General features: G+C 39.4%; 2 protein-coding genes across 2 annotated transcripts in view; both read right to left on the reverse strand.

Moving 5' to 3' along the window:
• LOC145785163 (uncharacterized) overlaps window positions 1–3,466 on the reverse strand; it is a 7,394-nt gene extending 3,928 nt beyond the window's left edge. Inside the window, exon 1 of the mRNA XM_082596860.1 lies at window positions 242–3,466. Coding sequence (XP_082452986.1) covers window positions 242–3,466 — 3,225 coding nt within the window. The remainder of the gene's footprint in view (window positions 1–241) is intronic.
• Window positions 3,467–19,859: 16,393 nt separating this feature from the next.
• On the reverse strand, window positions 19,860–58,454 carry LOC145785598 (uncharacterized). Its single transcript, XM_082597267.1, has 7 exons — window positions 58,170–58,454; window positions 54,418–54,519; window positions 30,586–31,831; window positions 27,718–28,294; window positions 27,112–27,225; window positions 26,025–26,526; window positions 19,860–23,327 (listed from the first exon to the last, which is right to left on the reverse strand). Exons 1-7 carry the CDS (start codon window positions 58,330–58,332, stop codon window positions 22,396–22,398), a joined length of 3,636 nt encoding a protein of 1,211 aa, XP_082453393.1. The 5' UTR covers window positions 58,333–58,454; the 3' UTR covers window positions 19,860–22,395.
• Between the last annotated feature and the right edge of the window lie 13,635 nt (window positions 58,455–72,089).

Consider the following 72,089-nt stretch of genomic DNA (forward strand, 5'->3'; position numbering starts at 1 on the left):
AGCTCCTTGCAAGAGACACCGCCTCTAAACTAGGGAGTGCCTGCACCCATTCTTCCCAACTATCTTTCCCACCCCCCACGACCGGTAAAGGTTCATCCCACGTCAATTTCAAGCGGCAGGCCTCTTGCAACAATTTCCTAGCAGGCAACATGAATGGTTGGAGAAACCCTAGAGGATCGTATGTCTGCGAAATCATTGATAGGAGCCCTCGTCGAGTACACGGTTTTTCTTTTATATTTACCTTCACCTTTAAACTATCGCTTTCAGCATCCCAGTAGACGCCCAAAGCCTTCTGGGTTGGAAGTTCACGTTGCTCCAAATCGAAAACGCCTGAAGCATGGTCCTTGGATGGAATTGAGCTTAAAACCTGCTTGTTATTGGAAAGAAATTTTGTTAATTTAAAACCACCACTACTCAAAAGCTCTTGCAGTTCTTTCACTAGTCTCACTGCCTCTTGCACAGTTGTACAAGATTTACACATATCGTCTACATAAAAATTGTTAAAAACAGTCTTAACTGTGTCTTGACCAGAGTTTGTGAAGTTCTCCTCAGCTGTCCTTCGTAGGGCGAATGCAGCAACTGATGGCGATGAGGTCGCTCCGAACAGATGCACCCTCATCCGATATTCAGCTGGAGGTTGAGTCAGATCATGGCCTGGGAACCAAAGAAACCTCAAGGCATCACGGTCCTTTTCATCTACCAAAACCTGGAAGAACATGCCTTTGACATCTGCCACAACAGCAATGGGTTCCTGCCTGAAACGCATCAAAACACCTACAAGACTATTAGTTAAATCTGGGCCTTGAAGAAGCCCATCATTAAGAGAAGAACCATTCCACTTCGGACTGCAATCAAAAACTACACGAAACTTTGTTAACAATGATGTGCAGTGGTGTGGGACATACGAGATTTTTCCTTCTGGAGGCGAATCAGTCAATGGAACAAGTTCACAATACTCATTTTCTATCATTTCGTTCATTTTTTCACAATATTTTTGACACACTTCTGGATCAGCCTCTAACTTTCTTTTTAAACCAGCTAAACGTTTCTCTGCCAACTTTCTGTTATTTTTGAGATCTACCCTGTCCTTTCTCCATGGTAACGCTACCTGGTAGTGATCTCCCACTTTCTTCACAGACTCTTCCATAATCTTGACCGCACGTTTGTCTTCTCGTGAAAGACAAGCATTCTGGGGAAGGTCAAGGTCCTTGAAATCTTGGTCCATTATTTGCAAGACTTGCTGGCAAGACTCATCTGGCAGGCTTAACTCACTGATAAAACTAACACATACTTGGTCAGAGTAACAACCGGGTGTCACTTTGTCAACTCCCCACAAAGCCCAACCTAGGGCCGTATGAATGCCGAATGGCTGGTCAGTATCACCATAACGCAGTTCAGTGACACGAAATGCGTTTTGCACATCCTGACCAAGCAACAATTCAACTTCATTTACCTCCATCTTAGGGAATGACAAATCTTCTAAGTGTGGAAACATTTTCGCAACTTCATTGGTGGGGATACTAGACCTTACATTCACGATGGAATCCTGCACCAACACTCTGTTCGCTTGAAACACCTCTGACTCGTCAACTCCTCTTATATGCAGGTTATTCATCTGCCACGAAGCTTCTGACACAGCATTAGCCGTGCATATTTTCACCTTGGCCTTGGACAAAGGAGCGCAAAGCTTCTCAGCAAGTGCACGGGTGCACAAAGTTGCTTCCGACCCCTCATCCATATAGGCCCAAGTATGCACAGCCTTTGCTGGATCATGCAGCCACACTCTTACAGGAACCACCTTATGCAATTTCCTGCCCAGTCCATCAACAGAACTTGGACAAGAGTTACACGCCACTAACACATTGTCATTAGTTTCAGGGCTACTGTCACCAACACTCCTCACCTCTCTTTGATGTCTCTGAAAGTGCAGTAAGCTATGGTGTCGCTTGCCACACTCTTGACATCTCTGTTTGGAATAACAATCACCCACACGATGACCTGGTAACAAACAGTTGAAACACAACTTGAGACTTTTGACAATATCATTTCTTTCATTTACCGACTTCTGTTTAAAAACAGCACAGCTTAACAGTTTATGTCCACCATCACATATGTAGCATTTTCCTTCTGCCCTCGGTAAACCTGAGTGGACTTCTTTCACATCACTTACTGTTACATGTTTATTAAAATGACTACTGGAATGCTGGTCTCTGGAAGTTTTTGCTCTTCCAGCTGGTTTGAGGTCCAGCTGATACAGCTTCTTTCCAAGAGCACACTCAGCGTCCGCAGCAGCACTATCTACCAACTCTCTTAACTGACGAAAACTACCTTGTCCCTTTCTGTACAAGGGAACAAAATCCCTTTTAAGTTGTTCAGGCAAGCGACTGAACAATTTATGGATTACCTCATGACTGTCTAAACTATCTAAACAACCAAGACTGAGATAACTCTGTTCGCACTCAAACAATTTGTCTCTTAGACTATTCAGTGCTGACGAATCATATGCCTTGATGACAGGTCCGTTAAGCATCTCATTACGCACCTGTGCCATCAAACGGTCATGACTGCCAAACCTTTGGTCTAAGCGATTCCACGCTGTCTGGTAAGCCATACTTCTATTCACATGACCACCAAGGCCACGAATTGCCCTACCTGCCTCTCCAACACACAGAGATTGCAGGTATGACATGCGTACATCATCATCCTGGTAAACATTCTCTACAAATTTTGTAAATTTACGTTTAAACTCTAAGTAGTCCATCACATTACCACTAAACTTATCTAATGTCACTGGAGGAGCAACACCAAGATGTGGAGGCCGCATGTATGGGGCAGCGACACCTGGGAATATGGGGATTTGCTCACTCTCAACTCTCACTGGGGATTGCACTGGTGGAATACTGTATGAAGTACTAGCACTAGGATCTGGAAAATGCACTGTTGCCCTAGGCTCCTCATGATTATTTACGACCGCTTGAGGACTAGTGACAACTTGAACATGGGACTGATTCTCATCTCTCATGTTATTTGAAATTCTAGAATCACTTAACTCCTTCACTTGACTTAAAGTCACATTCAAGCTATTCCAGTATCTCTGGGCTCTAGATTTGGCCGAATCAGAAAAACTAGTACCAGCATTGATTTTCTCATACAAGAACTTGGCATCTGTCATTGCCAACTCACATCTTTCGATTAGCTCATTGACCAACTCATCGGCATCTGGTTGACCAATGGCAGTCCACATCTCATGTTTGAACTCGCATAATTTTCTCTCGACGCTTAGAAATCCTTTCATCAGCAAGGACAATTCCTTGGATGAAGACACTTGTTTATTCACCACAGTTGTCACTTCAGAACCACTTGGCTCACTGACACTTGAATGACTGGCCACAGAACTCACACCGAGTACGGCCCCATTGTCACTTTCTACAGCTACACTGTTACTTGTATCAGACTGCTCAGACATTTTCTTACAACTGGTAACACGAGATCTAAGATAATAATTATGCTGACTTTGGTGCATTCAACCAAATTCACTTAATGAGGCTACACCACCAGCAAACACAAGTTCAACACTTACTTTATCCTTAACATTAAACAATGTCTCACAACTTCAACACAAGTTTAACAGCACAACACAATTTCTCAACACAGCACAAGAGTTAATCAACACTAAGCAAGTTAAAATGACTAGCTTTTCAACTGATTACACAAAGAAACAAATTCACTAAAGACCAAGTGCAAACAGCACTATGACGACACAATTAGCATTGAAATTTGCAATGCAAAAACACTAGTAGTTACACAAGACACCACAAATCACTTACTAGGAATAATCCAATTTAACACAACACAAATTAAGAGGTCTTTAGTTTAAATCCAATGTAGCATCCCGCTCGGTGGATGGCTGGTTTTTATCGCTAACCTACCAGTCTAGCCTGACTCTCACCACAAGTAAAAACTACAGTCAACATGAAAATTGTAATTTGACCAGAAAGTAATTAACAAGTGATAAACAGCATAATTTTAACAGTAACTAACTAATAGGAAGCAATTTAAACTAAAGTTTTCTTACCGTCCACCTTGCGACCGAACACCACATGAAAAGAAAGCACAAGAGATCAGCAACTTCGTTGTGCTACATTGTCACACAGGTTCAAGTAAGAATAAATTGTAAACAAAAAGGGGCAAACATGAAATGATAGGAATCGTCCTCAACAGAATGTACGAGCAAAGCTTTGCGTGACCAAGTAATAGAAGGTTTGATAGAAGGCGACACGGTTGAAGAGCTGCTGAGAAAAAAGGATTTAACGCTTGAGCAGACATTGCAAATATGTCGCGCTCACGAGGCAGCAAAGAAACAACGCGAAGAAATTAAATGCGGTCAAATGAACAATAGTATCCACGTTACGTCAGCGTACAAAGCGAAAAAATCACATGATCGACCGCCACGCCGTGAAACCCGTGAAATCAATTCGCGCACGTGTGGGCGTTGTGGAAAAGCGACTTATAAACAATTCGAAAATTGTCCCGCTATCGGTAGGACCTGCAACAAATGCAAAAGGCTGGGACACTTTGCTTCACAATGCAGAACTTCTGCTAAAGGCTTACGACTACGAGAACTGCAGTTTGAAGACGATGAACACAGCTTATTTGCCATCAACAACGTGAATGGTGTTGGGAGAGCCCCTACTATACCGGTAGTCATTAAGGGTCCAAATGGATCAGCCAAAACGACAGTACTTCCAGATACTGGTGCTGATATCACCGCAGCAGATGTAAAAAGTTTGCATCTATTAAACGAGGATGTAGAAAATCTTCTACCATCACCCGAAAGCTCAACAAGCTCTGTGGATGGCTCGCCCTTAACCGCATTAGGTCAAATGACCATTTCAATTTCCCTGGGAGATGTCACAGTTGATGATACTGTGTACGTGTTCCCCTCTATTCAAGGAGACATGCTGATATCATGGAAGACTGCTCAAAATCTCAAGATTATTCCTCCGGACTATCCGTCTCAAATGAATACAGTGAAAAAGGCACAGCCAGAAGTACAAAATGAAATAACAGCGGATGATTTAAAACGAGAATTTCCAACTGTATTCGATGGACAAGTACGCGTAATGGAAGGTGAACTGTTTACAATAAACTTAAAAGACGAGGCCAAACCATTCAGTGTGAGTGCACCACGTTCGATTCCATATGCTTACAGGGATAAGGTTCGAAAGGAATTAGATTCTTTGCAATCGCAAGGAATTATCGAACCAATTACGCACCCGACTGAATGGTGTGCCCCAATTGTTATTGCACCAAAAAAGAATTCCGATGATATTCGTTTATGTGTGGATTTTTCGATGTTAAATAAGTTTGTAAAACGTGAATATTATTCGTCGCCCACGCCTATTGATGCCATTGCTGACATAAGGGAACGACAGGCAAAGTATTTCACTGTCATTGATGCCCTAAAAGGCTACCACCAGTGCCCTTTAGATAGTAAAAGTCAGATTTTAACTACATTTATGACCCCGTTTGGTCGGTACCAGTTTTTACGCGCCCCTTTTGGCATTTGTTCCATATCAGAGCATTATAACAGACGCATGGACGAGGCATTGCATGGTTTAAGCAATTATAGAAAAATTGTTGATGATATTGTGATTTACGATGATAATTTGAGTGATCATGCTGCTCATGTACGACAATTTCTCACTAGATGTGCTGAAAAGGGGATTTCCCTACACCAAGATAAGTTTAAATTTGGACAAACAGATGTCACCTTTGCTGGTTATCACTTGTCGCAGCATGGCTACAAGCCTGACTGCACGCTGCTAACAGCTATCAGTGAGTTTCCCCTGCCCAGCACTATCACCGATTTACGGTCATTTTTTGGTTTAGCTAACCAACTCTCCGTGAACACGGACCAAGTGTCACAAACTTTGCAACCTTTGAGACCTCTCTTGAGCTCTAAAAATGAGTTCGTGTGGTGTGCCCACCACACAGACGCTTTTGAAGAAGCCAAGAGAACGTTGTCTACTGTCCCCATCCTGGCATTTTATGACGCCACGAAGCTTACCAGGATCATGACCGATGCTTGCAATACGGGAGTAGGATTTGTATTGCAACAGAAAAATGGAGAAAGCTGGCACACGATCCAAGCAGGATCTCGTTTCCTGACTGACACAGAGACCAGATATGCCACTGTAGAAAAAGAGATGCTTGGGGTGACATGGGCAATTAAAAAATGCCACAAATTTTTAGCTGGACTTCTACACTTTGAAGTCGTGACTGACCACAGTCCCTTACTAGCCATTTTGAATCACCGGCGACTAGATGAAATAGAAAACCCCCGTCTTCAGCGCATGAGGACGAAACTCATGGCTTATCATTTCACCGCGCGATGGCAAAAGGGCACTCTAAATCATGCTCCAGATGCATTGTCACGTAACCCTGTGAGTGACCCTGTAGAAGGTGACGAAATGGCTGAAACTCCCCTACTGTCACCGTACAAAATAGCTGCGATGTCGCAATATGAGAAGTTGAATGTCAAACTTCGTGAAGTGTTACAAATGGCACTCGACGACCAAATATATCAGGAGCTGAAATCAATAATTTTAAGTGGTTTTCCTCACTCTAAAGCTGAATTAGTTGATAAATTGAAACCGTTTTGGAACGTTCGTCACGATTTAGCTGTAGATGATGAGTTAATTGTGTATGGTTGCCGATTGTTCATTCCTAAGAAACTCCGTTCGCATATTCTGGCCAAATTGCATGACTCTCACCAGGGCATTACTCGCACTAAAGAGCGAGCTAGACTTGCTGTATACTGGCCAGGTATCGACTCTGACATAGAAACTGTGGTATCATCCTGCAGAGAATGTCAGAAGGATTTACCGTCATTGAGTAAGGAGCCAATGTTGATTCGCTCTCCGGCGACTCGACCATTCCAGGAACTGGCTGTAGATATGGCTTTTGTCAACGGCCACAACTATCTCATAATGATAGATTGCTTTACTGATTGGCCGTCGATTTATGTGTTTCGCAAAAATATGACTTCGTTTACTGTCATTAATGCGCTACGCGAGTATTTTTCGCGCACTGCTGTGCCCGATGTGTTATATTCAGATGGTGGCCCACAGTTTACTGCGCATGCTTTTACTATGTTCGTACGTGATTGTGGAGTGAAACACGTAATATCATCGCCACATTTTGCACAGTCGAATGGCAAAGCCGAAGCGGCCGTTAAATCCATGAAAAAGCTCATTCGCAGGTCGTGGAACGCCCGTTCCCTAGATGAAGAATAATTGGCCCGTGCACTATTGCAATATAGAAATACCCCGACCCAAAGAGATGGTGCTTCCCCTGCTCAAAAATTATTTGGACATCCCGTGCAAGACACTATCCCAGTGCACAGACGTGCTTTTGCCCCTGAATGGCAGAAAAAGTTGGAGAGCATCGACAACAAACGAGCCATATCCGTTGAAACCAGTAAGCGATATTACGACATCCATGCCCATGAATTACCAGACCTCCCGGTTGGCACACACGTAGCCATCCAAAACGTACGCTCTGGAAAATGGGATAGTTATGGCGTTGTTGTGAAAGCATATCAATTTCGAAAATATTTGGTGAAAACTGACAGCGGTCGCTTCCTGGATCGTAATCGACGCTTTTTGCGCAAAAGAGTTCCAATAACTCCCGCTGAGCACACACCAATTGAAAAACAACAAAGCTATGACCTTGATACTGGTGGACCGGCTCCACGCCGGACACGTCGTCACCGTACAAAACCCAATCGCTTAGTGGAAGACCCCGACTGACCGTAGTTGCCTTGATTACTGGTGTATATTTTGCGTGTTTGTGATTTCCTGGGCCAAATATGCTTGTGCGCTTTGTAAATTGCATGTACAGAAGTTGAGAACTTAAGGGGGAGGTGTTGGAATGCTATTACGTCCTGGCGTAATCACGTGACTCGTTGACTCGCTCTATCTGTATTGTTGCCGCGCTTCCTTTCATTACAATTGTGATCAGTTGAAAGTAGCACGCGTCTCGTCTAGTGCTAGGCAGGACAAGTATATAACAAACTCAAAGGCACGTCAGCAGTTCGTGACGCAATATTTCATGTTTAAACAGGTTTCAAACTGAAACAGGTTTAAACCGGTTTGACACAAGTCTTACGAACGATGGTGCAATTTTGGCACATGTTTTAGGAATTTCCATGACGTAATATTCAGTAGACTTGAACGGTTTTTATATGACGTTTGATTAGGTGAACAATTGTCTGGAACAATATCTTAGATCCAAAACAGATTCAAATTAATTTTACTTTTAAATCTTCATAAAAAAAATATTTCCCCACATGATAATAATAATAATCGTGTTTTTATTTGCGCCCATTGCGATATACTAGCATACACCGCGTTAGCCTATTAATTTGCAATAAAAAATGTGCATTTTTTAAGCCGACGAAAAATCGACATCTGTTCGACCACTCCATGGTCGAATATGTAGTAATATCCTGAGCGTTATGTGCTTGTAGTCAGGGCCCACAAGAGGGGGGGACAACCGGTGCATTGCATCGGGGCCCGGTGAGTTCAAGGGGGCCTGACAAAATGTCTAAATTTACGCGATAAAAAGATTGATTTCAACGATTTTGCATAAAATATTGTTTTTATATTAGTTCCGTATGTCGAATGGGGCCCCTTTATGGGTAGCCTAGGCTATGCTCTTTTTTAAAATTACAGAATTTTCAATTTTTGAGTTTAGGGGGCCCGACAAAATGTTTAAATTTGCATGGTCATGTCGATTTTGCATAAAATATTGTTTTTCATATGAATATTAGTTTTGTATTTTGAATGGGCCCCCTCATGGGTATGCCCTTTTTTAGAACAACAATATTTTCATGTTTTTGCGTTCAGGGGGCCAATAAAATGTTTAAATTTGCGTGTTAAGGTCAGTTTTGCATAAAATGTTTTTTATATTTTGAAGTTGGTATTTCTTATTATCAAGAACTTGATATTTGAAATACAGCAGAGATGTACGTATGCGCCGCAAATTCTACGCCGCATATTTGCGGCGTAGACTTTTTGTTTGCGCTAACGCTTGCGGCCACATTTTTTTGGATAGTTTGCGCTTGAGGCTGCGCCGTATAGTTTTCGCGGTTTTTTAGCGCATAGCGTCAACGCATACTTTTTAATGTCTTAGTCAGGGCCGTAGCCAGACCGCAGAGCAAGGGGGGACCAACTTTTTGTTAGAGGGGGCCGAAAAATTTTAAATGATTTTGGCATTTTAACCTCTTAAATACCGGTATCCACAAAAATTGCAATATATCAGATTAGTGTTAAGACCAACAATGGCAATAGCGTAGCTAGGAAATTTGAAAGGGGGGGTTTTGATGACCCATCGGCGGGGGGTCTGGGGGGCCACCCCCAGGAAATTTTGAAAAATTACTTTGAATTTGGTGCATTCTGAGAGCATGTTCAACAAAAATGTGGGTATGAATATTCCTGTAAAATGGTGCTGTCCGGTGGCATAGCAAAAGGATAAGATCATATTTTCTTCGGCATTTTTCGGAAATAAAGCTAAGTCTCTATGTTTTCTTGTTGCTAATTCTAGGCTGAGATGTTTGAATGTTTGGTATTGGCAAAACTCGCTCTTTTAATGCAGTTTTGTATAAAATTAGGCAATTTTGGCTACGCCACTGAACACTGGTCTCTTATTTTATCCGCTAGTTAAATCACGGTAACCATAATAGTTATTACATTGACCAACATAACACAGCAATTGTTGACTTGTTGTATAAATAGCGGTACTTGTTATGAGCAAAAGCTTTAACTGGCTCGAAGAAGCTAGTGCCGAGGATTTTGATATATATGATTACATTCCACCTATACACCCGTGAGCTAGTCTATTGCAATTGTAGTCGCGGATGTTTGGATGCAAACCGTCTCACAAACAAGTCTAAATCGATAGATTTCGATACAGAATGTTCAAAGGCCATAAGCACCAAGTTTGCCTGTCTTGGTTGTAACATGCTCCGTCTAGTGGGAGCGTCATCCCTTGTTAACACTGAGAATTCACACTCACAAACAAAATTTATTTACACTGATTGGATTGAAGAGAAAAAATAAACACTGCTTAAAAGATTACGGGTTTATATTTTGTAGGCTATGCGTTGTCTTCAAAAACTACTTGCTTTACCACTGCACATTTTGCGATTTATCACTTCACAAATTTGTTTATCACTGCACAAATTGGTTATCACTGACCCTTAGAATTAGATATGGTATCGAGAATAGCGACAGCTGATATCAAATAGCCTAATTTGTACCGGTTTGTAGGCCTGCTGGAAAACCATTCCCTCTTTGTTAGGTTATCATTCTTTCCAAAAACATTTTCATTTTGCACAGTTTCTGACAGTTTTGCTACCAACCTAACACGTGTTGGCCTTGGTTGAATTGAACATGTTGAGGTTGCCAAAGGAGGGGGTAGGGGGGGGGGGCGAAATTGTTTAATCATCTTAGCTGTTAACTAAACAAAACAATTGTAGTTAAATGTTTGGAGCTCTGCAACAGGAAAGATGGGCAAAATCATTACAATTGTAGCTGTTGCTCGAGAATGTTGAGATTTTGCCAGGGGGGGCGAAATATTTTTCAGGGGGGGGCCAGGCCCCCCTGGCCCCCGGCTGGCTACGGGCCTGGTCTTAGTTGTTGTTTGCAATTTTTTTTGTCAAACTGCGAAATGTTGACGTCTTGCAATTGCCCATTGTTCTAGTGTTGTGTCACAGTGTCATCTATTGTTCAGTCAGCTGGAGTTTGTTTGTATCGCACTACTGCCTTTGACGCTAGAGTCCCACGTGGAGACTGAAGTCTTGCAGAAAAAAAGAAAGAATTAGTTAAAACAACTTAGGCCTACTGAGAAATTAGTAAATTACGGGTCAGAACAGGAATGTAATGTAAGCAAGCAAGTAGGTAAGTTGGTAATGTCACCCATGTAAAATGTAAACAATGACTTGGCTTCGTAGTGTGAAGTATTTTTAGTCGAGCAGTGTTGAAGGCGTTTGTAAGCACTTTAATTTATATTAGTTAAGTCTTGTATTTTGGGGAAAATCAGAAACTTCTCAGGCAATGAGCAGTGCAGCCTATGTATCTAAACAAACTCAAATATTTGGTCTCCGACCGTGATTGCTTGCATGATGTTGTACTCTGTATTAATTAGTGTGTATCTGTGAATTTAAAGTTATATTTACAATAGTGCATTGTTTGTGAAATAATGGAGTGTTAATACTTTAACCTAATAAAAGTAATTTGCGTTCTTCTGGTGACTATTTACTAGGTTACCTCCTGATGTTAAAGATGATAACTAGCTTTTGTATTTCCGACGTTTCGTCAGTCAGCACGACTGACTTTATCAAGGTGGCTAAAACAGGTTAACACAACCTGTTCAGCAACGATGGCACAACACAAAAACGTACTGATAAAATGAATAAAGTAAGCAGCAAGAATCAGAATTAAAACACGCAACAAGACACCTAGAGGTTAAACTGAATGCAGTGAATGCCTAAAACCAGTAGGCTGCTTTCCAACAGCGTAAATTTATCTATCTATTGGGCCACCGTCAAGAAACATTGAAAAGTCATCAGACAAGACAGAAACCAAGGGAATTGGCAATAACAATGATAGAGAAGACGCACTGAGAATGGAAAAGGTGAAGTTAAAGTTAAAGTAATTTTTTGTACACAGAGGGAAAATTCTGACCATCTTTCTGGTTGAGAGCATGTTGTGCTTTCTGGTTTATGTACCACTTTTCTGTAAATAATCTTTTTGTGTAATCCAATTTGCCAATTCCCCTTGGTTTCTGTCTTGTCTGATGACTTTTCAATGTTTCTTGACGGTGGCCCAATAGATAGATAAATTTACGCTGTTGGAAAGCAGCCTACTGGTTTTAGGCATTCACTGCATTCAGTTTAACCTCTAGGTGTCTTGTTGCGTGTTTTAATTCTGATTCTTGCTGCTTACTTTATTCATTTTATCAGTACGTTTTTGTGTTGTGCCATCGTTGCTGAACAGGTTGTGTTAACCTGTTTTAGCCACCTTGATAAAGTCAGTCGTGCTGACTGACGAAACGTCGGAAATACAAAAGCTAGTTATCATCTTTAACATCAGGAGGTAACCTAGTAAATAGTCACCAGAAGAACGCAAATTACTTTTATTATAAAATGCCTGGTGAACAGTCTCTCTCTGTTTTTACTTTAACCTAATTTATCCTTTGACCTTTGTAAGAACGCGCACCGCGAATTTTGCTTGTGATTGGTGAGATATCACGCGACATGTCACGCTGGGGGGCCCGGCAGCAAAATCTGCACCAAGGCCCGGCAGGGCTCTTGGAGGCCCTGCTTGTAGTAGACTAGTAGGCCTAGTCCTGAATTTATTGAGTTTTTAAAATACGTTTGATTTGAGTTTGTGCAACCAATAACTTACTGTGCATTGTTTTTACTTTTCATTTATGATACAGTTGGTCACAGCGGTAAACCATAATCTCTTCGTGGGAAAGTTGTAACACAAGATTCCCGAATCCGTTCGTCTGTATGTATCGACCGAAAAAGAAACACTCCTTGAAACGTCTATTCAATAAGTGTATTCCTGTAAAATTAGCCCGCGGCTATCGAAATGGGGTGCAACGCGATACACCACTAAAAACTGTCACTACGATACAGATTACTTGGTTAAAAGACGGAACTTTTGTCCAGTTAGCAAGCACTAAGCAAACAGTTAAATGTGCGGCCAACTTTCAAACAATCATTTTACGAATGACCAGAATAGATAGCAATATCTCAAACTCACATATGCAGTACTGTGACGCAATAATGAAAGACAATTATGAAGTCATTCAAACAGGTGTTTAAAGCTGATGTAATATTTCCTGTTTAAACAGGTTTCAAACTGAAACAGGCCCAAACAGGTCCAAACAGGTTTGACACAAGTCTTATGAACGATGGTGCAATTTTGGCACATTTTCTAGCAACTTCCATGACGTAATATTCAGTAGACTTGAACGTTTTTTTATATGACGTTTGATTAGGTGAACCATTGTCTGGAACATAGCGGCCCCTAGTTATGACAGTCTGACATGGCATAACTAAAAAAGAATTGACGACAATTGTGAGCCAATGAATAAAAACACATGATACACAAATTGTTTGAATCACTCACGTTTAAGTTAATACGCAAATACAAAGGGCATGCAAAGAATGAACAACAATAAGAATAAACACGACGATACATGAAATTGGTACCATAGGTACACACTAAAATGACGCTATATACAATGGTTGCGATAATAACCGACTGTTCCGGGCTCAGACAAGGGTCGGCCACCACAGACAAAACCAGGCTCAAACCCTAACACTTAGGTGTTCTTTACGGGGGCGAGGCACGAAATATCCCTCAACACATAGTCTACTTTCACTTTCCCCGTACTCTCATCATAGTTGCAGACGGCAACTTTAGCTCTACGAACCACAGGCTTCCCTTTCCTAATTTGTGGAACTACCTCATGCACCCTCCCAAGTTGATACTTCCCACGTTTACCAATGTCCTGGAGAGAACCTACCACTACAAGTTGACCAGGCTCCAAATTCTCGGCCATTTTTAGCCATTTTTTCCGGCCCTGAAGACCTGGCAAGTAAAAATCGATCCATTTACTCCAAAACTGCTGAGAAAGTGACAAATTGAACCGATAATCCCTTCTTAATTGGTCACGATCATGTGGTTGCCCAACAGCACAGTATGGGTCTAAGAATGGGGTCAAAAGTGAGGCAGGGGTGATGACAGTAAAATCCCTAGGGTCGTCACTCAAAGGTACCAAAGGGCGTTCGTTCACGATCCGAACGGCACTGCCTGTGTACGTAAGCAGTTCAATAAAGTTGGGCTTACGTATTGAAGAGTCCAAAATGTGAAAAAAGTACTTGGTCATATCAGCCACGAAACCAAGTCTACCAAGCCGAAATCTAGCCAAGAGATCTGCCAGAGGGTTTAAGAAATCAGACAAGTCAGGACAAGAAAACATTACATCATTAACACAAGTTCCTCGAAATTCAGACTTTCCATCGTAGACAATGCGCTTTTTTAATTGTGACGTCACAAAGTATGGTAAATACCATTCAAATCCCTTGACATTTCCTGCTTCACCAGCACGCTCAATATAGCCATTAGATTTAAGATCTTTCATGGTGTCAGTAAGGAAATCACGAAGTTCAGGTTGTTTTAAAGCCTTCTTCCTTAAAGCAGCAGCTCTATCTGATGCCAACACAAATTGTTAGGTAGATCAATATCTTCCTTCAACGGAACAGGTATCTCAAATCGACCATCTTTCAACTCAATATTCGGTTCAACAAGTTCTCTAGCCAAAATGTCATTGCGAGACAATTCACAGGTTTCATTTTGCAAGGTCAAATCCTGAATGACTTTATTCAGGTCTGCTATTTCCATATCACGAGACTCAATTTTACGCTGAAAGCCAGAGATGACATCCGACTCTGAAGACGTCTGCACTCTGCACACGTTAGCAACGCTTTCATCTAAGGGTGACTTACCACCACAAGCCAACCAGCCGAGAGGAGTGAGTAAAGCATGTGGTTCACTACGATTTTCACCAACACGCTCCTCTTTGGCCCACATCAAATAAGCGTTGTCGTTGCCAATCAGTACATCTACAGTACTACAATCATTCAAATGAAACATATTCACGTCATGAAAATGACGGAAACCATTTAAATCTTGTTTATGGGGTAAAGTTTTAACATCGTCAGCCCAAGCTGGGTTAACCACCGAAGTTATATCACAAAACAGTTCATCTGTCTCTAACGACTGGATGTTGAGTTTAACAAGGTTAGCACAAGTAGGTTTCTGACCAGCCAGGGTATCCATTTTAAACGACGCTTTATCGTACGGTTTAAGACCAAGTTCGCACACCAAATCACTCGAAACAAACGTCAACTGCGAACCAGGATCATGCTGACAATACACCAACTTCGATTTGCCAGTCATTGGATTCAAAACACGAGCAGCAGTAACGCGGTTAAAAGCTGCTTTAACATTTCCAATCTTAACATTACGCACAGGAACTCTGGCACCAGCATCATCTTTGCTGATCGAATCCAGAGAATCACGTGACGTCACATAAAAATCATGCAGAAGAAAATAGTGTTTCCTATCGTTGTTAGGCCCACACTTACGACAGTTATTTGCATGAACGTAATCCCTAACCATATGCTGGCGCAAACAATTCAAGCATTTGCCAGCTTTCACAATGACATCTCTCCGATCTTTAGGTGTCAAGCGCAAAAATTCTTTACAATTAGACAAAAAATGATATTCAACTTGACCACGTGACGAACAACAAATACATGCCGGCAGGTCTTTACGTCTAGCCTCACCACCGCGCGGTGCGCCAACAACAGTCGAGTACTGCGAACTCCCTGACATCACATCATCATGGGGTTTTACGGACGTCTGCCTAACCGGACATGAAGGCAATTTTCCTTTGCCAAACTTTTTAAAATGCTGCGACTCACCAGAATCGCCCATTAGCATAATGCTAAAATCAGTCGACTTACGCGTTTCTTCTCGAACTACAAATTCAAACAAACTCTGAAAAGTAGGTTCCCCAGTGCTACCATACTGATCACCTAAAAAGTCAAGATAACGCTGCTTAGCGTCAAACGGGAGTCGCTTAGCCAAATCCAAAACAAAACGTCCTTCTAATTTATCACGCTGACCATAAGCTTGCGCGTAAAGCAGACACTGCGACAATTCATCTTTAAACTCTTTCAAATCACTGGAAGAGATTGAATTCAATTTGCTACCATAGCGATACTTTCTAATTTCCGGTTCGGCGAAAAGACCTCCACGAACTCCAAAACGTTGGGACAAGCGAGCTAATGACATTTCTATCCTGTCTTCCTCTGACAAGCCAGGAGTATCGGAAACCAAATTAGCAATCGTTTGCGCAGCTGTTCTAACACAAGCTGCTTGTAACAAAGTCAAACGTGTTCGTTTAAAGGGCGAAGCTGCCATTAAGGCCGTAACACGATTTTTAAAGAAGATAAATGGCATATTATTACCATCGTAACCAATCAAGGCCGCCTTATCGAAAAACGTTCTACTATTTTGGTATTCAAAAAAGCAATCCTGCTGTTGAGAACTCGATTTAGCGGAGAAGACAAGCTATATCCCTTAAGGGGCTGAGGGGGCTCAGTCACATGCACAGCCCGATTACGATCCTCACACACGTTAAAATCAGGAGACACGATACGCCTCTCACAACCACCCAAATTACGTGTAGCTGGGCGATCAACAACTAGCGGCGCAGAAAACTTTGAAGGGGGCAAAGCATTACTGCTAATGGTGGCCCCGTGACCTGTACGCTCTGGGGGAGGAGTTCGGTTGTAATTTGCAGACCTTGGCTCTACAGCCTTGGGAAGACCCTTAGCCGCGGCCCCGAGACCTCCTGAAACAGCTGGAAAACATGTGGATTGTACAGGTCCACTTACGGATTCAACAGGCGTCTGGAAAAGGTTAGGTAAATTAAACTGCGATTGATGTTCACTTCTGGAATGCCTAGAAGAGCCCTTCCTAGAGCTACGCCGGGAGCCCAACTCAGAACGATATTCAGCTAAAACTACCTCTTTACGTTGTTCGGCCCTCAACTGAGCGTCTTTGAGTGCGAACTCAGCAGCTCTAGCTTCAGCTTTCGCGGCGGCCTCAGCAGCTCTCGCTTCGGCCTCAGCTCGTACGGCCTCAGCTCTCGCGGCAGCCTCAGCTCGTATGGCTTCAGCTCTCGCGATGGCCTCAGCAGCTCTTGCTTCGGCCTCAGCTTGTATCTGAAGCTCCTCTCGTTTTAACTGTAGGTTAATTTGTGTAACTATCCGTGACGAGCTCTCAGACATCCTAGTGCTTACATTTGAGGCGCTATCCTCAGGATGTATGTCAGCATCCAACCTATCTGAGAACTCACTTTCTTTTTGTTCGAAGTTATGTTTTAACGAGTTAAATTCGGGATCTACCCTATCACGAAGTTCTGCCAAGATTGCAGAGTTAAAGATTTTACTCAAAAGAGCATGGAAATGCCTTAATTCCTCTTCTAAAGTAGAGAACTTACTGTAGATCGAAAAATTAACAGTTCCTGCTTATCACTCAAAGAACCTAGGGCTACAGAAAGTTTCCCAATTTGAGTCAAAATATCCCGTCTAAGATGCCGTGCCTCTCGAACTGACTTAGCCTCATCGTTACTGGGTCCCTCCCCAGAATGGCCTGCCCGACCGCAAAGAACATCATCAGGCCTAAACTCAGTCGAGTCGACGGCGGTCGAGTCCTTGTCGCCACCGAGGGTAGACATATTAAATGTTGGGGCTAAATTTAACAATTAAAAAGTTAAATTACACAAACACACAAATTTAAGTTATAAAAAACTTAACTGCAAAGACCGTAAAAAAAATACAAAAAAGAATTTAAATGCACGATACCGTAGCTGTACGGGTATGAAGTCCTAAAGTCCACAAAAACTTGCTTGGATTCTTCCACTTGAATCTTCAAGCACAGATCGATTGTCTTTAATCTTCTTTCTTGCCAATGAATGTCAAAGTTATTTTTCTTCAGTACCAAACTGAGAAGAAATGTCTTTACTTTTCCTTGCTTCTGTAGGAGTGTAGACTACCAACCAACAAATCTTCTTTTATTATTTCTTGTACTTCTAAGTAGTTCTTCTGCACTAGCTGACAACAAACACGTCTTTTATTTTTTATGTGCTTCTAGTGCTTCTTGGCCTACCAGCTAACAAGAACTCGTCTTTTATTTTTTATGGTCACAGCGGTAAACCATAATCTCTTCGTGGGAAAATTGTAACACAAGATTCCCGAATCCGTTCGTCTGTATGTATCGACCGAAAAAGAAACACTCCTTGAAACGTCTATTCAATAAGTGTATTCCTGTAAAATTAGCCCGCGGCTATCGAAATGGGGTGCAACGCGATACACCACTAAAAACTGTCACTACGATACAGATTACTTGGTTAAAAGACGGAACTTTTGTCCAGTTAGCAAGCACTAAGCAAACAGTTAAATGTGCGGCCAACTTTCAAACAATCATTTTACGAATGACCAGAATAGATAGCAATATCTCAAACTCACATATGCAGTACTGTGACGCAATAATGAAAGACAATTATGAAGTCATTCAAACAGGTGTTTAAAGCTGATGTAATATTTCCTGTTTACACAGGTTTCAAACTGAAACAGGCCCAAACAGGTCCAAACAGGTTTGACACAAGTCTTATGAACGATGGTGCAATTTTGGCACATTTTCTAGCAACTTCCATGACGTAATATTCAGTAGACTTGAACGTTTTTTTATATGACGTTTGATTAGGTGAACCATTGTCTGGAACAACAGTAGCCTACTTTGCTTGTTTGTTTATAGGCCTAAGGTACCTTCAGCTAATAAAGCCCACCTAACTTTGATTGCTCATATTTAACAATTGCTTTGATAGTGTTGGTTCATACTTGTTAGGAATATAGTGCTGGTAGATATCTACCCAATACTTAAACTTGAAGTTAATTTGTTACTTCTAATTCAATTTATAGCAAATACAAAAAAATGAGCATCCGGGCCTTAATACTCGCATATGTTGGCAACAAGGCCCGCCGCCCACCATATTTTTGGTTAGGGCATACTGGAAATACAACTCTTTTTGCTTGAAATCATTCAATATTCTCTAATGAAATTGATAGAAAGTGATCAAATGCATAAAAGGTAAAAGTTTGCACCTATAGATTTTTAAGTTTTATTTCCTGAAAGTAGGAACAGTGTTGAAGACTAAAAAGCACATCATGAACCAACAACACTTTCTTGCTGCTTACTCAGAATTTCTTGTATTTATTTAAGTACTGGGAATTTGGCCAGCTTCATTTCAGCAATCGATGTGACCTTGGTAAAACTTTTAAAAACAGTCACCATGAAATTTGGTGCTGTTCAATTTATGAAAATAGGGCAAATGGGCGTTTATTAGCTGAAGGTACCTCATGTGGCGCTATTGAAACAAAATTGTCTGGACCGATAGCTTAGTCGGTTGGCGCGTGACTTCGTGAACGAAGAAGCTTTAAGATCAAGCGGCGCTGGTTCGAGTCTTGGGGTGTGCGCTTGAGCAACGCATTCTAAGGACTGCTTTCCATTCAGTGGCACCTAATGAATGGAATAATTTTCCAACAAGACTTCAACAATCGGAAATTTCACTCTGTCAATCTCAGAAACCGCCCTGCGTCAAAAGTCTCTACAAGTATGCGAAACTACCAGGAATAATCTATTATTAAGGCTTTGTCAGTCCGAGAGTAAAGATGCAAAACCAACCAACCAAATTGACTTGTTTTAGGCAACATTTGCACGGCTACCATTCTACCAATTGTCCATTCATTAGTAAGTTCTGAACCACACCAGAAGGTTTGGTTGCTGTAGCAGGCATGTGTTTGAAATGTCGTTTCCACTCTAAATTAGTTGATTTTTATTTCTTGACACTTGGTGGCCTGATAAGCAATGGGCTTTTTTCATGTGGCAACGGACCCGTAAACTATGTGTAGGCTATCGCTTCGTTGTCTCCCTGCCTCAATGTACTTGAGAAACATGTGCTCAACTTAATTCCATTCAGTACAAAGTTAGTTTGTGCTTATTTCGCATATTTAGCTAACTGACCTAGGTTTTGGTACTGCAGTTTGCTTTAACTACTTTTGTTAACGAATAGGCTTGACCGAGTTTAGAGATTTCCCAGGCGATGTCTAGTTCTGTAGTTCAAGCATGAACAGACAAAATGTCTGTTTTCAACTTTATTGCGGGAACCTCGTACGGTACAACATACAAAAAGGCACAGTTTCTCAATTGTTATCCGATTGAACGCAACTTCGAGGGAAAAACTTGGCCAGATTCAGAGATTTAATCAAAAAAAGTGATACGCTACAAGCAGCTGCCACCCAAATAGCTCTGAAACATCAAAATGTAACTTTAAAAGCGTTAAAACTTTAAAATCTTAACCAAAATTATCTCTGCATCAGATCAACACCCGTTTCAGAGAAATGGCAGATACTGTTGGTGACACTGTGCTAAGAAGATGCTCAGACAGCAAAATCCGTCATTTTTACATTGATTCAACGTCTGCAGACGTTGAATCAATATAAAAATGACGAGTTATGCTGTCTGGCTGGCGATTAATTTATTGTGTTTTGAACACGTCGACTGAACAAAAAAACACCGTAATTTGCGAGTTTAAAGACAATTTTACTCCTATCTTACATGGTGCAATCGAGTTATGACATCAAAAAATTAAAAAAATGGCACAAAATCTAACTCTTAGTCAAGCCAACAATGCTTGTGTTGATCTACCAGACTTAGAACAGGAGTAAACTCAACATTTAAGCTCAAATGACACAGAATAAATCATCACACACAGCCAGCAAACCAGTCTTTTTTGCACTAATTCAACGTCTGCAGACATTAAACCAATTGATGCAAAAAATCACTGTTTTGAGGTTGGGTTTTAAGAGGAAAAGCTTTGCCAAATATTCAAACGAAATGTCACCAATAGAAAACAAAAAACTTCCAGAAAGATGGCACAGACGAGGTGATCCAAAAAGCAGTAAATTTACATCAAGCTTAACGTTTCCGTAACGCTAAATTGCGACATACGCTCAAAAACGATGTTCCACGAACTCAATAAAAATAAAACCGCGGATCAAAAACAACAAAGTTTCGTGTAATCGAGCACACGAAGAAGCCGGTGGGAGTAGAAAAAAATTAAAAAATGCATCTGTCAAAATAACACAAAATGCAATTGATATAAACCAGTTTAATATTTAAGTATTACGTAACTAAAGTGTACAGCACTGAACTTGTTGGGTGCATATTTCCATCAAAAGTAGCCTGATATGTTTGCGCTGTGGCGACAAGTACAGCCAAATCGGCTTGATCAATCGAAGAAGTCGATCTTCGGCCGGCATAGACATCAATCCGTTTAACTCAAAACAAACAGGGTGATGTTCACTGGGGTTGATGGCATGTGCTGTCACTACCACTCATCGTCGGGTGATGTTATATTGACGCATTTGAGATTGGTTTTTGTTTCTTCAATCTGACGACCGCAGATTATGTAAAAGTCGTAAAAGCTTTTCATTGACCGCCAAGCCACTGACCACATAAACTGACCGGACTTGTCATTGCCTAGCTTGCAACATGTGTTCTTTTGACGTTGAACCAATGTCTACAGACCTTGAAAGTAATGTAAAAAAAATGCATTTTGCTACCTGGAGAATAAAAATTTCGGTCAGTGTTATGTTGAGTAAACATAGATCGTAGAATGTAGAGCGGTGAGAAACTGAAAAAAATTTGACTTCATAGCAAAAACACATGCTTCAACACATTGTTTAGTGCTGTGTAAATTTACCATAATCTTGATGTTGAATCGCAAATAGTTTGGTTATAGAGTGATATGTTTAACAGAAGATTGTTTGTGAAGGTCACCACTAAGATCAACACAATCACACAGACATTCCAAACAAAATTGAACACCTGGCCTCTCAAATTAACGCGGAAATTGATCAAAAGAGCAATCAAAATAGCTTGGTCACACAGAATAAAATAAGTCATTTTTGCGTTAGTTTAACGTTTGCAGACCAACAAGACTTGTCGCAGTAGGCCACGACTGCTTGGGAATTTTTCGACAATTTTGAACTAGTGGACTGCTGCAGCTGAGTTGTTGTTAAATTACGCTTTGCACGAAGCGTGAATCACTGTATCTGTTTTGTTCTTTTTCGATGTCGGTAAAGCAACCCAGTCAGCAAAGCAGCCTCATTTTACCTTGTTCAAATGTTACATTTTACAAACGTCTGCAGACGTTGAGTCATTGTAAACAATGGCTGCTTTGCTGGCTGAGAAGGAAAAAAACAACACACAAAAACAAAAGCGGAACCAAGCGATAAAACACCAAAAGCAGCAACAACTGGCGAACGGTAAAACAATGCATGTTAGGCAAAGCAAAAGTATTGAAACTTGGCATTAAAAATTGGAAAGCGAATACAGCGGCGGCCCTTCCATCTTTCTCTTTCGTGTAAAAAACTACCCGAGACGTTGTTGAATCAATGTAAAAAACGACTGATTTGCTGTCTGGGTATTGAGTTCATAACGGGGTAGAACATCTTCCTTGTCAAATCATCATCTTAATTCTCAGATCTTGTCACGATCAAAAGGATTTGACAATCAATTTGAAAATTTTCGAAGCTTGTTGCTATTGGACAACGCAGATCACGTGACTCCTTGTCGATCAGCTTCCATACGTGACTTCACTCATGCTTTTCTCATAGCATCAAGTTTGAAGCGATATTGTGGCCGTTGTGCCGGACTCATCATTTGATCTTCCATCTGGAGATGGGCGACGTGGAGAAACGGAAGGATGGTTGGACGATGATGGTGTAGTGGATGAGCGCGGGGAATATGCAGGAGGGGGTCTGGAGGGACTTTTTACATATGATCCGGTCGTTGAAGGAGGTGCACCGTATGGCGGAGGTTGTGTGGGCAAGATGGGGTTACCGTGAAAAGAGTTTGTTAGATTTAATCCGTGAGATTTTCCATTTTCAGGAGGAATCGCTTTTGGAGAGTTGCTCGGTGGAGGAGCTACACTTGAATTTTTCGATTCAGATTTAATGATCGCATTCGACTTGGTTGATGCTACTGAAGGCTCACATCCAGCTTCACTACGTCGGTTGCTTTCCAGAGAAAGAGCCGTCGCATCGGATTTGTTTTCCACTGCCTCTCTTTTGACCTCACTTCGACCTGTGCTTGATCGAGCAACTAAAGAGCTGGAAGATATTGTTAAAGCGGTGTCAGCTGCCAGTTCAGGGTAAACTGTTCCACGGGCTTTCATTGTTCGATTTCCGGCAGAATTTCTGGAGGACTTGGGGTTGTACGGAAGCGAAGGGTATTGTCGTGCTTTGGGTCCGGCAGGGTATTGCCAAGCGGGTTGCCCGCTGGGATATGGGTACTGGCTGGGGTATGAAGAGGTGGGGGCGGTTGACCGAACCTTGTTTTCTCGGTCATTCCCAAGTGGGTCATTGGGTTCAGGAGAAGATGGTTTGTGGTTAGATTGTACTTGGCTCCATGTATCGGATCCCAAGGACTTCTTAAAATGATCGTCCACGTCTCCAGCCACAACGACCTTATTGTGGTTCGGTTCCGGCTTCTTGTAGTCCTTGCCAAGCGAGCGACGGAAATGCTCATCCACGTCAGCAGCATTCGGGTCTGAAAAAACCAACATCTAGCGTCAAATCAATGCTTTATTATTGTACAGTTCTACACAAACAACGGGTCACCTCCTCTTTCTGATTCGAGAGTTTGTAGTCAAACACGCACTCGCTTCGCAAAGAAGTCAAGTTCATCGGCAGGTCAGGGTATGGATGAAGGCTGTACGGAGCAAAATTATTTTGAAGTATTTCGTTTAGGCAAAAAAACTGTTGGTCTTGGTTTTGTTTCCAAATGTAAGCCATTTCGTTTCGTTGTGAATTCGAAACAAAACCATGGTCAATTACATTCAGGATTTTGACTATTTAGAACAAACATTCTTCGATAAACTGGTTTCGTTTCGACACAGAATTTGATTGAGGTCATTAATTTTAAAGATCTAATTTACGTTCCCTCCACTGTGTCAAAGCGCATCCTCAAAAAATTGAAAGCACATCGTGCTTGAAATGTCCTGTCATGAAAATTTTAAGATGACAAAAACTGCACAACTTAACAACTCTACAACCTAGAAAACCGAACAGCTAGTAGCTCACTCGGGATAGTTATGAAATTGTAATCAAGTAAGCCAAATGCAAACCATCAAGAAAAGCTGCCGAAAGTTGTGACACTAGTTGTACCAAAACTATTGCACCGAAAGTTGTGCTGTGCCCAAAAACTAAAGAGACAAGTTAGGATTACTCAAAAGGTGAAGAGTAGGAAAAAACTCCACCGAACTCTACTGCTCACAAGTTGTATCTATTCATATTTTGTATGTCCTCACACAAGAGTAGACCTCTGAAAGGTGCTATTTTGGATTTTTAATTAAATATTTCTTTTACAGGGCGACGTGTAAAGCGTTTCAAAGTCGATGCTTCTAGTCTAGACGGCAAATCCGTTCAGCCTGGCTCTAAGTTCAACATGATGAAAGACCTTCTGCACGACAGCTAATAAAGCCAAAACTTGAGAAGGTTAAAAGACACACGGGGAATTTGCTTTCGGTTTACAGCGACACACATGCCCGCTGTTCCAGTAACTGCCCATCTCTGGCCATTTTTACATCGTTTCAACGTCAGTTTCAACCTTGCTTGAAGTAATTACAACGCTGAGTTTCCAACTGAACTCAAATCGCTGCTAACAGTGGGACGATCTCGACAAACCGCAGACGAACTGGATTTGAAGTTGCTGTTCAAACCGCAAGCCGTAAAACTGTCAAGTGCAAACCCAACCTGGAGCCATGGTGTATTTCTCTAAACCCAACCAGAGAGTAGAAGCATTGGTATCTGGGAGCTGACCAAATTTTACTATCAAATAGTCAAAAACAAAAATCATATCCAAACTGACCAAATGTCAAAACAAAGTGAACGCTTTCTAGTTTGCAAAACTTTGAACACTAGTGGCGCCAGATGGCAACATGGACGTGTTTTTTACTATTTCGAAGAATGCAGAAATTGAAACAATGTGAAATACGTCAGTCGCGCACCAGGCATAGTGCAATGCCAAATCACGGAGTGTCATAAAGGTTTAAACCCAGCCAGAAAAACTCGTCTTTTTTAGATTGATTAAACGTTTACATGCGTTAATTCAATGTAAAAAGAACGAATTTTGTTAGACGGAAAAATCCGCTTCAATTTTAGTCAACATCAAACAGCGGTCGATCGTGGGACTTTCCGAAGCGTACGCGCCAATGCTGCAATCAGAAAGTTCTGAGAATGCAGAAGCTTTCTGGGTAATATTGCTCCCGGCCAGTAAATCAATCCTCTTTTACATAGATTCAATGTTAGTGGACGTCTATTGCGAACCAATTTGAATTGTGATCTACTGTCACGTTAAATACATCATCTATAATCCTTAAGATGATGTATATAGCTCAATATTTTAACACTTCAGCTTAAACGTGTCTTTTATTTCAGTTCGGCTTGAATCTTGCCAATTCATCATTTCATGCCAGTGTCAAACCAAAAGTTCTGCCGCTCTTAATACAGATAAGAACTTTCAATATTGGTATACAATCCTATTAAAACTTCTTTTTTTTTAGCAAAGCATAAAAATGGTATCTTTGTGTTACTGAGAAACCGATCACGACATAATTTCGTTTCAAGCATCACGCATAGATTCCATTAGATTAGAAAAAAGCCTTTTCTGCTGGCAGAGAAAACCTCGTTGGTTGGGCTAACCAAAGTCAGACTGTGTAATGTTTATCTTAGGGATAAATATAAAGACACGATTCGACTTCTCAAACCCGAAGTGGACAAAAAAGCTTTTGATACACTTTCACTTAAAATAAACAGAAACTGAAAGCTAGCAACAATCTTTGGTCACTTAAAATAAACTTGAAGCGGATTTTAGCACATGAATCTCTTCGCATGTGGCAGGGCATAATCATATCAGCGTGAGCAGACAGGCACTTAAAGGAAGCTTGGCTAATCGAATAACCACCGCTGATAATTGAAAATATTTTTAGAAGCGCATCTTATCGAAAGTTCACAGTGCCACTTCAGTGTGAGAATTACGTCACAATGTACACGGGGTACGTCACAGCTCAAAAATACATGAATTTAGCGCTCCGAAAGATACGATACTGCGGGCGACTTGATGTGATTTGTTTTGTCAGTCGTAACATGGACCAAGCATAACACAAGTCAAACACATATCGGAACTTCTTTCATTAAGAAACAAGTTTAAAATAACTTATTGTAGTAGAAAGAATATTTAAATTACCTGCTGTAACTTCTCTCTTCCGTTTTAGTGCTCCATCTTTAGAGGCTAAGCGTTCCATGTCTTCCTCCGCGGATCTCCTCTTCAATCTGTTGCTTTTATCTTCTTCTAAACGACGCATCTGAGAGTTAGAAGATCTCGAAAGGGAGTGCACAGGACTTGGTGCAGCATTGAGAGTACGTTTTCCAGGAGAAGGACTTAAATCACGTTTCAAGACTCGATTTTCTGCTTCCGGATGACCTGGAGTAATCCTAGGGTGAGAGTTATATGGATGTGTAGATGGAGGAAGATGGTAAGCGGATGAGTGTTTTGGCATGGGTTTCTGGTGACTCGGATTCGGAGAGCCTCGAACCAGTGCTGAAGGATAGGATACGGGATTCTGGAGGAATGGACGCATGGTGGTCATAGGGGGGTGAGGAGGAGTTGAAAGTCGTTCCTTTTCTCTGGTTTCCAAGAGTAGAGACTGCTGCAGGGCAGCAGCTTGTTTGAAAGCCGCAGCGTAATCCTGAACCAGAGAAATACAAGTAAACTTTTGAATCGTCATACCAATCAGCTTAACACATTACTTCACATTAATACCATCGATTTTGCTTTTAAATTATTTGAAAACTGAAGCTACCGAAAACTTTCACAACCAAGAAAAAGTTTCAAATCTTGAGTTGCAAGATGCATTAACAATACATCGGCCTTTAGCTTCTTAGCACATTGCCCAACAGCACATTGCTCGACATTAAACTATGCATGAACGAGATGTTTTTTTCGTATTATTGAGATCATGTGACAAAACAATCAATTCCTACAAGGAAATGACACCCAAACACCTCGTTGAATCAATAACATAGTTTTCAACTCAGGTTTGCATGGGATGGGTGTAGATATGCTTTTGCAGAAACGTCTCCGCAATACTTCCTCTCCAGCCATGGGATCTTCTTTTCTTTTCGACAACACTGGTTTCATCCGATGATCGTTATCGAAAGCAAAGGCGAAATGTATTGTGGGAAATTAACAAACTCATACTGTGAGAGAAATTTAGCTCGCTGCCCCTGCTTTAAAGCCCCTTTGGACAACCAGGTCATGAATCAATACACACCTGTGCAGCGGATGTGGTGGGCACCATGCCGGTTGCTAGGTAAGCTTGTTGGTGCTGTGGAGCCAGTAACGGGATGTATGATGACATATTTGCCAGGCGGGCATATTCCATGGTCTGCAGACAAAAGTTAAAACATTGATAAATTTTGGCTTTATGAGAATCATGACCTGATGTTTCGAGATGAAAACCAAAAATCTCTTTAGGCATATCAAAAAATGTCTTGCCACGATTTTGTGGCATCAAATAGTATTTCATAACAAAGGCCCCCGACATTCGATTCAAGATAAACGTATGTGTTGGTTCCCATCTTGTTAAAAGGATTTACATTTTTTCCCACAATTTTGGTAGAAATGTCAGTTTGATGAGCCACAAGCAGAGGAAATAAAAAATGAGCTCGCACTATTTGTTTTTATTGGTGATGTTGGATGTGGTGTTGCTTGGTTATGATGGTGTTAGTTCATTCATCTTACTCCAGCCACATCAGACAAATATACAACATAAAACATTTGACTACTACCTGGACACAGCTTGAACAAAGAGCTGGCCTGATAAAAGTTAAACAATGCAAGAATGAAAAAAAAAACGATTACTTTTTAAATATTTTACCTCCGGAGACATTTGTGAACGAAAAAGAGGGGATGCTCCGGCGATGGCTTCGGCAAGAGCGTTGTTTGCTGCAGACGTGGTGGCCTCAGCCTGGCGCAAGTAGGAAGCAGATAACGCTGAGAATGGAAGGGCCGATAAGCCCCCTAGCGCTGGGTGAAGCAAATAGGGGTGGCTTGGGGCAAAATACGCGGCGGCTTCTTTTTCACTCATTGGTAAACCGGCTTTTCCCGCTAGAGCGGAAAAGGGATTAGCGGCACCAGCGGGTTGACCCAACCGATCAGAAGGACTGTTGCTTCTGCCACGAGGCGGGGATTTGGATAACCGCATCCCCGGGACAGAAGAATGCGAACCCGGGCTATGAGTTTTCGAGTCTGGTATTAAATCTTGGGGAATCCCGAACTGTTCGTGGGAACGTTTCTTGACAGGTTTTTCAACTGAAGCGGATAAATGTGGAGAAAAGTCCCTTGAAGTTCGCCGATGGTCTTCCCAACGATCGTTTCTGTAAGGAGATGGGGATCTTCGATCATGTGAGTTCTTGTAACGAACTCCGTACATGTCGGCCGGTACGTTCTGTGGACTGGAAAGCAAAGACAACTGTATTAAAGTTTCTTTCTTCGTGAGGTGATTAAAAGATATTAAAAAACAACCAGATGCTTTATCTGAACGCTTCCTCATTTCAATATGACTTACAACGACAAACACAACTCAGAAATCTAAAAAACACAAAGCCGACACAAGTTCTTTGAAGTTTTTAAGTCGGTTTTAGCTGCAGGCTTGCTGGAATATATATTATATATGTCATTTACAACATACAATTACTTCAGACGTTGTGCAACCTGGAATGTAACCGACATGTTGTACAGTAGCCTCGCTTATTAAGTCCACCTCGGAACCGGACGATTTAAAGCTGATTAAGGGGGTAGGCCTGGCCTATTAAGTCAGTGGGCTTAATTAGCGGGGACTACTGCTGTATTTAGAAAAGAAAAAGTGCATAAACTGTGCGCCATTCGTTATATTTTGTGAAAAAATTATGAACCATAACGCATATTTGGCGTCAAACAGTACCTAGTTCGTCCCTTTGAGCTATCCGGCTACACAAACGCAAGGTTTTAGTCACAGCAATAGTTGCAGCCATAAAAAGATACAATCAAGATAAAAGTTGACACGAAGTTACGGAAAACAAAACCAATTACGTTGTTGTGCAGTGCTGCAATCAAGCCCAACCATAACAAGGGGAAACTCAGGTCCATTAAAACTAGCGACACAGGATATGACCGTGAATTGGGCTTTCACAGAAAATTTGCCTTCACAAAATACTAAAAGTCAATGAGGCGTTGATTTTCTAAATATAACGGGATACGTAATCTTAAAATAGTATGCGCGCAAAGAAAAAAGAGAACCAGTGATATGACACCAAAGGAGGTGATAAGTGAATAGGCCTTGTTCTGTCAGATCAACCTTTGCTTATCGCACAACAGAAAAAAATGGTTGAAAATAACAAAAACCAAAACCGTGGCGCTTCTGAACAAGCCAGAGATGCCTCAGGCTGCTGTGTTTGTGTAAATTATGCGGTTGTGTTTGTTTTGAGTGATAAGACCGACTGCATGCATCCAAGCAAGACGTCACAAAAATGTCTTCACCGTCTGCGTTGTTTTGCCATCTCTCAGCATTGAACCGACGTTGATAAGCCGGATTTGCGGAGTTTTCCGGTGATATTAACTTGAACGAAAAGATATGTATGGCAGTGAACAATAAAGGTTTGCAAATTCATGTATGCACATGACACAAGGCAGCATTGGTCACTACTTATTTGAAGTTGAAAATCGTCTAGACAAGACCCACTTACGCATCATTTAACCATTCTTTGTATATGAGCTGCAATCGACACGAAATTGCCATTGTGGTTTCCATTCTTACGATTTCAATTGAAGATCTAATGCTCTTCAAGTGACAGAGTTTAAAAAAAAACGAATTCTTGTTCAACAGATACACTAACCACCCAGACAGTCTGCAGACGTTGAATCAAGGTAAAAAATGGTTGATTTGTTGTCTGGGCAGTCTAAGATTATCGCCTAGCTAGCAAATTAGCCTTTTTAGGTTGATTTAACGTTTACGTGAGTTGAATCAACGTGGAAATGGATGAGTTGCCGGTTGGGTGATTGTAGCACAGCGACAACGCAAGAAAACACTGACGGGTGACGTCACAATAAATTAGCGATGCAACAGGATCTCGGGACATTAAATAGGATACTGCTTGTGGATCAAAACACCAAAAATCAACAACCAAACCTCACAAGAATTGCCAATTTGCATTAGAATGTGACCGCCCAATGCTAAACCAACTAAGCAAATCACTAGAACATTCCGGTTCGTTCTGTAGTAGACTCGTCAATAGATGGTTGACTAATGACATAATTGAAAAAAATTCCGATGGAAGGTTCCCAATTTGCGTTGAGGTTTCAGCTTGCCATATGCCATATGCACTCTGCAGGCACATACTGTAGTGATCTTAACAGCTAGCCAAGCATCAATGAATGAAAGACGGATTTTGTTTCCTGGCAAGACACACACGATACGGCTAACCAGATTAAAACGCAGCTCAAACGCGAAAAACCAAGAACACCCTTTAAGATTTGGATAAAAGATAAGAACAGTGAGATTAAATCATTTCAGCGGCTAATTAGCGAAGTGGTAAGCTGACATTCGTTATCAACTGCCTTTCTCAACATCTTATTATACCGAAGAGAAGAGTAAAAACTAATACCAGTATGTGCCCTAATTATAAAAAAATTTCATTAAGATCTGCACATAAGCCTAAACGTTTAATATGGTCTACCAAAATGTCAAATAACTAACGAATTTACTTACCTTTGAGCCATAGCCATTAATCGTCTGCCAGCATCTTCCCCCCCATTTACTCGCAGATCGTGACTGTCGCGATGAAAACTTTCCTTGTCTCTGGGTTGGCAGTTCAACGATCGAGCTTCGAACCTGTCATTTGCATTTTTGAGCGGTCGAGTCGTTGGAGTCGAGATTTTGCGTTCGGAGATAGGTGACTTGGACCGAGATATCGCGGAACCGTGGGAGTAAGGAGCATGAAAGTGCGCTGGGTGGGCATGGTTGGACTTTTTGATACTTTCGGGTGATACAGAGCGACAAGGGACCTTTGGAGATTGGGATTTGGCTGCAGCGTTTTCTGGCTTCAAGGCCTCGTTGCTAAAGGCTTCGTGATACTTTTGCAACAAGTCGGCTGCGTGGGGCGGTAAACCTGCAGGCAAGCCAATCCCAGCAGGGTGAGTAGGTGTCGAAACGTTTCTGTCTTTACCCGTGGCCGGATCAAGAGAAAAAGCCTTTAAATACGGATTGGTCAGCAAGTGAGCTGGCAAAGTCTGCGTCGGATTCTCCATTGCGCGTTTGTGAGCGTCTGAAAGCGCTGAGTAGGTTGCCAGTTGCTGGGGCAGCATGCTAGCAGTCTGGTTCAAAGCCGCCAGCTGAGAAGGAAAGCCCATTGAAATATCAGTGAGGCCAATGCTTGGCGGTGCAGCAGCAGTACGGGGTCCCACGAAAAGCGCAGGATTGTGTAATGGATACATTAGCCGTTGAAGTCCTTGAGCTTGTATTGAAGCACTCGATGAAGTGGGGTTAGGTGTCGGGTCAGGTGATGGTGCTTGCCTGCGTGTGTCATTACTAACGTTACCCAAGCCCTGACGGGCTAAGACATCGGCACACAAGGCAGGATCAAATGCAGCCTGATACATCAGCGGAGGAATAAAGGGCATCATGGGATTGACCGCAGGGACCTGGGTCGCTGGTTGAGTAACAGAGCCAGAAAAGGTAGCCCCCAGTTGTTGAGACAATCCTGCTGCTCTGGATTTGTGGTCGCTGTCTGTTGCTGAATGAGACGACGAAGTCCGTTTTCTTTCCGGTGATGACTTTGCTGGCGAATTTGCAGGATGACACGAGAGGGCTTGTTTATCATCGGCATAAACACGGGCAAGTAGTCCGTTGCTTTGATGATGAATGTTGTTGTGATGGGACATCGCAGTTTCGTCCGACGGAGTCAAGTCGCTGTATATTCGCATGTTTGCGTGTTTCTTACCACTAGCTTGTTCATCTGCAAATAGAAAACAACACATTGAAGAATAAGCTGGCAATCAACAATCAGTAATTTGACAATGATATCGCTTTTTGAACGAGTAGTCTTGAGCTCGGGAACTCTAAATTGCGACTTTCGTCATTTAAAGAATTGTATGTCTGATGCCCCATGTAGTCACAGTACAACGACGCTATGTCTCAAAAATACCAACTCGTTTTTTCCATGGGGCAAGCCCCCTATTGGGGCAGTCAAAGAGTTACAATGGCGGCATAATTGATGGCAATCACTGCAAAAGAGTGTGACACAATAATAAAAAACAGTCAAATAATATGAGATGTTCTACTGGTGCTACTGGTGCATCTCATATTATTTAATTTAATGCGCCTGGTGAACAGCCTCATTCAATTTTCAAAAAACAGTTAATTGACAGATCACTCCTCTAAATCACATGTTGCAATATAGGAAGCAGCCTACGCCCCACACTAGTTCAGTTAACGCATGCTTGATCTGCATATAAAAGCGCTTTGCACTTGTATAGGTAAAGACAAAATCTTAGGAATAAACTTGATTGTGGACAAGAGCTTAACTTCAACCGCATTATGAATTCAGATCGTTCTGATCAGGCAACAAAAGCGTTGTGATCGTTAGACGGCTTGACAGCTATATAAACTACAGTATTTATAACCAAAAAATTCGCGAATTAAACAAAACAAAAAAACAAGCCGGTTCGATGACTGACTCGCCCGTCAAGTTATTCCGTGAAAGGTAAGCTTTCTAAAAATTATGTAAGGCTTACGACCGAACTATGATGCGCTTATGTAACCTTCTACAAAGTCTCATACAAAGTGCATTTTTCGCATGGAGAAAACTTAATTGCACTTACTGTTGTTCCGTTGGTGATACAATTTATTTAATCTTAAGACACGGTGAGGTGAAAGCTATAAAGGTGAACACCAAACGCAGCAAGGCTAAAAAACAATCTCAATATACAGAGTATCTACTAGCTGACATCTCATCTGTTGAACAATCATCTGAACCACTGAGCAAGGTATGCTTGCTGTTTATCGGCAAAATTTATCTTACAACAGGATTGTGCTGGCGCTGAATCAAATAGAAATGTTGCACGTCGAGTTGTAGTGGGAAATAGTAAGATTTAAAAGCAAGGTATCAAAGGGTACTAGACAGAATTTGGCTATTGGAAGTTTATTTTTCTTATGCAACGACAGATTTTACAGTAAGGTCGTCCAAAGTGTAAACCCCATAACTCTGCGGCAACTTCCTCAGAACGTGATAAAGAGAGAATGATCGTGCGATCACAAATGCCATATGGCACCATGTAGCAAAGCATGCAAGATTGATCAAAACTATTTTCTTAGAAACTTTTGAATATTTCTTGAATTAGGCTTTTGTACTATCGTGCTCCAAACACAAGTTATATGAAGAAAAACCTTTAAAATATTTTTTAGAGAATAGGCGATCATGCAATAAATCCTTCCATCTCAAGAACAAGCTAAACAAGTGTATGCGATTTTTGTAGCAAGGAAGCTTTAGCAATCCAATCAAGCAGCAATGACACTGTTGCAAAATCAGTAATAATTTAATTTGTTAAATCAGCTTCTGACTAATTGAGTCATAGCTGAGCAAATTAGTTATATATACTCCTATTGCAGGAAAAGCATTTCTAAGAAGAATTAACAATATGCTACAAAATACACTTCCACTAAACGCTAATAAATTACTGGCTCTGACTGGCAAGCAACTTCCATTTGCTGAGACACAATTGTGTGCTAAAGTTGATACCATTGTTTTGTTCTACAGAGCGAAGACACAGCTGAGCCAACGCAAGCTGCTTCTGCTTTCAATAAAATGCTACTCTTTTAACCTCAATTCACAAAACTGCGGTTTATCGCTAATGCTAAAGGGTCAAAGCGTGGGGGTCAAAGGCAAAGTAATATCTTCTCATGCCAGACTCTTTGGCTTGAGTTTGCCGCCCAATTGCTACAAGACTGCACGCAACGTTACGGAAATGCTCATAAGCACGGAGGCATACACGCGTGCAGGCACATACGTGCGGTGCGGCTGAAATGAACGACGAAGTCAGCGCCAAGGGCAAATTAAGCCGTTTTGAAGTGACTGAAGTTGGAAGAAAGGTATACCAGCACTTTCTTCAGTGGCTTTACTGACGAAAATGGTCGTTCGCCAACGTCGTCTGTAGTTTCAAAGCTAACGCGATACCAATGTACACCATGCATCGTTAATTCGCACTTACACAACAGCGATCGGATCGTAACCTTTAAAGCAGTGGTTCCCAACCTTTTTGTTGTCACGGACCCCTTTAGACAAATTATTAATTCTGCGGACCCCTACCTAAATTTTTCCTGAAACTCAATTAACCTACTATTGACTATTGTAATAATTATGCTACTCAACTACTGTACGGTGTCATATTGCATTGCCGCTGTGACTCCTGCGGCAATTATCAGGTTAAACAGTTGCTCCAATACGCAAATGAATGGATTGTTCAAGAAATGTCAGCTGTATTTGAATATTAAGGTGACCCAAAGTGCCATGCCGAAACTTTTTCAACGTAAGCAAATTTAATGAGATGGTTGTTGTTGCCTTTCCTGAACTAAACGACTGAACTGTGGTTGAGTTTTTGACAATGCAACACGCATGTCATCTTCAACGTCCTCTGGCCAGGGGATTTCACTGTTGTTTTTATTGTAACAAGAGCTGAGAATCCTGCCTCGCAAAGGTTAAGTGGTTATGAATGGTAACAAAACAATAATCGCTTGCTTTGCCAAGAATGGGTGGGTTTGCAGTTGTGAGCACCAAAATTCTTCCACAGTTTTTGAATGAAACTCAATGCGTAATAACTCTTTTGATCTCAAATCAATTAGGTCATCTTTATTGAGATCGTCATCGCTAATGTTGTTCAAGTCAAAAAGAAAAGGATTTCGAATCCATGTTTCAACTTCGTTTGGCAGGTGTTCTAAATTAAAATAACATTGAAATGAGATTTGCAGGGTTTCAAGTGTGCGCAAAACTTTTCTCTCATAGGGATCAAAAGAGAACATTCTCTTTGAGTTTCATCCATCAAGATCTTCTAACATTGGAAAGTGAGCGTAATTACCTGCTTCCAATCTGCGTTTCCAAACCAGCAACTTGGCTAAAACACTTTCAGTTTTTCAGCTGCATCAATTATTGTCACACCTGGTCCTTGAATGCCACGATTAACATTGTTAATATGACCGAAAATATCGGCTAAGTAGGCCATGCCGTATAGAAAACTTTTACTCTCGAATAATTTTGAAAGGGGACTTCCTTTTGCTTTCAAATGAGTTGATACCTCATTTTTTAACTGCTGCAGTCGTTTTAAAACTTTTCTAGATAACAAACGTACCTCAGAATGATACAAAAGTACTCCGTCATCTGACCCTACTTCTTGACAGAGCGCTTTAAAAGTACGGTGGTTTACAGCTCTGCTTTTGATGAAATTAACGACTTTCACGCAATTCGTCAGAATTTCTTCGAGACTTGCTGGTAAAGTTTTTGCTGCTAAGGCGTAGGCTACCTGTGCAAGAAGCAATGGGTAACAACCACGCGAGGAGCTTAGTTTTTTCTAAAGCAGCAAATCTGGATTTGTTCCCGAGCATAGCTGGTGCTCCATCCGTGCATATAGAACAAAGTTTTTTTCTAAAAATTCAGCAAGGTAATCACGGACCCCCAAATGCTTTCTCACGGACCCCCAAGGGGTCCGCGAACCCCAGGTTGGGAACCACTGCTCTAAAGTAACATGAAAAATCTTGCAGGATAACAGTCGTATATAGTGTGAAGTTAAACTACTGTATACGTGATTTCTAAACTGAAAATCCATGATAACTACCGCACAGTCGCTTTTCCTCATACAAAGTGGAAATAATCATGCCCTTTGAAATTCTCGGGAGTTCAAGTTGAATTTTCGCGTCGTAGATTCCGATCTTAGCACGCCATTCAGTTGTGTTTATCTCAATGTCATTATTTATACAGGCATGTGGAAAAATGGAATATGGGAACGTTCAAATATTACGTAACGCCTTCGAGGGGGAGGGGGGGGGGGGGTTTATGCAAAGCGTTACGTTAGCGTCACATCGGGGGGGGGGGGGGGTTCAAGCAAAACGTTACGTAACGCTTTCGAGTACGGAATGGTAGTTTTTTGTGCTGAATTCGTAGTGAAAAAGCGTTACATGGGGGAGGGGGGGGATTGAAAAAAGCGTTACGTTGGCGTTACATGGGGGGGGGGGTCAAAAATTCGGAAAAAAAGCGTTACGTAATATTTGAACGTTCCCTATGAGCAAATTCAAGTACAGTACTCACATGAGTTATGACTACAAATCTCTCTAATGGGCTATAAAGTATAACTGCCTTCAGATAACATCCATCCGTATCAAGTTTCTCAAAACGACAAAACAAAAAATCTTCCAGAGACATTTATTCGACATCTAATGATATTTAAAACTGGTGTAGTGGTGTACATTACCACTTTCACGCAGTGACAACATACAAAAAACAGAGTGCGAAAGCTTACAGTTCGTGTAGATATTGTGGCGGCAAACACAATTCGACTTGCGTGTGTAATTAGGAAGCGTGGACTGGAGAGTGGTAAGTCCACGGTTTGTTTAGTAGACAGAGTCAGCGAAACAGACCGGTTACACAAGGAAGGAGTAGGCTACGTTGGAGAACTGATGACAATAGTCTATTCCAGTGGTGCGTTGGCCACACGTTTTATTTGCTGTTACAGGCAGCTTCTTCACAATGCCTTTTACAGTTTATCACAAAATTTCAATGCATTGTTTGCATGAATTGGTAGTTACAAGTTGACGAATAGCAGAAAACCAAGCAATTTTTTTTACTCGGGCTTCTGCAACCAATTGTTATGGTGTTATCGTTCAACAGCTGTAAGCGTTGTGTGCAAACAACTATTGACATTCTGTTAAATAGTTGCAAAGGATATTTCAATACCAGCAGATTCATGTTCAGCAGGTGATGCTAAAGCACGAAATACAATTGAAAAAAGATTCATCAAGTGTCAAAAGCTGCACTCTGCCCTCAGGCTAGTCTGAAAACCAAGAAACAAAATAAAGCTTTAAAAGCCGAAAAATCTCTTGCAACTGCGGTTCAAGTTTGTTTGAAAGTCAAATCTTTGCAGAATCAACCACTTTCCGACTAAATAAGAACTCAGATGCAATATCTACTACTTTGACGATAAGACTAGTAAGTAATCCAAAAACTTCTTAACGTTTTTCGACATTTCGTCTAACATTAACATAAGAAATGTATCTAATCCCCAAGAAGTGAAACTTGATGCGAGTCCGCTCTAACAGTGTGGCCATCACAATGAACTCGCATCAATTCAAAACTACAGGGATATTGCTGCCATCTTCAAGCTTATGCGTAGTGACTAAACATTTGCATTTAAACAAAGACATAATTTTCTGCCAATCTTCGTGTTTAGAATCAATCAGAAGTTAAGATTTAAAACATTCAATATGTTGATTGTACAGAGTTGCATAGAACAAACTTTGAAGCGAAACAAAGATAGAAGAAATGCAAAGATTTCTTTTTTATGTATCAAGGATGTGCTTGTGAATCAAAAAAAAACTAACCTTAAATCAAGTTTACAGCAACTCTGGTGAAGGCAGCAAAAACAGCACGATTTTTGTCGAGTCAAAAATGTTAAGAATGTTTCCTTTTACAAGCTTTTCCTGACAGATAAAGTGTGAACTATTTTACAGTAATCCCACTCCTAACAAAAGCCAGACAAGTTATCTTTCGAAGCTCACTGAACCTCGGTTCAAACTGTTGCAGGCCTAACGTTTATAGAGAGATATGGAGATGTACAAAGATCCATGGACAAGTTGGACAACTTTCACAATTCACATACATAAACCACTACAGTGACGTTAAAACGATGTAAAAAGACCTAGTTTTATTGATTGGGTAACGAAAAGGTCTCGTCAGTAACAGTCTGAACTTTGTGTGTTTCAACCAAGGTGGCATTTGAGAACAAACGATCCCCAATCGCCGCCATGCTTTCTAATAAAACATATCGCTTCAGTTACAAGAGCTCGGTAAAATGACATCATTGTGTTAAAAATAGTACACATAAGCCCAGACAGCAAATCAGTGCCAATTTACATTGATTCAATGCAAAAGGGACTGATTTGTTGGCTGGGATCAATGAGCAGCGACATCTTTCGTCACGATCCATTCAATTCACAGCTTTCCTGTTCAAAACGCTGCCCACGCAGTAATGTGAGTCATGAAGCCCGATTCGCAAGTTGACAGCTTAATATCAATGCCATCTTGGTTGCAGATTGACATCTTATTGTCGTTTCGTGTACACAAATAAAACGTCAAAACAGGGCTGAAATCCAGAAAACAAACGACATCTTTGCAAAGAAACAATGCGAAGTGACAGGAACACGGAAACCACACAAGGCGCCTAAGCGCTATGAAGAATTCTACTTCAAAAGACTAATAGCCTACTATAGCGAAATCGCTTCTTAATAAATTAGACTAAGAGGTTAGGTTGTTGTGCAAATGAATGCAAAATAGCAGAACCGGTACTTTAAAAGGTTGAAATTTATTGCATTTCTTACAAATATTTTCAGATTCTTGATGAGGGCGGAAGTTAAGTACAAAACGTTTGATTGTAAAAACTATTTGTAAATATGCAAAATATATTCTTATAATGTTCAACCCTGTTGTATGGCTGTTCTTTGCCTGTCTGTGGTACAAACAGCGAACTCTTTCCAGAAACTACATATTCTCAGTATTGAAAATTAAAAAAAAAACGTAACAGTTCAACTGTAAAAGTTGAAACATTAAAATAATCAACGTGAATTCCGATTGAATAGCTCTTTGCGTTATAAAAAAAAGCGTAATTTTCAAACTTATTAAGTTGATGAAAGGATTAGGAGGGTGTGTCAAACACTTGTACAAGACATGAAAGGCAAAGATGATTAAATCCGTCGGCTATACAGGTGTATGGCAAGCTGTTCGAGCAAGCAGCTTTAAACGTGTGACAACGTCAAATAAATGTAAACAACTCCACCAGAAAATGTGATGAAAAACCAGTTGAAACGTTTCAATTATGAAACCACCGGTGCTGACCTCACAATGTCAAGACTTTCCAGACTGTAATTAAGTTGAAAGTCCATCACAGAGAGCAAATCCATCATTTTTACATTGATTCAACGTCTGCAGACGTTGAATCAATGTAAAAATGCCGGATTTTGTTGTCTGGGATACAGTGCCACTTGGCGACGACATATCTTATTTGTACTACTCTATGTGATTACCCGGACACAATCTAGCAGATTTCAAGCCAAGGGCCCATACACTACTGGGTGGAGCAAAATCAAAATTACACTGCTCTTTGCTACCATTTTACATTAATACAACTTGCAATTGTTACATAAACAAACGACTTCAGGTCAGAATAATAATTTATTAAAGTACTGTAACACTGCGAAGTTAAATGCTAGGTTGAAATTGTAACTTCACGCATCAACCCATCAAGGAAACTGGTCAAAAAACGTTAGATCATTGTACAACAATAATTGATTTCCAGGCTAGAAAAACTTTCTGCTACATCACACCATACTTTATATATCGTATATACATCATACTACGTTAAAACAGTAGCACCAGCAGCAATTCAACTGCAGTGAGCGTTTGTCGAATACATATCCTGTCTGCAAAAAGCGTTGATTCTAATTTTCACTTTCGCATTTATGACTGGTTTATAGACAGACGATTTTACTTACAGAATCAAACAACTGTATTCTTGGCAGCGGTGGTAGTTCTTTAATTCCACATTAAAACGTGCATTTTCTCTCAAGACTGCTCACTACTCTGATTTCTATTTCAAAGCCGCCTTCAGGATCTTAACAGCGTTTACAAGCACTTTTATCTTCAGTGTGATCTTCTAAACTTAGTTTTTGACCAAGATAAAGATGATTAGAAACGAACTTGAAATCTTGATAGCCAAACTTCAGTAGTGCTGAAGGAAGAACAAGAGATAAGCCTGTTTTGCATCGATACAACGTTGCAAAAGCAACCCAGCTAGCAAAACCTGTCTTTGTTGCATTGATTCAAGGTCTACAGACGTTAAATCAATGTAAAAAGAACAGATTTTGCTAGCTGGGAATGAAAATCTAACAAAATCGTTCTGTGGTTATGCGACACCAGGAAGGAACGCCTGTGCTCATTCACAAACAGCGAAAAAGTTCACACAACGTCACAGCAATCTTTTGCAAAGGAAACAGGTGAATGTTTTTACCAAAATCTCGGTAACAGTTAGAGCCGCTACTTAATACGTTTCTCCGACTCACACACAGGTGCAGATGGGAAAAAACAATTTTCGATTTTAGCAAAGCAATCATGCAGCTAGCATTTGACCATTGGGCGTAAGCCAATTCCGTACTTGGAGCGCTCAACAAGCAATTATTAGCATAGACTTCCTGAGACAAAGCTTCCAATTTCATCTGGGTGGTCTCAGTAAAAGACCGTTTTTTTGTTTACGCTAGTAAAATTGGAGTAAAATTAAGATTGAACGTTCAAGGACAACTTTAACAACTACAGTACTTAAGAAAATAGTTATAATAGCTCACTTCAAGGTTTCATTTTGGAATTTCCACCTCAACGACAACAGTAGACTTTTCGTAACGTGAAATTACTCTCCAAACGATTACAGCCAATCACAAATGTAAATAAGTAAAATGTTTGGACAAAAACAAAGATTTCGGAGCTGTCGCACCATTTTTCAGCTGAAGTTAAAAAGATCATTCTCTTAAGAAATTTAATTCAAAAGGAAATCGAAAGAATGAGCATTTTGTGTCCAAACGAAACATAGCCTAATTGTTTAGTTGTGAAAGTTTTCGTTCGACAAGCCCATCTGAATAACGGATGTGGATAGAGATGTGAGTCGTTTTTTTGTTCTTGTTTTTTTTTTAAACATGTTTTTTTTTTGAAAAAAAAAAACAAAATGAAAAAAAACGATTGTTTATTTTGCAGTAACACTCTGTCAAAAATTGAAATGTTAAAACAAAATTTGTACTTTTGCTTATCTGAAATATTTGTTCTGAATAAATCAGGACATCGATAAATTACCAAAATAAAACTTTTGTCACTAAACTTTTCATTAAAGTCTTCTCATGACTACACTAATGATCCAAAAGGATGCGTAGTGTGATAAAGTAATCAAAAAAAGTAAAGATCATCACACTAAAATTGGCAAATTCGAGTTTATTGAATTGAAATTGAAAGAACTGAATTGAACTGAATTTGTCAATTTAGTGTGGTGCTGTCCACCTTTGTTACCTATAAGTTAACCTGTGTCAGTCGACTCGATTGTAGATTCACCAATTAGAGTTCAAAAAAGAACACAATACTCCATATAATACTCATCGTAAGAAGCTATGCATGAAGAAATCGACAGGAATGAAAGATATAAAACAAACTAATAAAACAAATTAAGACGTAACAAAGGATGTTGACAGTTAACATCGTCAGTCACCCCGCTGGGACCTAACAGTCCTCATCCTCGGTAGCACTTGAAGTTGGATGGTTCATTGGTACCACTTGCTAAGCATGCCACCACACTTCTGACTGACAGAACTTATAAGTTATTCAGTAGCTACAAATTGTAACATGTACCATGTTTTTAACTAACAAATTAATATTATGAGAACAGTTGGGCGAAACTTATGAGAACTGCAATTTTCAAATGCACTTCAACTGTGAAAATACAAAACCTAAATTCTGCTCTCACGGAATTTGGGTCACTCACGCTTTCTGTTAACATTAACAAACACTCTTACGGAATTTAGCTCACCACTACCCTACAAAATCAATACTTTCCTTTGCAGTTCTTTGTTATGATAATGAAAACAGTTGTTACTTTAAAAAAATGTACGAAACGATTGGAAACAGTATAAAAAACCAATAAAAAAACAAATAAAACAAATGAAAAACAAACAAAACGTTGAAGAAAACGATTAAAAAATACGACGACTAAAAAACGTTTTTAACCATCCCTAGGTGTGATTAATAAAAAAGTTTTTGACAAGGAACAAAATACATCTTTAGCCTATATTACTGAACGGCACGGACGGAATAATACGTTTTAAAATTTTGTGAAACAAAGAATTTACTCAAAGTAACATTGTCTTCACACTAGCGGCTAGTCCAACTGAATATAAAATTTATTGGAATCTCGAGATGAAAAACAAAACAGTGAACTTTTCAAAGCTGCTGCTAATCTTTTAACTGACGCGCTTACAATCATTCAGTTAACAAACAAGACTGGCAATTTTACCACAGCTTAATTATGATGGTTTTCTGAGCACTCAGCACATTCTTACCTCCCTTATCAGACCTGTACCGGCACAAACATAGCAATTCTGTCTCTTTTTACTGGCTGACAAGAATCTCGAAAATTGGTGCATTTGCTACTTATGATTCGTAAACTTTAAACCACCTGCATAGCAAACAGCCTTTTCTGAAATTATCAATAAACATCTCTAGCAACACAGGTTGTTCAAATGAAAGTAATGTTGTAACTGCGTTTTGCTAAAGCCTTCAAGCAACTTGTCGAACCATTGCCACATTATTAAATCTTTATCTCCACCAAACGGCAGCCAATTAGGTCTCTCGGCAGTCGAGTGTAGCAAGAATCGACGGCGATTGACACGTGTTTCGCCCATGAGGCTGAGACCAAGGATCCTTGACGACAGTTAGTTTGGTTGTTTTCTGCCACAAAGGTAAGGATTTAATTGACTGACAAAAGCAGAGTTTGAGAACTATGTGGCATGAATTAGTGGTGCGATACTGATGAGCCAAGCCTCATGGGCGAACCACGTGTTTATCGCTGTCAATTCTGGCTACACTCGACTGCCGAGAAACACATGTTCTTGGGAAAAGTCTTGGTGGCTAGTGTGGAGGTAACACCGGTATGGTTAGCGAAACACAATGCTCGCTGTTCTATAGTGAGTAGTCAGGTAGTGTTGACGGGTCTGCTACTATTCGGTGAGTCCGATTCGGTGAGTTCCTAACCTCTAACCCCTAACCATAACTCCTAACCCCTAACCTTAAAACGGCCATGATAATTAGGCTACGGTACCCAATAATTCAAAAAAAATTGAAAAAATCCCCCGTTAAGGGATCGGACTCACCGAATCGGACTCACCGAAACGGGCCATTCCGAGTGTTGACACCAGGCAATTAGGTCGTAATGTGGACACTGCAACGGCCAAGAATATGCAGTTAAACATTCTGCCTGCGACAAAAAATCTTTTAAGACAAAGTTGGCAGGCACGCCAGTTGGACAACATGATTTTGCAAGCAAAGAGCTTTTGATTTTACGGTAGTAAAAAATACACGAAAAGTTGAACGAAACAAAACGGGGTTTGCATCTGCAGAAGTAGGGAGTATATATAGCCAAATCACTTCCTTAGCAAAGCCATTCAAATCACGAAAACACACATTTTGACTTGTTTTCATTGCAATCAGTACAATCCATGCAGATGTGATACATGCAATCATGATGTGTGCAATCTTGTTGCAGCAAAGTGTCAAAAGCGTTCAGCAAAATTGCTTCTACGTCGGTCCATGTACAGATTACGCTACACACACAAAGTGAAACACACTAGTCGCCGTGGCTTTAGACTCTGTCTGCTTTGGATTGTCAACTTGAAAAGACGTTTAAATAACATTGATATAATGTAGCCGTTCCGTAGTCTTGAAGCAACTACATTGGCAAGCAGGAAGCCTATTAGGCTATTACAATCAAAGAACTACCAGTCACTTGTCAACAACTCTGAGGAAACTCACATGATTTTCTTCAGGCATAATTAATCACACCTTTGCGGTTTGACCTTTGACTTACACTTAAAGTGGAATCGATTTTCTTTCAGCGAGTGAGGCAGATGTGCCAATTTCTCTCATCTATTTCGGAAATTGAATGCTAAACGTTTTGTTAAAAACTGGCAGTTTTCGATGGTATCATGATTTTTACTTAAATTACATAACAAAAATAAAAACATTAGGCGAAGTCAATCTCATACTTCATGTTTGTATGGGTCTGAGTACAATAGGCAAACTACAACAACAAAGAAGTGAAATTTGAAAGAAAACGTGCAATTACTTTCAAAAAGTTTAATACCAGAGATTCTTCTACACTGCTTCACATTCCAAACAATACCACACATATAAGCTAACTTTACTAACCAACTTTTCATAGCGAACTTTCTGACACGACAAGTAAAAGTGTTTTCTCATCAAAAGCAAAAAAATATACCCTTGCCTGTATCAACTTTGGCACTGATTCAAAATCCGGCCACAATTTCTCCATTGCAAGATAACTTTTTCACGTAACGGGAATGCTTTTATTACAGATTTTTATCAAAAACATCTACATACCAAAGTACAAATTAACCATAAAGTGGACACTAGGGTGCGGCTGGTGCCCCTTGTATGGATGTTTCACCCTTACTTTTTTTTGGTGAGGAGGTTAGGGGTATAAAACAATCTGTTAAAATTTCAGGAAAAATAAACAATGTTTAGGGGTAGCAGGTCACTCCCAAACTTTTGAACCCCCTCGCTCACCCCGATAATCACGATTTTACAGTATCTATAGTTATACTTGGGCTAGAGAGTTTATTTGTAGCTCAAAATGACCAGAAACCTCACATTTATATTAGTCTTTCTAACATTATATAGGTCTATTTCCGTTAGAAAAAGAGATATTGCCAAAAATGGTGTTTTAGGGTTTTTATAGAACTTTGGAGTTCCAGCACTACCACATAAGTCATCACAAAAATCAGGAGAATTAATTTCAAAAGCTACCATTGAACATTTCAAGGAATGGAATTGCACTGAGTGTGTTGGAGGGATGGTGTTTGACACAACGGTAGTATTATATAGAATAGAAAATTCAGTCAGGCATTTATAATCAGAATTCAGTAAAATACAATTCAAGAAAGGTTAACTCAATACAGTAATATCTATACAATTGCAGAAGGCAGACCAGATTAATAAGATTATTATGAATTATTCTTGTAAAGCTATATTTTATGAGTAGTAAGTAACAATAAAATATGAAACAGTATGCATATTATAACAGAAATATAAATAGATGTACAAAAACAAATGCAGTATCTAAGAGAAATATTATTTCTTAGCAAGTTCAGCAACTAGGCATATAGATTATCTGATTTCAGGATCTCAAACGGCAGCATGTGTATCTATTCAAAAGAAGTTGAATCGAAAGTTACTGTGGTTTGCATGCAGACACCATATAGGCGAAGTTGTACTAACGCATTCATGGAATATTTTAAACATGGAAGCTTCTAAAAGTCCTGATATCATGGTATTTAAAAGGTAAGTACAGAGTCAGATATCTTTCTGTTAAAAAACTTAATCACTGTGTTAGGGCTGAAAGATGATGATGATAAGATTACCGATACGAGTCAGTCAGGTATAGATTTGCAAAAGTTTGGACAGATTTGCAGTCTTTCTTACATAGTTATGTGTTCCATTTAGTGATTTTTCAGTTACGAAACATTTGTCTAAATTTTTGGAAATGGTTTGGTACGGTACTGTATACAAATTTTATTTACCAAAGTGAATGCATGATACATTATTTACCAGATTCAAAGAAAACTATGATTCTTTGACCCATGGAGATGTTGATAATTTGGATATTCCAATCACACCAACTCATCTCCAGGATCGAAGGCATAGCATTATTGATCTATGTAACAAGGCATTGACACAATCGTTTGTATGTGGTGATTATAAAGAATTGGTGCATTTGACGCTGGTTTATCTTGGTGATAGTGAGATAGTCAAAAACTTTGCATTTCGTAAACCAGGTGCCATGCATAAAGCACGTTGGATGTCGAAGTTGTTGTATTGCTTGAAGATGGACTTAATGAGTTCTAAAATTGTGAAGGAATTGCTCAAAGCAAAAGTGGTTACACCACTGCAACAAACCAAAATCCACCAATTTGTCCAGTTTGTAGTTTATTGTTACATTCCATGGTGGTTGACAACCACTGATCCTGCCACTGCACCTAAGAATGATCTTGGTTTAAATAACTCGTTATTGCATTATGTTCGTATTGACCAAACGCTTGCTACTTCTGCCCTCAGAGGCTTTGCAAACCATCTTTGGTATCTCACAGAAGAACTGGTGCCATTGGCTCTTTTCAGTCAACATGTCCCTCCCGAAGAGAAGCTGAAAATGGCTGATTGTTTGCTCTCGGTAAGATCCACAACTGCTTCCAACCGATATGGAACAGGTTTTGGCAGACCGTGTTTTCCCAGAATGCCTACTGAAGAATCCATGGATTTGATACAATTTTTGGAAGTGGTTGGTGGATGTTTTTCTAGGCATTAAAGATTAGGCATACCTTCCTCTCGCGACCAATTAAAAAATGGTCAGAAGATGAGCAGTACAAACAAGCTAATACTATTGTACAAAGTCTTCATGTGGTCAACGATGCCGCCGAGAGAGAGGTAAAGCTATGCCATGATTTTTTTGGGGGCAGCAGAGAGAGAAGATCGTCATCAAGATATTCTGCAAGTGGTTGAGAATGCCAGACATCAGCTACCAAATCAATAAAAATCTGAAATCAGCATCGTGGTTTCTAGCATTATAAATTAATGCAATACTACCTTACTGCTTCACCTTGCAATGTGTTGAATGTTTGTTTCTGCTGAAATTAAATATGCAAATTACAATAGTCAGCAATTATTTTAAAAGTAGGTATTAGTTACACAATTACACGGTTATAGAACAAGTTTATTAAATAAATTTTATGTATATTATATACCATTAATGCCAAATAATTCTTGTCGTACAAGAGAAAAATAGTTTTTTTCACATTATCTTTATTTCTCAAGGGTATAGACCTATATAATGTTAGAAAGACTAATATAAATATGAGGTTTTTGGTCATTTTGAGCTATAAATCAACTCTCTAGCCCAAGTATAACTGTAGATACTGTAAAATCGTGATTATCGGGGCGAGCGAGGGGGTTCAAAAGTTTGGGGGTGACCTGCTACCCCTAAACATTGTTTATTTTTCCTGAAATTTTAACAGATTGTTTTATACCCCTAACCTCCTCACCAAAAAAAAGTAAGGGTCAATCGATTCCAGTTTTGAAAATCATGGGGCACCAGCCGCACCCTAGTGGACACTGGACACAAAGAGATACAAAAGAACTAGAGAATAGACTGCAGAGAGTACCGTAACAAAAATACGGAAAGATAATATTAGAGAAAATATTATCACCTGGATGAGAACGGTGAATAATAGAATGGAGTGGAAACATCTGTGAAGGTCATCAGCCAACAGTAGCAGGACCGATGTATGATGATGATGATAATACCGTGCTACTGCGTGATCAATTTGTATTTTATAACACTGCACATTTTTTTCCAGAAAACATTAAATTTTGATTTTAGTTTCAAAGCAATTAAATTTGACTATAAAACTGCTTAAAGTAACATAGACACAATATTGTTTTAGAGTTTTAAAACTTCATAAAACTGATAGCACAAGGCGATTGTTCGGGGCAAGACTACTGACTACTTCTTACAATACAATCTTTAACATGGTGTAGCTGAAAACATTAGCAATTCAAAGTGCGTCGAGTAAGATTTTCTTTGGTTAAAGTAGACTCCCTTGACTGAATGTCCTTACTGAAATCTTTCGTTTGAGTCGTCACCTCAGTAGTTACTCTAAGAGTCTTCCATAAACAAAAGCAGATCAACCAACTTGCACTGTAGAACTTAAGCTTAATCTCTTCTTTTTTACTAACTTTTTTTAACATACCAAGTTTGAAGAATACATAAAATTACAGAAACGTTTCATTGGCATCAACTAATATTGCACGTTTACATTTTCAGTTCCAGAAATATGCTAAACTTTTGTTGAAACAAGTTTCGTTCATAGTTTGTCCATAGAAATACAGCAAGGCGACAACCTTATTCGACAAACAGAAGAACCTGTGATGTTTTGCGAAATAACATTGCAATCTCACAGAAAAATCATTCCAACAACCTTCACTTTACAAATATTTTACCTGTTTTACTGTCGCTTTCACTCAGTTCGTCCATTTCTTAACCAAGTCTCATTCTCGTTAATAGAGATGTTAAAACAAAAGCTCAAGCCGTCTGTGGCAATTACTAATCGATGTTTGAAAAAATTTAAACAGCAATATTTTGACATGCTGACGCCTTAGAACAAAAACAAGCATTTTTCTCAACCTGTGCTTGACGTTCTTCGGTGTGTTTTTTCTTTGAATAACCGACTGCACTAAGCGGTCAAACACATGAGCTGATGACGACCAACTAATTTCACGCACCATTAATAGATGCTCTGGCAATTCTTTAGCTCATTTGCGCGGTTAACAGTTCTAAAGAAATAATGTGACTTTACAGAAAAATATGTCGGCAAACTTAAGCTGCTTTACCAGATAAATGGAATTCGTTCATTGGTACTTATAAAATCAGCTTAGATACCAGCTACAAAATTTGATACTGTTCCTCAGTGATTCCACACTTTCCAATACAAAACTAACAGAGTTTTCAGTCCAATCCAATCTCACAGATCGAACATTTGAGAACTACAGCGTAATTCAATTTGGGTAGAGAGGTAACTTTTTACAGCATAATTTCGTACAAAAACGAAACATTTGAGTTTCACGTTTATCTGGTATTGTTCTGTGTAAGAAAAGTAGAGGCACCATACCATGAAACCACCAAAAAACCTAATAACCTGTTTACTCAGAGATTAAAACCAATGACCCAATGTTAACAAAAATGTATCTTGATATCTTAACTCTTTGCTGACAAGATAGGGTTTCAGCATTTCTGAAGAGATTTATATGATAAACTTTCAAAATTGTTTTACATCAATCTAATGCTCAAAAGCGGTAAGATTTTGAGTCAGTGAAAGACACTTAGAAGGCTGTTCCATTGTAGTTGATCACAAACTCACTGTCATGTGAACAACTGGCATTGCAAATCATGTCAAAATCTTTTTTTTTTAATTATCTTTAGACGTCTCACTTGTATTGCGGTAATGAGAGAAGGTCGGTGTTGAGACCGAGGAAGCTTCTGTAGCACATGTCTGCCCGGAAGCTGATTATTGTTGCCAATGTTTGGAAAGACCATGTCTGGGTTTGTTCCAGTGCCCTACCGCCCAGTCTGCCGCTTCCATTCCAACATGTCCGTACAAGTGGGGTTTGGCTCCCTCATCGGCCTGCGAATGCGGCACGCAGGAGAAAACCGGTGATCATGTCATTCTTGAATGTCTCATTTACAAGGCACACAAATGGAATGTATGGTATAGCAGCATTGGACAAAGCTACACTCACCTGACTTTTTATCAACTGCCCTGAAATCTGAACAATCCTGTCTCACACGAAAGAAGATCTCACTTGTGAAATTCACCTTGCAAAATACTACTTTCTTTTGACAAAAAGATTTGTAAGTAAAAATCTAAACATTACGTTGAGACAGTGAAATCCTTCAACTAAACTTTGCGCAATTAAAGTACGGTAACAAGAATTTACTACCCGCAAGTTCAAATTAAGTTTAATAGCTAATTTTCAAACCTGCTATTATCGTTCAATGTTCTTCTCCATCTAGCGAAAACCTTCATTTTTGCATTGATTCAACATATCAAGACATACAAACTAGAAAAGCAATGTAAAAGTATGGATTTTGCTAGCTGGAGATCTTGCCAACAAATAACTGCATGCTTGATAGATGTTTGTGCAAGGTTTCCGCCGATTTGCATATAGAATATGTTCAAACTCCTTTCAAAACAATATCGAATAAGGCCAGCACATCCAGCCAAATTGAAGAATATGTCCAATTTCCCAGATCGATGACATTATGCCCAAACACGGTGACCATAATGAAAAAGTGAAAATCGTGACCTACTAGTTCGGCTTGGTTTAGTGTAGCCATAGCTCACCAACTTTGTTTGCAATGCATTTATCGTCACAACGGAAGTAATATGCAGCTGATATTCCTAACTGGAGTAAGCTACTTTTGACATAAAGGCCTAGCATTATAAAATCGATACACAGATGCACTTTACTGTGATCATGCAGCACTTACCGTGCACAACCTACGTCAGAAAATAATTTTGTTGAAAGGATATGTTTGAAAGACGCAAGCGGTATGTTTAATTTCATTAACTTACTTTCAAGTTGTTTGGATCAAAATGGAAACTGCAGAACGGTTTTAAACCAGTATTTATCCACACGGAAAGCAACTTTTCAGCGTAATGTGTTAATTCTGCATAGGGACGGAAGTTATTTGAACACACAAGGTTTTATGCAATTTTGAAAACCGCTTAAACTTTTCCACAGCTCTTTTAAACAAGAAATTCATAATGACAAACACTGAGCATTAATACCACAGTTGCAAATACTGATATGCGCCCGAAACATAAAAAGCTCATACAAAACCGAAACCTGCAACTCAATCCGAGATCCAAACATCGAGTCATTCAAAACTCGACAGCGCAAATAATATTTCATTTTACGTTAACATTTCATACATTGGGTCTATTTACGTATCCATCTTTATTACCAATTTTTAGCTTTAACGATGTCCACAACAGGACTACAATACACAAAGTTTGCAACAAAGCAAATTTGAATTAAACAATATTGATATTTTAATGTTAAAAAACGTTCTAAAAAAAAAAACAGTCGAAGCGTTGCACTGCACATTTCACCAATTTGAGATACATTTCTTGTGCGCGACGAAGCACAACGTAGCATACCTCGTAAGTATTTTGTTTATTTCAATAACGCTGAGTCACCTTTAATCAACCAAAATTTAGCCAAACAGGTCGCAGTTTTTACAACAGAAAGCTGTACCTTGATAACATCGGTTCAACGCAATTCAACATCACGGTGACACGAATGGTCGCAAATTGACGAGTCCTGAGACAGACCCAGACAGCAAATCGATTATTTTTTTTTACATTGATTCAACATTTGCAGACATCGAATCAATGTGAAGCGCGATCGATTTGCTGTCTGAGGTGACGTTGCAAATGAAGCCAACCAAGGAAAAATCGTTGTGACGTTCAGTATTTAAGATAATATGAAAGCAAATAGACGTGGCTCACGGCCTACTAGAACACGGCCAAATATGTTGCTATTTGAGGGAATTTCTAAGAGTCTGAATTGTTACAATTATAGCTATGACAAACCTGTCATCTTACCATTTCCAGAAGTAAGTAAAATAAGCAATATTTGTACTTAGACATATGTTTGGCTTGTTTAACCGGAGATTAGGTATGTATGTTAAGCACAACTTATGCAATAACAATGTAAAATATGTAAGATTTTCCAACTGCAACCTGGAGGTAGTATCGTTTGGTGTGTCGCTTTTGGTGAAATTGCATGTTCCATTTAAAATATCAAGGATTTTTTGTGAATTCTATGTTGTAAGCGGTTCATTTGATGTGCTAATTTAAATTTTAGTTCGTTTTGTTTTCCACCAAGTTTAATTTTGCAAGTAAAATGTGGCTATTGGCAAAAAATCCTGCTATACAAAAAAACTAACGACTGTATGATGAGACTACCTCCAGGATGTAGTTGGAAAATTTACATATTTTACATTATTATTGCATAAGTTGTGCTTAACATACATATCTAATCTCTGGAAAAACAAGCCAAAAATATGTCTAGATGCAAATATTGCTCATTTTACTTATTTTGGAAATGGGAAGATGATAGGTTTGTCATAGCTATGATTGTAACAATTCAGACTCTTAGAAATTTCCTCAAATAGCAACATATTTGGCCGTGTTCTAGTAGGCCGTGCGTGGCTTGACGATGTCTGACGTTGAATCAGCGCGACATTCACCAAACGAATTCCCTCAACGACCAACGTCATACCGCTTGGTGCTGCTGAGTCAGCTTACACATCGAATAGTCGCCAGACCTTGAAATTTTTTGTTGTTGCGAATGTTATTGATTATGTTGTGACGCATTCTTCAAAAAAAAGGCAACAAAACAAATCCAGTTGTGTTGATTCGGTGAGTTTAAGCTGTGAAAAAAATTGGATTTGTAATTTTTTAGCTGGGAAAGAGAGGCTGTATGCACTGTGGAAATCCCATATATCAATAAAACATAAACCGTTCAAATCGTTTCAAAAGCCAAACTCTCAATGTTCCTTGTATGCTTGCTGTACTTGTGATAATAACAAGTTTGCAAATTACTTGCACAAAACGGTAGTGATAAAGTCGACGGACGATGCAAAAATGCAGGTTGAAAACACACCTGACCGGAATTTATACAAAATGACACCGTTATTTTTCTCATACAGTAGAAAGAAAAATGCACAAGGCTGCCAAAATTCAGTAGTTATATTAGCGAGAAAGAATCATACATAATATTTCCGTCTTTTGATCATTTTTTTCTGCCATATTGCAGGCCTCGAAACAACTTTTTTTTTCCGGCGGCCAAACGTGTCCGACTGAAGCAAGGTGTTCGGCGGCCAATCACAAGCACATGGCGGCCAGCGGAACTCCGACACGCATCAATTCAGTCTTCAAAATTAACACATTTTTACTTCGGCAGAAACGTTGCCCAGGCCAAACGACAAAAGTTGAAATTGCCTCGGCAATTGCTGTGAACGTTTATTACGAAACAATTGTTCCAAAACATGTAAAACGAGAAGCGAAAAATATACTAGAGTAGTCTATCACGACCGCATTGTTTGATTTGTTGTGATGTAATAATACCAAAAGTAGCGATAAAGTGAGCAACAAGATACGCACGTCGCACGCTGTTACAGTAATTCACGTTAAATAACTCACGGGGGGAAAAGTAAGTTAATTTTGGGTTGATTCAACGTTCGAGTCAGCACAAATCGATTTAATTTTCCGGCGGGTTATATTGCGTAACAACAATGCCCAATAAAAAATTTACGTTTGTTTTACGTTAACTCGACATCTAACAACGTTGAATGATCATAAAATAACGTTAATTGCTCAACCAGGTACCGGTAACAAATTAATAGCTCCCTGCGAGAAGATTGCCTCGATTTATGTGTACAGTAACATAATATCGGCACAATTGGGATACTGCGAACAACACAAAGTCTGTTTGATAAAGAACTAGCTGTCGGAATCGGAATCATCAGATGCTGTATCGGAGCACGAGGTTATCGCATCGTCACTGGAATCAGACACATCAAGAGGCTCATCGCTTAGCTGCAAATCTACACCGTCTTCGCCGTTCGCAATGAAGCGTCCACGTTTTGCGGCTTTCGGGCTTTGATACCAATCCACACGCCTCTTTCTTTTTCGTAGAGCTCCATCAGGGTGTTGACTAAGGAACAAATTTATGGCTGTGCCATAACGACTGGGAGGAATGTCTAACCCTAACCTTACAAGCGCTCGTGTGGCCTCGGCATTTTTATTGCCGACGCTAATTTCGAAGACTGAATATATCGCATCAATAAAGTGTATTGTGATGTCACTTGCATCCTGCTTATCGTCAGACATTAGCTGCTTGGTCAATCAATAATGTTAACAATTCAAGCATAGACAGTGTGTATTGTGATTTATCGGGTGCTTTGGCTGCTTTGTAACCTTTTGCGATTATAAGTGGCAAAGTACTTTATTCACAAGGCCGCTTGCGTAAAATTTTCTCGGAACTTCATGGCGGACAAATGTGGCCGACGGAAAGGCGAGACCCGGCGGACAAAATGTCGGTTTTTGTAGGTTAATCGCGGCCATGGCCGCGATGGCCGCCTTCAGTTTCGAGGCCTGATATTGCATATGTACTGTGAGCGAAAAACAAAAAGCGACAGCCTTGCCAAAAACAGTATGTTTTGGTGGCAAAGGACGTGATTCACTTCAACACTAAACGATGTTTGCTCTTCACATCATCGATAAAGATTACGTCATTAAATCACGAGCCTTTATCACAAATAGCCCGCATTGTTGCTCAAGCACTTTTGTAATAGTCAGTGTAAAACACCAAACAGCGACATCCGCCATTTTTACATTGAATCAACGTAAAAATGACGGGTTTTGATTTGGAGTTCTGTATACAACTCAGTCGCGATGCGTACGACAGGTATAACTCCAAAGTTAAAACTGTATGTGCATCTAATCTCAGAGGTGAAATTTCAAACATCGATGTCAAAATAAAACTTCTGGCAGACTGAGCAAAATTTTCATAATGCTGTTACGGTTTAGCGTGATTGATAAGGCAAGACAACACATTTTCCAGTTCCTATTTGCAAATCAGTTCCTATTTGCATTGATTCAACATTTACAAAATCTGGTGTTAAAGCAATGTTAAAAAAGTAACTTATTTTCTGTCAGCTTTTCCATTCCAAAAACATTAATTTCCTTGTTTCGACACTATGTTGCAAAATCATGGTTTAACATTGAAATTTGGCAGAGACAGCATTTCAAGCTTTAACGAATCCGAGATCGTCGAGTTAAATACTTTAAGATTCTGCAATAAATAGTTGAGTTATCTCGGAACTTCTGTTTTCTTACCTCGATCAGGACTGTGCTTCATTTCTTTGTGACTCGCATACTTTGGGGCAGAAGAATCAGCTGAAACATGTGGAGTTTGTTGCATAGTATTTCTATGGTGTTCTGCCAAAGGAATAAAAATAAATGAAAATTACTGAAAGCAGTGATAAAGTTTCACTGTTTCTCTCAATGAGTGCAGTGCTTTTCAAGTGCAGAAAATAACGTTCTTTTTGTCTCCTCTCATTTATGCTTGGTCAGAGGAGATACATAGTTTAGTCAGGATGAGGTGAGTATAAGATAATCCTAAAGCTTTATCTCAAAACCTGTGTCACAAACAACAGCTAGAGGTTAGCATTAACTAGAACAATAGCTAACAGAAACCCTAAAATCAATGGATTTGGGTGAGAAAATTAAGTGACAGACTACACACATCACCACAAAATTGGGTGACTACAAGCATACAAAACTACAAGACAGTTAAATGTAGAACTTCAACAAAAGATTTTCAGGTTGTAATCAAGCACTGCCACTTGTCAATAACTCACAGAAAAACGGTACATCAAAACCCAACTAGCAAAATCAGCGCTTTTCTATCTGCAGTTGAATCTTCCTAGCAGTTCGATAAATAAAAACAAACTGCTTTTGCAGGGTGCAGAACGGAGCGTTCTTCCTGGCTGTCAGCACAAAGCTGAGTACTCGTCAGAACAGCGAGCAGTTGCGATTCGCTAACCACAACGGTGTAGCCTCCACGCTAGCCATAAAGACTATTCAATCAACTGTATGTTTCACGGCTGCCGATTGCAGCAAAAATTGACAGCGATAGACAGACACGTGTTAGTTGGTTTGGTTGTTTTCCTTCGACAAAGGTAACAATTCTGGTAAAACGGTGATCGATAGTTTGTTACATGACTTAGTGGTGCGACACGTCACACTGATGAGCCCAACTTCATGGGCAAAACTGGCGAAACACCTGTTCATCGCTGTTAATTCTTGCTACAATCGGTTGCCAAGAAGGAAACTGTTTCTGTTACTTGAGAACACAGACAGCTTTTGTTTTGTGACATTTGAAGACCCGGTCGTTGTTTTACCTGGCAGCAAGAAGGTAACTTGTCTACAGACATGCATTACATAAAATACCCACAAGGGCTCACAACATCGATTTGTGATCATCAATTTTGATAAAAACATACAATTGAGTGAAACTAAGTAGCCAACTCAAAAGTCGCTGACAGGCAAAGAAAATTGAATGGGTTGTTTACTAGAAATTGATACGGACTCACCGAATCGGACTCACAGAAAATACACCTAAAAAATAATGTTATCTCTACAATTTCAGGGTCGGGTCTACTCGGAATGGCCCGTTTCGGTGAGTCCGATTCGGTGAGTTCGATCCCTTAACGGGGAATTTTTTCAAATTTTTTTTTTATTATCGGGTACCGTAGCCTAATTATCATTGCCGTTTTAGGGTTAGGGGTTAGGAGTTAGGAGTTAGAGGTTAGGAACTCACCGAATCGGACGCACCGAATAGTAGCAGACCCGGGTCTGCTACTATTCGGTGAGTCCGATTCGGTGAGTTCCGATCCTAACCTCTAACCCCTAACACTAAAACGGCAATGATAATTAGGCTACGGTACCCGATAATAAAAAAAAAAATTGAAAAAATCCCCCGTTAAGGAATCGATCTCACCGAATCGGACTCACCGAAACGGGCCATTTCGACAATTTCAACCTTCATTGTCTTAAAGTGCCTTAAAGTATGACAACATTTAACTGAGCTATATTCTTCTCTCGTGTTGTCGCTATATGTCAGGGCATCCGTTGGTTAGCCACTGCCTGGTGTCGTCATCGATGGAAATTAGGCCTTCCATACCATGGGGTGGTCTGTATAGCCGGCAATCCTTGATAATGTGGGCTGCCGTCTGCATTTCGCCACACTCACAAGCAGCACTCTCTGCCAAGCCCCAGCGCAACATGTCTGCACCATAACGTCCAACACCAGTGAGCAAACGGTTACGCCTTGATGAGGCAAGTCTAGAGAGGCCATGTCCCAGCTGGTTTTCGGACGGGGATCTGAATACTTGGCGAAGTGGGGACGTGCTGCTTGACCAGTGTTCACACCACGCCGCGTGGCACCACTGTTTGCTAGGGCTTCCACCAGAGGCTGCCAGAAGGTCTTGTGCAGCGCGTACAAATGGCTTTCTTGATTTTAGCCGCTGCTTTGGTGGATATCTCAGCGTGGTTGTGTGTAGCGGATGGCCAGGGTTTAGGGCTTTACGGCTCAGGGAAAGAACAGCACGTTGGCGCCGTAGTGCAGCTGGCTCAATGCTTGCAAGGACAGGCAAACAGTCAGTTGGAGTTGGGCGGAGGCAACCTGTGACAGTTCGCAGGCAGTTGTTGATTGGTACATCGACAAGGTCAGTATGGGCACTTCTGCACCAAGTAGCAGCACAGTATTCAGCAGGGGCGTAAACTAAGGCTAAACCACTTGTTCTCAGCACTGAGGGGCTAGCACCCCACCTTGTACCAGCAAGACGTTTCATGAGAGCAGTGCGAGCTGTCACTTTTCCGATAAGTGTTCTAGGTGTTTGCGGTATGTCAGGGACCGATCAAGTCGAACTGAGCTATATTAATTAGATAAAACAGTCATACTTTAGTTCAACTTAACCATACAGCTTCAAGCATCAATTCGGCATGTATGACGCCCGTTCAAAAATATTTTCATACACAGTTTCACACGAAACTTGAAGTTTAGTTTGGCACACAATACGTCAGATTTGAAGGTACAAACCCTCACAGTGCAACTTCCTTGCAGGAAAAATATCATTATGTTCTGAAATGCATGATAACACCTAACAAGTTTTATATGACACCCAGTGCATGACTATCAGAACAAATCAGTCATAGTTACAACCCATCTGTATATTTTATCATGCTTATGACTGGTGGTTAAGATTTGAATCATGTAAAAAGGTCAGAAAGTCAGTCTTTGTTCAACATTCAAGCATGTCCTTAATTGCTTTGTCAAGACAAAAGCGCGTGCTTACGACAGGGGTCGAGCCCTGTTGTGTCGAGCAGACGGCTCATTTTCTGGATAAAGTAGTAAGTAATAGGCTTGATTTAGCCAGATCCTAACTTTAGCCGCTTCATTTTGTCATCGTTTCATTCCACGCACACAGCCTTACAGCAGTTTGACTAGGCGTGCATACACAAGGGCCCTCATGTAAGCACTTAGAGCTCTTTAACTGTTTCCTTAACTTCCTTAGCTCCGGACAAAGTTTCTTCGTAACTGAATGTAAGCGCTGTATGTTCCTATTGATCACATACAATACAAAGTACCATACGCTTCACCTACTCAGGTTCTATTTCATTATGACTGTTATATCGAAATCTCCCTTACATAATGGAGAAAAGCAATGCTTTTCCGCCACGTTACATAAAAACACCTCAAGCGATCATGTATGGGAAGTAAGGTGTTTTAAGCTGATAAAAAACACACTTCATATCAAATCTATATCTATTATCTATGCTGTGTATACTTTCAAAAAAGACAGTTTCTAGGCCGGAAAAACGTAAAACTGAGGTGGTAAACAACGCATTCCTGCTTACTTAGCAAGACGAAGCGAACTACTATTATTTCAACATATTCAGCACAGCAACGAAGCTACTTTAATTTCGAAGTTAAACTCTACTACATGGATTAAGCCACCACAGCTATGTTGTTTAATGTAAAAGTCAGCAAAAAGCAAATGAAAAATGTTGAATCGGTAACTTACCTTGATTTCCATTTTCATGCACAGCTGACTCTGGTGGACTTTTCTGCGGTGAGCCTTCGTTTGCAGAGTGGTTGAGCCCAGGCAGGCTGTTGACGCTCGGCTGATGATTTTCCACGTAATTAGCTGCTTCTTTCAATAAGTCCAATGGCGAGTAGTTCTCCATCACTTTTCCATTCTAGGCCTTATTATTCAACAGCCAAAATGTAGTTTGAAGCCAGCACAACAATGTTTGAAACTACAATCATTTAACTAGTCACGCTTGTCTGCCCGTTTCGCTAAGTTAAAGGTAATATTTCTGAAATTAAAACAAACAAACTTAGTCAAATGAAGTGAAAATTATACCAAAATGATGATTTTTCTAACAGTTTTATACACACACACACACACACACACTCAATTAGACACTGGAAAAATTTAACTGTCTAAAAGCTTGTGCCATCAGCACATGCAGGATGCAGCAAACTGTTTTCAAATCTGAATTGTTTGAGAGATTGTTTCGGGTATTTTATAACAAATTTCAATTCAAGAAAAAAAACTTACCACGTAGGTTAAGCCATTAAGCAAATAAATTCCATTCTACTAAAACCTGCAAACGAGCGTCGACCTGTTCTGCTCAGTAGGCCATAAGAGATGAGGTGCTTGTATGTACAGTGTGTGTGTAAGAACAATGCGCTCGTTCAGGCGTGCAAACAAATTTCTTCCTGACAATGGGTTAGCAAGACAAACCATTTATCTTTCACTCAACAAGTGTTTGAGCAAGTTGGGAGAAATGAATCAGAGAAGGTGTTGTCTGAGCCACCTCTAGGGTTTCCTCGCCGGACCTAATTTTAAAACTCAAAGGACTGCTTGTCCAGCCAGCAGAAGTATCTTTTTACATCGTTATCGTCGCTAGGCGTTAGAAAATACTTCAATTGATTGGATATGATCTTTTATGAAAAAGGTTTCTGAGTAGCATTTTTGACGTAACCTAGTCAAATAAACTACGCAATATGATACAAAACTGGATGTTAAAACCCTCAACAAAATGACATGTTTACAAAGCATTTGAATGCCACATGGACAATCATACTCTTAGGTTTTGTTGGTTTGTATCATGCCGCTAAATGTTACGTAATATTTTTTGTTTCCGTGGTAAATTACAGACTCCAGTCTTTGATACCCTGCAAGAGCTTTCTATTTTTGCAACTACAGTACCGCCAATGTTGTATCAACAAAGAGATGTTAAAGCGGTGCAGATGACTTGACACTTAACAAAAAAAGCAAAATTTGCAGTTCAGAACTTGGAAATAACACCAATCGCCTCTGGCAACTTAGATTAGCTGTAAGCGTTGATCAAATGCAGTATAAAAGTCTAAAGTCAACTACTATTTACATTGGCTTTATAAACTGATCTCAATTCACTGAATACAACCTTTCACTAACACTTCTGCCGACATAAAAAGTACCAGTGATATAGCAAACAATTGTCAACGAACAAGTAAGAATTTGTGTAACTAGCTTCTCTTATTGCTGTTGAAACCCACTAACAACCATTTAGAAGATAAAACTACTCAATTGCTTGTAAATTTGACGCTGAAAACAAAACCTGGCGTTGTACAGTTTTACTTGTACTGAAATCCAAAGCCTATAGTATTTGAAAATATTTTTAGCCGGTGGCATATTCAAATGCTGCAATATGTGAAGCAATATTTATTCTGCTTTAACACATTAAGTAACGCTTTACTAGACACACATGTAAAATGCTGACTAGGCACATGTGAGCAAGGAAGTAAAATATTAACAAGTTTAATGGTCTTTGGAAGATTCACAACCACCACACGTTTGACTCACCAGCAAAAGCATACTATCTTGTCTACTAAAATCTTTCCCTGTAGTACTTAAATCAGTTAAATCAACAAACAAGTAGCCTACTAGCCAAGCTCCGCTAGCGCGACTGCGATATTTTATACAGATTCTTTAACTACCGTACTCTCAAAAACATGGTCAGAAGCAAAAGCTCTACAAAAAGATTCAAGAATTGAGTCATCAGTTACAAAGAGTGAAACAAGTTCTATAAAAATATTGCTGACTAATAAAATAAACCAAAAGACCCAAAGATTAATGCGTTCTTCGTGCAAAACTTGAAAACTACATGCTGTTACTCTAATGTCTATATAAAAACTAAACGACTTCGACTATTGTGTTGCAATAACCGTGTGGGACTGTGTGACCCATTGCATCAGATTTCAAGAAGATTCCAACGACCGTTGCTTTCACGATAAGCCTTCTCAGCACGCAGTCCACCAAGCACCAACACGTGAAGAAAATAAACACATTCATTCTGACCGCAGGTGGAGCGAAACAGAATTGCCTGGCTACTAAGCAGATGGAAATGCAATGTCGAAGCAACTGCTGACTGAAGCGGTTCAGCCTGACTAACTATCTATCACCAAGACAGCAATTCAGTTCGTTTTTACATTGATTTTTACATCGAATCAACGCCTACAGGCATTGATTCAATGTAAAAAAGAACTAATTTGTTGGCTGGGCGGTTTCATGATAAACTAAAACAAAAACGAAGTAAGCTGACTGGTAGTCCGATGACTGTAGTTGCTTTTCGCTTTTCTATTATTAGTATAAAACTATGAAACACAACATCAGGTAGTGTGATGAACTTGTGCAGACGTTGATCCGGCCAAATACTGCATGAGCGCAAACCGCTTATAGCCGAAGGCAACACAAACTAAAACTTGTTAAACATATCCAATACCACAGAGGATATGAAAACAGCACTAAAGTTAAAGACACCCCGATCGTATAGCAACTTTATGAAAACACTAATAGTAATACATTTGCCTTCAAAATCAGCAGCCTTTTCTGGTAGTAAAATCAACGATTTAATACACCAATGTTAAAAACGAGTGGTCAACTCAATCAGTACTGCTGTCCAATTGCTGCTCAACTCCATAACAAGTAAACTGCCTCAGCCAGTGTGACCACGCTGCATATTTCACATAACTTGAAGTATTTCCAGCGGCCTCAGTCGTGCGTTTCTTATTCAGGAAACAATATGGTCATGTGAATTGGACGTCAACATACGGCAAACAAATGCGAAAAAGTAACGGTGGAAGGTTAAAAACATCCAGGCTACTGCAACTGCTTAACATGGTCAAGATACTGTACGCTGAACTACGAAGCAAGTACACAAACAGCTGCCAAACTATGTTACTGTCAAGTATTCAGGTGTAAAATGGAGTTAGATTTGAACACTGCTTTTACAATTCTGAAGACATCCAGCATTAGAATAGCAATTAGAAAAAAAGAGCTCGGCAACACAACTATGCAAATTCAAACAAAATCTTTTGCTAATGTAAACCATAACCATCAAATTGGTACTGTTTTACAGTGACTAAAACATCTACAGGTGTTGTATCCAAGTAAAAAAAGAATCGATTTGCTGGCTGGAAAGCTATTCTGCCTGCCACATTGACATTGTAATTCAGCTGCTGAAATTTAGAGCTATTTTTCGCAGCAGCTGTACTCAATTTAACTCCGTTGTAATCGGTAAGTTATGAAACAAGCTAGGATCACACCATAATAAGGTCATACTCAGATTTCAGACTAACCTCACATAAAAACACTGCATAAATCCAGACTTATTACATGTTCATTAGCAGTCTTCTACAATACACCATTCGTAAAAAACTAACTGCTACTGATCGTTAAATAATATGATATGCATACTTCTGGTGCAAACTAAGCTGAACTATCACAAGATGTATAAGGTGATAATCTGCTTTTATTCCGACGTTTCATTTTGCATGTTTGGTTGGTTTACAGCAACATGGACCTGTGTTTTGCCATGCAAGACTCGTAGTCACTGCCTGACCTAGCCCCCTGAAGAAGTCAGTCGTGTCTGATTGACGAAACGTCGGAATAAAAGAAGATTATCACCTTATATATCTTGTGATAGTTCAGTTTAGTTTGCACCAGAAGAACGCATATCATGTTATTTAACTAAATGCCTGGTAAACACTGAACACTATCATTCAAATTTTAGCTACTGATTGGTTACTTGATACTCGGATGACGGGCGGTTCAAAATTATTTTTTTAGTGAAAAGAAAACTTTATTCCAGGCAAGCTCAAAGCAACGGATGTAGAGTAGATCCGAAATCGTAACATTTAAAGTGTTTTCGTGCTGAACACTAGTAGACCCAAAAGATTACTAGCCTACCAAATAGTTTTTTTTCGTTTTAAATGCACACGAAAACAAAAGTGCATTTCTTTCGAAATGAAGCGAAACTAGGACAACGAATTGTGTCAAAGCACATCAAAATATTTTTGTAAATGGTCTCAAGTTTAAGAAAAAAATTATTATTTTTAACAAAACCCAGCAAAAATCCATCCTCTTTACAACAATTGCTTGCACCTTGCACTGAAACAGCGCAAAAAAATGGATTTTGTTGGCTGAAAAATAGTATTTAGATTCAATAACACTGACTTTATCCTTGCTGCTGCTTGAAAACTCTTGAAAGAGCACGAATCTCAAAAGCACTTCATGTGAAGGCAAACAGCTAGTTTCGAAACGTGAACACGCCAATCTTCGTCGTGTCAATGATTAAGCCAACAGACAGGAATTAACGTTTGAAAAATTTTGCCTTGGGGTTATTCATGCTGTTGAAACAACCGCGCTGACTTTGACCATAAAACAACGAAGAAAAGTCGAATGTTGTTTTGTGCATTTTTGCGGGAAGGCAATCCTTTAACGTGTTTTGTTGCTCGCAACATTTTGTGGCTGTAGACTGATGTAGAATACAAGATAAGAGTAGACTAAGACAGCATTGGACATAAGCGTGAGAAGCATTAAATGTTAAAATAGCTTAAAAAGTAATATAAGTAATAAAAACGAAATCATCATTATCATTTTCAGCCTGTGAAGCGAAATAATCGTCTGATATTATCTGTGACTGCATAAATGAACGATTGAACGTGGTTTTGTTCCGTGGACTAACATTCATAAATGACTGTTTAATCTCCACGAATCGTTGTAAAATATACAAATAAAATTAACTGTAGTTGAACTTGAACGTATGAAATCAACAATGAAAATAAAATATAATCACTGTGATAATTTTTAAGTTACCACAGAGAATAAACGAAAACGAATCACAAAGTGGTATCAATAGTAAACAAACTTAGGCTGTTGCACAAAAACTGTTACTCTAATTTTGCAAACATCAACTCGAAATCACTCCCTTAAAAAAAATGGCCATTTGCAAGCCTAAACCTTGTTCCACACGTGGTCTCGTATTAACACAACCATGTTTTGTGAACAACTGCCACAAGACGACAGATAGACAAGATTTTGCTTCAGTATTACAAAACACCACTGCTGTAACTTGCTGCTGAACTCAGAAGCTAATTGCAAACTGAGTACAATAATTGCTGAGTTGCTGTGCTAGAAACATACTGTACTCAGTTGAAACCAGTGGCAGCTAATGAAAAAAGCTGGTTTCAAAACCCAGTTTGGAAACCGGCTGCTTTGCCACGCCGCACTCACAAGACTATTTCCTGCAGCATATTATTACAAGATTAGTTGGGATTGTTTTAAACCACTAGAACCTTCTAGTTCGGATAATATTCGGTGTGCAATTCTACGACGACAAGGTTACATTATACAGTGGAAAACTAATGTACAAACCTTATTGTTTTCTCAGCCAGCAAATTAGTCATGTTTGCATCGATTCAACATCTGCACAAGTTGAAGCAATGCAAAAAGGACTGATTTGTCGTCTGGGCTGCTGCTTACTCTGCAGTCTGCAAGACAGGCACATTACCATACAACAATGAACAAACGTGGCAAAATCCCGAATCCAAAAGGAAAAGAGCCGAACGGAAGTGGTGAAAGAATCAAAGATTTCTTAAATACTCATGTGATAGTAATTTGGTGCAAAGCGTGACTGAACTCAAGCGCACAACAATTTGCAGTGGAATCAATCACAAATCAATGCAATGTCGCAAACCAGACAGAAAACTCGTGACATTTCTAACAGGCACGTCATGTGTAGTGGAAGATATAATTAACTATGATGTATGTATATATATAATACCACTTCAGCACATATCAGCAATTTCAGGATGATTGATTGATGAGTTTACAATATCAACTAATCAACAGGTTCAAGGAGCAAAATATTTTATCGTTGTACACATATAAATTATGTAAATAAACTGATTTCCACACATTAAATGGCAAAAAAATTGCACATTCTTTACCAAAAGCATGTTGTCCACCTAGTCACAATATAAACATAATGAGCACTTAAGCTGGTGTTTTAACCTGTTTTGACCAACACAACTTTTTTACATTTACAACGCTTTCACAGCACATCACCACAGATTCAAAAATGCAAAGTAATAAATCTGCATAAATGGAATGCTCTTACGAATATTCAATTTGTTTACCACCATCCTGCTGAATTCAGAAGTTTAAAAAATTCTCTTGACACTATCTCACAGCACACTGGTTAGAAAATTACATTGACAAAAATTGATTCTAAATATTTATTATATATTGATTTAGACCTTAGATGAAGACTTGTTGCTGAAAAGAGATTCAAACATAGATATAAATAGGCTACCACTTCTACACATCAGTAAAATAAATCAAAATGCATGTAACTTAAAATATCTCAAAAATTATTCTCTCTGGTCAATACTTTCCTACATCCAAAATTATACATACTACTGATCGTAAAGATAAACAGCAACCATTCAGAAAGATCTGACTGAGACCTAAGGGCTGAAAAAAAGATTTAATTACTTTAGCAAGTGACCCACGAAATAATAGAAAATATCAAATTACTACATCTTCAGTTACAGTACAGTCAGCAAAGTCCTCTTAGTTAACAAAAGCAACTCAAAGGTAATTCTGCAAAGTAAGCTGAATTAATTAAGAAACTAAATCCACATATTGAAACGATTCTAGTGGAATGTATGTTTTCCTCCAAAAGTTTACATTAAAAAAATGCTTCTATCCAACCAAATGTGTAAGTTAGCCTTTCAGGAAGTGCATAAATTTTAAAACAATATATATACTGTATCATATAAAACCATTATTTATTTAACTACAAAAGTTTGCGCTACCATTGGTTTCATGTACTGCGAGGTACAATCATCAGGCGCATACTGAAAAACACATAAAGCAGAAAATTAAAAGCTATACGTCAAAGGCAATTTTTTATCAAGCAAAATTTAGAAATGTTTTGAAGATGTTACTAAGGAAAAGCGGACAATCATTCATTGTGACGTCTGAATAACAAATTAAATATAATTTTTTGAAAAAGGAAAGGGAGTAAAAAAAGAAAACTAAAGGCAATGGTTAAGAAAAATATGCGATATGGTAAATAAGTTAAAGCGAATGCGAAAAGCAATAGGCATAATTAATATAATAATAGGCAATAAATCAAATGTAGTTATTACTATCTGAAGCCTTTACAAATTGTTTCACCTAACGGATCATCAGAAACCTTCTGATGATCCGTTAGGTGAAACAATTTGTAAAGGCTTCAGATAGTAATAACTACATTTGATTTAATTCGCTCTGCTTTGCCTTTTTGCTTGGCATTGAGCACTTTTTGTAGTATTAATAGTTTTCATTGTTTTAATAATAGGCAATATGTATAATTTTGGATGTAGGAAAGTATTGACCAGAGAGAATAATTTTTGAGATATTTTAAGATACATACATTTTGCTTTATGTGCATTTGCAGTTTGTGTATTATATATTTTTTTGTTTTGTTTTGGATATGGACAGCTTTGTCTGACGCAAATAAGTGATAATAATAGTTATGTTTCAAAGGTCCAATGTTATAGAACCAATGTTATGGAATATGTGTAGTTCCAGATATCAAATTAGTGTTTTTTTTATCTTTTCATTAAGAGCTTCATTCAATAGTTGAACTATTTCATTTGAAACACAGCATTTGATTCTGGCAGATCTGACATATGACACAAGTCGACACATCCACGCTATTATGAATGATCTGATAAGTATCAGGAACAAGAAGTTCAGGATTTTCAGGGACATCCATATTTCTCCATCTCTACTGTTGCCAACCTTCTTGAAGTATGTAAGTAGTAAGGCATCATCATTCACAACTTCAACAGTGTTAGCAAAGTACCAGTGTTATTAGCTTCCTTCAATCCAGATGGCAGCTATTAACTCACCAACTTGATAGGCTGGTGCTGCAAAATCAGATTCCTGGTCATTTGATGTGGAGCTAGAATTTGCCTCTGTAAGCAAATGCATAGCAGAAAGTACACTTTGGAGGTCTGACATTGTTATAGTTGCACAATAGCACATGAACGTGAATTATCTAACTAGCCGATAAGGTTGTTGGCATAGTCTTCAAATCTGGAATTTTTATAGTCTCGTTTCAGTGGGAATATTGAAGCACTTGATTTTAGGGAGAGGCATGTCTTCTTTGCATAGCGAACTTCAGTGCAAAGTCTTTTGTTCTTTATGTGATCTGTTATAGCATCACTTTGAAGGTAAGCACTCACTTCCTCAGAAGTGGTAAAAGGCCCTGGTGGATTTTGCGCTTTAAGGAAATCTAAATCAGCAAGTTTACTTTGCTCTGCTCTGATATTAAGAGCTTCTTTTTTAGAGTAACCTTTTTCTTCATAAGCTTTCATCTTTCCATTCCATTGCAGTCTAATTTCTTTGCTGTCTTATTTCCGTACTGGTTTTTCCCATTTCTTTTTGTCAATCTTCTGAATATTTTCAAGTAAATCCGTGCTTTTATTGAGAACTACGCTTCTGGAGACTGTATCAAGATTTATTTTACCATAAATATTTGTCTTGTAGTTCGCTAATTTGACACTACGTTCTTCACCCAGGTTGTGGACTGGCAGATTATCCAGTTTCTGTAGGACATCATCATTTGCCGATCCAATTTTCAACAGCGATCCTGTGTACTCATTTGCAGCAGGACCAAATCCAAACAGAGACCCTTTTTGAGTTGCCAAGCTTTTTGCAAAAGATTGAAGGAATAGAGCAAGCAAGTTCTTAACTACATTACAGTGTTCTTGCAAGCAAACATCGATCGAGCTGAGAATTGTTGGTTTAGGCCAGGGGTCACCAAACTACAACCCGTGGGCCGGAACCGGCCCACAAACTGATTTCATCCGGCCCGCCACGTGCTGCGGAAATAACAGCTGTAGGCTACTAGTATACAACTGTCAAGGAAAAAAGTTACCAAACTTTTTGTAAAGGACTGACGTTGCTGTTGAGCTACACGCAACCTGCTAACGATTTTTCCATATTGTTTCAAGAGCACGATGCCCTGTAGTGTATCACAGCAGGGCTGTTTTTTTTTTTGCTGAGGCTTTTCGGTCCTTTGTTCGAAATGACTTGAAAAAATTTGGTCATTTTTGGTCATATATAGTCAATTGACTATATACTTTTTCGGACATTTTGACCGAATTGACTATATTTTTTCGGACATTTTGCTAAAAAATCGGTCAATGACCGATAAATGATGGAAAAAAAAACCAGCAGCAGGGGATAACTTTTCCAGCAACCGTTTGATTTTCATCACTACTTTGCTATTCTACCAGTGACTTTGTTATTTATTGTGCTCAATTCAAGTCAATGGAGATTCTAAATAGTTGTAGCCTTTATCTTTTTGCAATTTGCATCCGGCCCGTAGGTGTTAATCTCGCAGAAATTCAGCCCTCAGAGAAAAAAGTTTGGTGACCCCTGGTTTAGGCAAAGTCGATTTGAACATATCAATTGACAAAAAAGAAGTAACACACTCTGATGTTTGCAGGAAATGATGTGCCTGAAGCATAGTCAAGTCGAGCATATATGACTCATGAAAACATATTACAACCCTATCATAGCTTATTAATCAAAAATTTTAGGCCCATTATTGCCAAATTTTCGATTTTGTACCATCGCGGTAGGCTAAATGGGTCATTTTGGGCCAAACTATACACCTGACACTTCTGAAACTGTTACATTCCTATCTTAACTTTTTAAGACGAAACTTTTGAGACTAGTCCGAGCTTTCTATGACCACCGGTTCAAAAGTTAGGTGTTAAATCCCATGCATTTTGGAAATCGCTCGTTCGACCCCCCGGTAGCGGGGAGTTCCCGGAGGGGCAACCCAAAATTTTTTCATAATATATTTTTTTACACCCTGTGGCACAATTTTGGGGGGTACTGAGATTTTTTTAATTTTAACATACCCCCCTATAACCAGAGACTGTTAAAATGATGCCTGATTAAAACAATAACTTTGGAAATTGTTTTCTGGTTCAAATCAAATATATATATATATATTATTATTATACAGCTTAAGCTACCTGCAATTGTTCAAAATTATTTTTGTGTGATCAGTGAACAATGTTTTAAAATTAACAGTTAGAAAACAGTTGAAATGATTTGATTGAAAAAATCTATGTTCATATTATAGCGTTTATACCAAAAAAAATGAAAGCCAAATCCTACATCATTACAATGTATGATTGGACATGGTAAACTGGTCTAGACATTCAAGAAAATGATATATATAACAACAAATTTTATATTTTACTCCTAAATCGCTACGGTAATAAATAACAACCTGAAGCAAATGATAGGCAGAGGCTATTATTATATACCCCTGTTTACTCAAGCAAGATGATGATCTCAACTATGCACTCAGGCATGTTGTTATGTGGGCATTGTATCTTTTTGATAAAACTATTTTTTTGAAATAAATATTAAATATTGTCAACTTTTGCAGTCACCAAACTTATATACTCGTTTACAGTAAAAATAGAGTGCATAAAATCAGTCATTTTCGTAAACTTACCTAGCAAATAACAGGAAAAAAACTTGCTTTGAGAAAACAGTTGTGCAATAAAGATCATGTGAAAGTATGTTCGGCAAACATGGTCAACCCCTTATGGCAAACAATAATTTACCATAAAAGAAATTCTCCAACTCCAGCAAAATTAAAAGAAATTCTAAAACTAAACTTGGTTCTTCATACTGTTGCAGCTGCAAGCAGCAAAAAAGCACTATTATTAAAAAAGTTCCAAAAAAATGCTCCTGGACAGTGTCAAACTGACACCCTTTGAAATCTAAGACCAGTGCAGGCATTATGAGCCACGGACAATGACATTTACGCTAAAATTTGTCAAGTTCACAGGTTATAAATGCAGAACTTTTGTTTTTGTTGCTGAGAGAAGGGAAAGCGGTAAAAATATGCCATGGTTGAGTGAACGGGTGCATATAGCTTCTGAGGCTATATTCACAATATATGATAAAAATAGGGCAGTGGCTATTTGACCGGCGCCGGTCTTTGAATCTGAAACACTATTTGACCGTTCATGACGTCACTATACAGGCACCTTTTTCTTTTTCTCTTTCAAAGCAAAAGACGAGAAGCGCGTATATAAGTTCTAAATTAGACAATTTTATTCAACTCGATCCGTGGCGCCTGTGATACTTCGCTGGCTTCTATTCTAGAGGGAATGAGTTCGATACTACCCGGAAGCGTTCTTTTTTCTTTTTTTAAAATTAAATTTTGACCCGAAGTGCATTTTTGTAGTCAATTTTTAATTTGAGTTGCCTACAGCCCAATTTTTTATGTCTTTTCAAATGTGAATAATAAAGTTAGAGTTTTTTTAATTTGCTGGAATTTGAGAATTTCTCTGGGTAATTTTCCGTTTGTGGCCGTGCTAACTACTGATATATAGTAGGGTGGATCAAAAAAAACGAATTTTTAGGTTCAGCTTAGTGCATCTGCCAAAAGATGCAGTTTGGGCTATCTTTTACATTGGTACTTGAAAAAACATTTTTGACCCCTATCCAAGAGCTCTCTAGTGACCGCCGAGGCAAAATTCCTTAAATTGACTATAATTTTTTTTCTAGTGGGTGCAGGCTAGTGGTTTTGGTGTCTATCCCCACTAAATCAAGTCTTGGGAAGTCATTTCTGCAGTCTAAAATCATCTATGGGCTAGCAAAATGACATCAGAGCCTTTATTCAGCAAAAATGCTTGAAAAAGTTAGAAATTTATTGTTTTTTTTTAAAAAGGGCAAAGAAAAACAAATTCATAATGCTTCTAAAGGTATTGCTGTTAATACACTGAAGCAAACATATAAAAGCAAACAATTACCGTATGAAGTTAATTGCAAAAATGTTGCCTTTAATTTGTGCATCCAATTATCCATAGCATTACAGTAATGGACACAAAATGCATGACAACGGGTTCAGGCGAAATCAGTATGTTAGTGTTTTGTTGAGGAGCTTATATCAAATCCTGCAGACATATCATTCTTAAAAGGAATGATGACAGACAGGACAGCCACAATAGCCGGATTTGACTCTATTTTATTCGCACGAGTCAGAAGGAAAGAAAGTAGGATTCTTAGTGCAGAAAAACGACAAAAACACTCTAAAAAAAGAAACGCAAAAACTGCTTCTACTGTAGCTCTCAAGATAAGGAACTTCTCTGGTCAGGTTGTTTACATCACTTTGGTGAAATCGTTGTGTCATGTATCTTTGAAGATTTGAAGCTAGAGGTTTTAAAATAACCAGAAATGAGCATCTTCATAAGACTCCGCAATAACTGGGGTTCTATTCCACAGTGGCTAACTGCTAAGTACACTGGATATCAACAGCTTTCCAGTAACAACACACGATCTCATTCAGAACCTCAAAGATGACGTTGTTCAACTTGCACAAAGCAAATACAAGTTCATTTGAGGCGACTATAAATAACTTATGAACTTGTGCAATGTGCATTGCTTATATCAGTCCTGGTCTACAAAATGTGAAATTCTACCGTTCTGGGGCCACACACAAGGCCAGATGGATGGCCAAATTGATTCATTCCTATTAATTGGTGCTACTAGAAAATCAAATAGCTAAGACACTTAAGGGAACTATCACATCAGGTTCACAAGTGGCTAAACTGAAAGATCTCATGAATTTTATTTCCCTCGTCTACTGTATATATTGGTTTCGGTGTAGTGTTGCTGTAGATGCTCCTTGGAACCGTTTGACTATGTACAAGAACATTCTCAGATATGGAGCAGTGCATAAGTTGATATCAGATGCTGCTGAACGTAGCTTCAAACGTCAATTTTGGTATCTCTCTGCTGAGATGGTACCACTGGACTGGCACTGTTCAGCTCTGAAGTTCAGGAAGAGGTAAACATCAGATGGCTGATGAACTTATACATGTAAAACCTACAGATCCTGTTTTTACACCAGCAGATCGGTTTGGCACTGGCCAGCTACGGACCACGTTTTCCATCAGAGATCAATCTGGAATCAAAACTGACAGATTTTATCACAAAGGACTCTCGGTTCTTTTTCTCTGTTTTAGAGATAAATGATGATTTTCTTCCTTTATCAGTAGAGAAATGGTCTGAATCAGAGTCATACCAGAAAGCTGTTTACAATGTGGCTGAACATGGAGTTAAACTAAGCACCGATTACCTACATTGTGCCAGAAACGAGGAACACTATCAAAACACTTTACAAATAGTGGAAGCTAACAGAAAGACACACCTAATTTGAGAAAGGAAAAAAACTAATATCCTCTTGCACAGATTAGACTAGTCGATCACATTGCCTTCTGTGACAAAATGTGTTAGTAAAAGTTTACAGTTACTGTATACATACAGATTCAATACCAGGCTTTCATGTAGCAAACTTACTAGCCTATATTGGTAACTTTCTATGGTATTTGATCTATTTCGAGTGTGAAATTAGAACGTTAGACCACTTCCGCTCACTGGACCACTTCCGCTATTTTTAGCTATTCCAACGCGTAAAAAATGTGAATTCACAGACAACTCGTATAGACAAGCATGTTCTTTTAATTCCCTGTACGATAGATAGTCGAACAGGCAAAAGTTTTATGCATATTATTTTGT

This window comes from Aplidium turbinatum, chromosome 16 (genome assembly GCF_918807975.1).
Source record: "Aplidium turbinatum chromosome 16, kaAplTurb1.1, whole genome shotgun sequence".
Taxonomy (NCBI): domain Eukaryota; kingdom Metazoa; phylum Chordata; class Ascidiacea; order Aplousobranchia; family Polyclinidae; genus Aplidium; species Aplidium turbinatum.

What these genes read in the sequence shown, in the direction of transcription:
- LOC145785598 (XM_082597267.1), bottom strand. Translation starts at nt 58,332, where the DNA reads ATGGAGAACTACTCGCCATTGGACTTATTGAAAGAAGCAGCTAATTAC. An exon ending in GTTCACAAATGTCTCCGGAG is followed by an intron (nt 27,226 to 27,717) that starts GTAAAATATTTA and finishes TTTTGTCTGCAG; the next exon opens with ACCATGGAATATGCCCGCCT. An exon ending in GAAGAGAGAAGTTACAGCAG is followed by an intron (nt 23,328 to 26,024) that starts GTAATTTAAATA and finishes TGGTTTTTTCAG; the next exon opens with ACCCGAATGCTGCTGACGTG.